The 64,183-nt window shown below is 51.5% G+C and overlaps 2 protein-coding genes across 5 annotated transcripts in view; both read right to left on the bottom strand.

Moving 5' to 3' along the window:
• Window positions 1-6,605: 6,605 nt before the first annotated feature.
• Window positions 6,606-54,240, bottom strand: TPST2 (tyrosylprotein sulfotransferase 2). 4 transcript variants are annotated; one of them, XM_080821262.1, is made up of 7 exons: window positions 54,151-54,240; window positions 23,125-23,196; window positions 17,880-18,785; window positions 15,008-15,206; window positions 11,700-11,750; window positions 8,822-8,870; window positions 6,606-7,116 (listed from the first exon to the last, which is right to left on the bottom strand). In XM_080821262.1, the coding sequence occupies exons 3-6, from the start codon at window positions 18,719-18,721 to the stop codon at window positions 8,829-8,831; spliced, it is 1,134 nt and encodes a 377-aa protein (XP_080677388.1). In that variant the 5' UTR covers window positions 18,722-18,785; window positions 23,125-23,196; window positions 54,151-54,240; the 3' UTR covers window positions 6,606-7,116; window positions 8,822-8,828. The 4 variants fall into 4 exon arrangements, with proteins under 4 accessions (XP_080677388.1, XP_080677387.1, XP_080677389.1 ...); XM_080821261.1 differs by having other exon boundaries at window positions 15,008-15,224; window positions 54,151-54,211; XM_080821263.1 differs by lacking the exon at window positions 11,700-11,750 and having other exon boundaries at window positions 6,609-7,116; window positions 15,008-15,224; window positions 54,151-54,209.
• A 6,930-nt stretch (window positions 54,241-61,170) lies between these two features.
• CRYBB1 (crystallin beta B1) overlaps window positions 61,171-64,183 on the bottom strand; it is a gene marked incomplete at both ends in the record, with an annotated part of 11,322 nt that continues 8,309 nt past the window's right edge. Inside the window, 2 exons of the mRNA XM_080821590.1 lie at window positions 61,171-61,354; window positions 63,433-63,575. Coding sequence (XP_080677716.1) covers window positions 61,171-61,354; window positions 63,433-63,575 — 327 coding nt within the window. The remainder of the gene's footprint in view (window positions 61,355-63,432; window positions 63,576-64,183) is intronic.

Here is a 64,183-nt window from a genome sequence, read left to right as displayed (position 1 = left end):
CCCTTCTCTTCTTTTCCAACCAGCTGGTTAATACATTCATTCATCTTCTGATCTGATAGATGTGTAGGGAGCGCCTGCTCTGTGCTAGGCTCAAGGGATGCAATGAAGGAAGCAGGTACCTGCCCTCCAGGAAATCTCTGGCTGCCTTGGGACTCTGTAAGCACAGGGGCTATGCCGTTCCCATGTCAGCTCTGCCACTTATAGCTATGGGCCTCAGGCAAGCCACTGCATCTCTGGAAGCCTCGGTTTCCTCTTTTGCAAAATGGTTGAGGATCCAGTGAGATGAAATATGTAAGCTGTTCCAACTGTACCTGCCACATCGTAGGTGCTTAGGAAGTGTTAGCTGTCAATGTTCGCTTATGTTCTTTGTCATTCTCTTCCATGTGGTGGAAAGATTCAAGAGGCGATTGTTAGAATTGCCCTGGACTTCTAGTCAAAGATATGGATCTAACTTCCCATCGTTATTAACGAATCAAGAACCTACCTACAGGAAGCCAATTAATGGCCATCTTCATGAGACAGGCACTGTGACTTCATGGTCTCTGTATCCCCACTGACATGCAGTGTCACCGTGCCTGACACACAGTATGTACTCAGGAAAGAAATTAGAAGGTGAGGTTTCATACAAGACAAGGCTGAGGGGAGAGAGTTTAGCAGACTAAGAGCTCCACTAGGGAGCAGAGTGAGGACAAACAAGGAGACAAGATAAACCCTTTTGAGTCTGGGCCTAGAAATGTATATGCATCTATTTATAGGTCAAAGCCAAAGATAGGAGGAGGCTTGGCCTTTCTGTAGCTCTCTCCCTAGCTTCACAGCCGATGTGGCGGAGCTGCGGTTATTCTCATCACCAGGGACTGAGGCTCATGGATTTGCTTCACCAAATGGCCCTGCAGTGTGGCTTCTGGAGAAGGGGGCCTTGTGGACTGCGGTGGGGTCACTAACAGTACAGGCTCTGATCGCATGATCAGAGTGCGCATGCCCAACAACAGGACAGTGGTCATCACGTGATACGACATGATAGGATGTCCTGAGATCCTGGCATCACTCCTGTGATGTTCCGTCAAAGACGCATAACTGAGTGGAATCATGAAGATACCTAAGACAAATCCAAATAAAGAGATACTCTACCAAACAACTGGCCTGTGATCTTCAAAGGTGCCCAAGTCATGAAAATCAAAGACAGACCCTGGAAGTGCTCCAGACGGAAGGAGTCTAAGGCCACATGACAGCTAAATGCAACACATGATTCTGAACTAGACCTTTTTGCTATAAAGGAAGTTATGGGGATGACTGGCAAAATTTAAATGTGGTCTGAGGTTTCCATGGTAGTGATGTGTCGATGTTAATCTTCTGATTCTGCTGGGTGTCCTGTGGTTACATTGGAAAATATTTTCGTTTGCTGGAAATATTTGCCGGGGGGTGGGGTGGGTGATAGGGCATCAAGTAGGCAACTTAGTCTCAAATTACTAAGGGGGAAAAAAAGGTTCTCTTTGTACTTGGAATTTTTTTTAAGATTTTATTTATTTGAGAGAGAGAGGGAGCACAAGCCAGGGGAGGGGCAGAGGAAGGAGGAGAAGCAAGAAGCAGACTCCCTGCTGAGCGCAGAGCCTGATGTAGGACTCAATCTCAGGACCCTGTGATCATGACTTGAGCCAAAGCAGAGGCTTAACGACTGAACCACCCGGCCGCCCCTAGAATTATTTTTTTAATGAAGTTATTGGAGTAAAACCTCAGGGGTCCAAGTCATTTTGCTCCTTCCTTGATGTAGGTAGCTTCACCTCACTGCACCTCAGCTTCCCCACCTGCAAAATGGGGATTATGACAGTAGTGCTCTAAAAGGGTAGAGGGGTGGCTGAGTAATGGATCTAAAGATGCCGGCCATAGTATGACTAGTAAGAGCTTAGTAAATGATTATGGTTGTTTACATTTGAAAGACCCAACCTCACACCTCTGCATGGGAGGGCTCTCAGCCTCAAACATCAGTGGTTTCTCAGGTCTCTGGGTTCAAAGACCCAGTCTCCTTCTGGAGCAAGGGGAGAGGCAACCGGAGATGTAGATTCCTGATTTCATATCTGAACATCATGGTCTCCAGCCACTGCCCCCCAAAAAACCTTGCTTTGGGACTGGGGGACACCCAGGCCCGTGTCTGGATTCCCAATGAGGTGCTCAGCCATGTAACACTCCCAGAAGGGTTGCCAGGCAACAAGGCTCCTCAGCAGGAGCCTGATAGGGCCCTGGACACTTGTCAGATGAAACAGTGGAGGGGGCTGTGCCACAAGGGGCATGCACAGGCTACCCAGCGAATTGAAGGTCAGAGCCAGGCCTGAAACTCAGGAGCTCAGATGTCCAGACGGGTGCTCCCTTTGTTGCCCCATGCCTGGGGCACCCGCACCATTTTTGCCAGCTACTACGTAGAGGGTGAGGCCTGTCTGTTCGAGGTTGCAGGCACCAACCCCCTGCACACATCAGTTCTTGGATTCCGCAAACTTCTCCAGGAGTTTCTGTTACCCAAGTCCATGGTCCTCATCACCCCCTTCCACAGCCTATACACCCTACCACCCCGTTTCCATACTGCCTTCAAAAGATTGATTGCGGAGGGGGGGGGCGCAAATCCTTCCTTAGTTACAACTTTAAATAGGTTGGTACCATAGAAACAATCCGCCAGTAGCATTTCAAGGCTGATATATTTAAAGTCTCGCACAAGTACCTTTTCTAGGACAGTGACATTATACAGTTGCACATGGGTTATTCTTAGTTCAAATTTTGTCACAAAAATACAGAGTGTGTCCTGAACTGGGGAGGACTGGCAATCCAGATGAGCTGAGATTAGCAAATCTGGTTTCCCTTGAAATGTTTCGTACAGATGGTTGATACCTTACTTATCTTTGAAGATTTGTGAAGACTATTCCGGCACCCAAGGATCCACAGGCCTGGGAGTCATCTGCAGGGCGAGCACACTCACGAGCACACGGGGGAGGGGAGGAACCTCAGCCTTCATCGCTCATTCATTCACTGGTTCCTTCGCTCATTCACAAATATTTCCTTTGCTCCTCTGCATGACCTATCGCAACGTACTAGGACCTCCAGACTTTGCGGCTTAGGGCAACAGTGAGTGTGATCTCACATGGTCTCTATGGGCAGGAATTCAAGGGTGGCTTAGCTGCCTGAGTCAGGTGCTGCTACGAAACTCGGGATCTCTCTGGGGGTTGTGGTCGAGAGGTCAGCTGGGACTGCGGTTCCCTGCAGGCTCCACCAAAGCTGGCTGATCCACCTCCGAGGCGATTCACTCACACAGCGGGGCAGGCTGGTGCTGGCTGTTGCCAGGAGGCCTCCGGAACGTACCATGCGAACCTCTACTTCTGGCTGCTGAGTGTCCTCATGACATACGACTGGAGTTCCCTGAGCACGAGTGACTAAGGGAGAAGCAAGGCAGGGGCACCTGGGTGTCTCAGCCAGTTAAGCGTCCGACTCTTGGTTTCAGCTCAGGTCATGATCCCAGGGTCGTGGGATCGAGCTCTGCTTCGGGCTCCTCACTGTTGGGGGGGTGGTTGTCAGCTTAAGATTCTTTCTCTCCCTCTCCCTCTGCCTCTGCCCCTAGCCTGCTCACGCACACATACACATTCTCTCTCAAAAAAAAGAGGAACAAGGTTGAAGCCACAACAAAGGAAGTCACACACTGCTGTGTCCCTAATATCCTCTCAGTTACATGGCCAGCCCTATTGAGGCCTGTCAGACTTAGCAAGCAAAAAATACAGGATCCCCAGTTAAACTGGAGTTTCACATAACACCAAATAAGTTTTTAGTGTAAGTATGTTCCATGAAATATTGTAAAAGACTGAAAAATTACTGTTTTATCTGAAACTCAGATTTAACCATGAAGCCTGTATTAACCCAGAACCCTATCCTTGTTCAGTGGAAAGGGACAGCATACAAAAGGGGCTTGAGTCCCCGGAGGTGAGGATTACGGGGCGGGGGGGTGGCGCTTGGCCACTGGCTCTCCCAGCCCATGATGGGCTAGGCCTGGCTGGGGCGGGGTGCAGGGTGGTAAATGGGGGGCAATGGGGAATAATGTTTCTTGCATTCATACAGTATATGGTCCAGTAAGACCAAATTGAATCCAGTAAGACCAAACTGAATCAAATCACCAGGTACATCAGTGCAAGACCTTGACCATGAGTAAGGGCTTCAAAGGGAAGTTACCGGAGCTTGGGATGGGGATGTTATTCCCCTCAGACACACCATTTCTGTTTCTTAGATTAAGCTTTTGCATGTGACTTTTGTGTGTGCACATGCAGGGGTGGGGAGCATATGGAAGGGTCTGCCACTGAAAGGGGACAGAACTCTGAGAACACACACACAGACACGCCTATGCACAAAATGGTGAAAATGCAACCAGGCTTGTGGTCTGTGGGCTAGTTAAGAGCGCTGCATTATGGTCAGTTTCCTGGTTCTTATAGGAACTCAACAGTTGGTCCAAGATGTCAGAGCTGGGGGAAGCTGTGTGAAGGATCCACGGGACCCTGGGTCGTACCTTTGCAACCTCATAGGAGTCTATCATTATTTTGAAACAAGAAGGCAATGCAACAGCCCATTAAAAATACCAGCTGTTACCATGGAAACAAGGTCAGATCAGAATAATCCACACTTGTGAATGGGTTTAAGCTGGTGGAGGGCACTTGGTCAGGAGCCAGCCCAAGTGGGTGGAGCGAGGGCTTTCACCCAAAGGAATGGGATTCTTTGTTCACTGTCCTCAAAAGTGTTCCTTGAGGGGCGCCTGGGTGGCTCAGTGGATTAAGCCGCTGCCTTCGGCTCAGGTCATGATCTCAGGGTCCTGGGATCGAGCCCCGCATCGGGCTCTCTGCTCAGCGGGGAGCCTGCTTCCCCTTCTCTCTCTGCCTGCCTCTCTGCCTACTTGTGATCTCTCTATCTGTCAAATAAATAAATAAAATTTAAAAAAAAAAAAAAAAAAAAAAAAAAAAAAAGTGTTCCTTGAGAAGAGAGAATGAGGATGGGGGTTAAGAGATGTGTTCATGGTTCTCGGCCCAGATCTGGGGCTTCGGGAGGCCTGGAACAGCTCCCTCCATGGGAAGAACTGTCCCTGCTCCCAAGGCAAAGTGTGGGCAACCAAAAACGCCAGGGTTTCGGGACGACCGAGCCTTTTGGGGGTCTAGAATCACTGTGCTTTCAATAGTAAAGGAAAGAGATGTCTTTAGTCTGCACCTATTGAAGAAAGGGAACATTTGGCTAACGTCACATTTCTCAGAGAGAAATCTCATAATCTGAGGAATTCCTACATTATTCGACTACCTCACAGGGGATGCGAAAAACTGGCTTGGATGACGGTGGATGACGGCCGTGGCTAGCTGTGCTGTCCCAAGACAGCCACAACGGCCTCCCTCACCCACTTGGATTTCTGCGTTGTGACCTTGCCGCTCCACCTCCAAGAGGGGGAACTTCTCTATACTCTTGAACGTGAAGGGGGGGCGGGTGCCCTAGGACTAGGACAAAATCAGTGGCAGTGACTCTGGGCCAGGCACATCCCTCAATGGACTGGCTGTTCTGTTGCTTCCAGCCTCCGGCAACACCTGCTCTGGGAGAAGCCAGCCACCACGGAAGAAGTCTGGCTGGCCTGCGACCACCATGCTGTCAGGAAGCCCCAGCTCGCCACGTGGACAAGGCCATGCGACAGAGAAGCGCAGGGAAGCCTCATGACGCTCCAACCACCCAGGCCCAGGCAGTAACCACACAGCCAGGAAGCTGGCCTGACTCCAAAATCTATGCTCCAAACCACTGGGAAACCAAAAAGCCTGGCTTTTTTGCCTTTGCCTTCTCAAAGCCTCGAAGCAAGGGACTGTGGATAAAACACTTTAACCCTTAAAGACATAAAACTGCTCTGGGCCCTGCTGGTCCCTCAGCATTTGCAGACCACACAGCAAACTTAGCAGGCTGGTACCATTCACATCCTGCATGTGCCAAAGCAAACAATGACCCTCTACCAGTTCTTGGGAGAGGATCTCTAAGCCCTTGGGATATCCTGTCTAAAAAGTTTGCATACCGGGGACCCTGGGCCACACCAGGCCTGATGGTCCATGCTAACAATGTGATTTATAGTGGGGCCTGGGATCAGGCCAGATCACTTGACCTCTGCAGGGGCCAGAGACAGAGTAATTGAGATCAGTCATACAGGTGCCCCATGCCTACAACTGATGTCCAATAAAATCGCCACACAGCAAGGCTCGGGCGACCTTTGCTGGTAGCAATGCTTGTTGCCTGTTGTGGCCGGTAGAATTAAGAATGCCTGTAAGCCTCCACTGGGTGAGGATCCCTGAAGTTCATGTCTAATCTCCCTGCACCTGCCCTGTGCACCTTTTTCCTTTGCAGATTTCAATCTGCATCTTTTCACGGTAACGAACTTGACTGTGAGTCCAGTAGTTTGTCTGGGAGTTCCTCCAGCAAGTAGCCGATCCCAAGGGCAGCCTCAGGGGACCTGACACAGGAACTCAGGGTGCCCTGCTGAGCACCCGAGATGGGAACCTTGTTCATCTGTCATCAATCCACCCAACAAAAATCCAATATGGAGAAAAAAAAAAATCCATTCATTCTGTAAAGTCAGGCATAGACAAATGAGTCTCTGTTCACTTTATTCAAATAATTTTTTTTTCTCTGAATCTGAGTAGAACTGAGGAAGAATCAAAGAAAACCTCATATATTAAATTCTTAAATAGATTCTTTGAATTGAAAAGTGAGGGTCAAATAGGAGAGGCACAGGTGTGGGCCTTGTCCCCGCAAACAAAGCCACCAAGGCAGTCCTGCAAATTAAGAAAAATGGCAAATCCATTTCTTTTAAAAAAAGTTCTTGTGGGGAAAGATTAAAAAATACCTAGGTTTCAAAAGCCAGACTACCGCCCAACCCTCCGCTCTCCGCCCAGGGGGGCTTCCAAAGCTAGAGTCTCCAGGGAAGTTTTCAGTGAGGCAGCTTTTGCAAACATACGCAAATACATTCCTCAGTAGCGGTCTTGTTTGGGCGATTAATAGCAAGCAATATGCTTGGATTAGAGGTCCGATTTCCACTCGAATGCCAAGTGTCTGCTCCTCTCGGCAACAATCTGCAGAGATCTGAACAGGGAGACAACTGTGTTAGGCCCAGAGTCAGACAGACCTTTCCTATTATGTGTGACTAGGAACGTATGGCCTTTGTGCATATTCACAGAATGGGGTTCCCGGGGCACCCCAGATGGCCAGAGAGAATTTAAATTTAAAAGCATTCTTGGGGTTCTCACCCGCATCCCAACCTTATCCGTCCCAACCTGTATCCGCCTGACCTCAAACACAGACTCTTTCTACTTATGAAGGGAAAGTGGCGATGATTACGTCATAAGCACCAGTGGGTTTCTGGAGGGGAGGGAAGGATGGGCATTTGTTTCAGGCCAACTGATTTCCAGGGACAAGCTGAAGTGCCCTGTGTATGGTATCTCATTTAAACAGTACAGTGGGAAACGTATCGGGCTTTTGCCAGCAGGCAGGTTCAAAATTCTGCTAAAGAATCTGCAGAATGAGAACGAAGGGAAGATATTAGGGAGACTCATGGAGAAAGGAGGCTTTCCATAGGAGGCTTCTTGCCTCGGGGATGGGGCAGAACCCTGGGATCTCAGCACCACCCAAGATGGGATCCCTGATGAAGCGAGGGCCTGAGGCTGGTGCAAAGTGGATTTAAAAAAAAAGGTGGGGGGAAGGAAGGAAGGAAGAAAGGAAGGGAGGGAGAGAGGGAGAGGGAGGGAGGAAGGAAACTAGAAAATATGCCGATTATTTGAAAATGAGATTGGGAGACTAAAAATAGAGCCCAGGCTGGAAGCTTCTTCATAGTCTAGAGCAAAAGGGAGAACACCCATGCGAGTTGCTCGTAACCTCTCTGTGGGGTCACCGGTCACAGAGGAAGTTCACTTCCTGGGGCCTTAACTCCAGCACCCACATGCACAGTGCAGGCGCAAGGCCTCCTGGATTCCCAGGCGCCCACCTGGGCCAGCTCACTTCCTCTCTCGGCTGCCCGTGCAGGCCCCCCCGCCCAATTCCCCTTCTCTGGTGTCACAAACGGAGGCTGGGAGAAGGTCAATCTGAAGTGGGTTCCTAAATCTTTGACTTCCCAAGGTCAGAACGTGTCCTCCTACCACTGTACAAGTTAACGGGTGGATAGACATGCCTTCAAATCATTCCTCAAAAGCCAACTCTGGAAGAAGATGCCCGGGGAAGGAGGAAATGCTGCCATGTGCTGGCTGTGTGGTCTTGGGCAAGACGGGCCCCCCTCTGGGTTCTAGCTTCCTTCTGTGTCAGCAGCCATCCCAGGGATCCCCAGGGTTAAAGGAGTAACCCAGGAGCAGCACTTGGTCCAAAGCCCTGGGGGTTATTCTTAGACCAGACCTGCCTGGAGCTTTTCTTAGGACATTAATTGCTTTGAGCCAACTCGATTCTGTTTATAGAAGCAGGATAAATAGACAACATTCTGTGCCAAAATGTTCTAGAATTCCCCCTCCCCAACACATGGGTCCCTGGTGCCCCCTCCCCAAACTACAAACCTTTTTCTGGTTGGTTCTGCAATGATCCCTGCCCCCACCTGATCCAGAGCTAGGAGACTAGGCTGTGATTCTATAAATAGCTCCCCAGCTTGTTGCCATGGAAACCCCCCTTGGGGCTGGGTCAGCCCACCTTGGTGGACACTCCTCCCCAGGGAGGCTCTGGAAGGGCAAGCTTTTCACCAGAGTCCCTCCTGGGCTTAGAAGGCATTGGGAGGGAGGTGGGGGGAGAGAAGGGAAGTCTGCAGACCTACCTGGAAATCATGAGCTTCCTAAGTGGGAGGAGGTGGTGTTCTGGTTCACCTGGAGGAAGACAACACACAGAGGGAGGGGTCACAGCCAGGTTGGGGGGCCAGGATCTCACTGCCCTGAGGCTGAGCCTCAGCATCACGGGGGCAGGCACGTACTTGCTCATGGGGTATTTACTACCGGCCAGGTGCTGGGGGTGCTGTGAACATGACCGACCTGGTCCTACTCTGCAGCTTCTATGCCAGCGGGCAGAGCCTTTACAAACATATGCAGATGATGTCCCCTCCACCTCCAGGCAACGTAATGGGCTGATATGAGTGACTTCAGGGATCAGGAAAGGCCACTATTAGGGGATGACATTTAGGCTGTAGCATAATGAAAAATAAACATATGCTCTTTGTCCCGAGGTTCCTGGCACACAGCTCTTAAAACCCTAGAAACTCCGGAGCGATAACAAGCAGCTCTTGTATGTTAATGAGATGACAGGTGTCTGGCTTCAGGATGGGTGCTGGTGGCTTAGAAAGACCAAGGCATGACTCTGGGGAGGGGAGAGGAGCTAGAAAGCAGGTTAATACCAATGATTTAATCAACTGTACCTACTTCATGAATGCTCCACAGAAACCCCTACATGATGGCTTCAAAAAACTTTCAGACTGGTGAGCACACGGGAAGTTCAGGAGGGTGGTATGCCCGAAGAGGGCCTGGGAGCTCCACACCACTTATACCCTGTACCTTGCCCTGTATACCTCTTCACGGCTGCTCCAGGGTCATACCCTTTATAATAAACCACTGATCTAGCAAGCAGTGTTTTCCTGAGTCCTGTGAGTTGTTCTAGCAAATTCTCAACTGTGGGAGGGAGTCATGGGAACCCCCAAATGTTAGCTGGCTGGGCAGAAATGTGGGTAACCTGGGATCCCCACAGTGGCTAGCATCCGAGGTGCGGGCAGTCTTCTGGAACCGAGCCCTTAACCTGTGGGGTCTGACATGACCTCTGGGGGTCACTGTGCAAACAAACCCAGTTGGTGTCCGGAGAATTAGAACTCAGTTGCTGGGGTCAGGAAACACCCCATAAGCCTAGATCTAAAAATGCAGAGGAGGAGAAAGCACACTAAGGTCTGGCCAGAAACACATTCCCAGCAAAGGGAACAGCAAAGATCTGGAATGGGGCGCAGGGGGAGTAGGGTGTGTTTGGTGCCGCGAATGAGGATTCTGTTTCGGCATTCACTGCAATTCTAACGTGTGAGCTGCTCTGTTTGGCTTGCTTACTACTCTTCCATCTCTTGGGTTTCAGGATGATTATTCCAGATGGCTACAGAGGGGCCCATGGAATGCACGTGCCGTCATGCATGGAACTGTTGCCTTAAGACTGTTTTCCAATTTTTTGCACTACCCTGAAGGAAGCCAGGTGCCCTGCGGAGGAGAGAGAGGGAGATGAAGGTGGAAAGCAGGGGCCCTATGGAGCTGGCAGGGCAGCTCTCCAGAGCGTGGCAGTGTTCGAGATGACAGTGCGTATGCCTGCCATTCCTCCACATTCATTTGTCCCCAACAGAGCAAGAAACAGTCCCAGGCCAGCCAGAGATCTTGAATACGCCACATACCGTGAGAGAACGTAAACCGCTCCAACTCTTCTTTATGACAATTTAGCCTTCCGGGTCAAGAGTCTTAAAGAGACTTAAAATGCCCTTCCACCCACCAATGCCGGTCCATAATGATGTCTTCCAGCGGAACGGTTCGGCAAAGCCCTCCCACCCCATCCCATAGAAGAGAGGCAAACTCAAGATGAAGTACACATGCCATCATTCGGGACACCGCAGAAACTGGACACGATCTTAGGGCAACAGTAGCTCGTAATGCATTCTACAGAACACTATATCACCATCCCAAATGGCAACCACGAAACCCGAAAGATGGGAAAACATGAGGAACACAAACCCAAGCAGCTCATTTGATAGAACTGCAAGGAATGCCAAGTGCCTATTCAGGTGGGCAAAAAGGGATACTCTGCAAAAATGAAAAGGCGTTTCGGGTGGCGACTACTTCTCCCCACCCCCACTTCTGTGTGTGGTTCTTGTTACATCATCTTTTTGGTTAAAGCAGGCAATAAATTAGTGCTGACTAATCCTGGCAACATTTTTTTTCACAGCGGCAAGAGGATACGCTGGGTCTCAGACTCCCAAAAAGGGAGCATGAAGCCATCCCCAAAGAACTAAGATGGGTCCAAAAAGCCAAGGACCCCAGATAATGAGCACTCATGAATTTGATTATTAAACTGGAGACTGGCACCCTTTCTCTCCCAAATTAAAAAAGAAAAACAACACACACAAACTAAGACACCTCATTTAAAGGGGGGCTATCATGTCAGTGAAGGGAGCGGTCCTTCTTGACATGATCCCCAGACTGCACACCACAGACATACCCAGGATGTGTGGGAGGCACAGCCAGGGAGGTGGGTGCGGGGATGCAGGAGCATTTCTATGTCTGTACTCATGGGGATACCCACACCATGTGACCCTTATGGTTCTCGATTTTTGGTTGACTGATGAAAATTCCGGGCTGGGTCGTGTTTGGGAACTGCCACTTTATATAAGACTGAATTTCAGGCTAGAGACAGAGAGCTTGACAGAAAGCCCCCACCAGTCCCTCCAACTGTTCTCAAGCCAGGAGACAAGGTGATGGAAGGGCCACGAGCAGAAGGGCTGCTATTTGGCTCCAGCTGTATCAGACAGTTGGGAGGGCCCGTGGCCTGACCTACCCTCCCCCAATCCAACTTTCTAACAAGAAAATGATCAGCCAGATTAGAAAAGCAAAGTGTCCAAGGGCATCTGGCAAACTAGTCAGACAGTCCAACGAACAGATTTCAGAATTCCCCTTGGGGTTTCTAACCTGAAAATATCCTTTCAGATTGGCTGGTGTTTTATAGTCTCCTTTCAAGACCTAGGAAAGAAAAACGAAGTATTTCTATCATGGAAATGATAAAAAAAAAAAAAATTAAATTAAATTCACCCTGTCACCTCCACCTTCTCTCATCCACCCATTTACCACCCACAAATTTATCCATCTACCCAGTCACCCATCCCACCTATACATTCATCCTTCCTCTCATCCCACCTACCTATCCACCCACCCATCCATCCACCCTCCTGTCCATACACCTATCCACCTACCCATCTACCCATCCATCCATTCTCCCATCCATCCACCCATCTACCCATTCATCACCTATTCACCCATCCATCCATACCTGCACACATCAACCCACCCATCCATCCAACCAACAAACATTTATGGACCTCCTCTTATTTCAGGCATTATTCTAAGCTCTGGAGGTACAATATTAAGCAAACAATTAAAATTCCTTTTCTCCTAGAGCCTCCATTCTAGAGAGGGAGCCAGAGGATCCACAAGTAATAAGCACAAACAAAACTATATCAAATGATAGGAAGTACCAGGAAAAAAATAAAGGGATGTGTTCAGGAGTGACCAAGGGGCTTATTTTGAGCAAGTGGTCCCAAAGGACCTCTCAGAACAAGTGACCTTTGAGCCGAGCCCTCAGTGACAAGGAAAACCAGACAAGCCGAGCTCTGAAGGAAAAGCATTCCAGGAAGAGGTCACAGCTAGGGCAAAGAAAATCCCAGGCTTTTCCACCATCCCTCCACATATAAGCACCACGCAGACCAGCACTGTCCAATAGAATGTAATGTGAACCAACTATGTCATTTTAAATTGTCTAGTAGTCACATTAAAAAAAAAAGGACCCCCCAAAAGTGAATCAAGTGAAATAATTCCAGTTCTATCTTGTATCTAACCTGAGATATCTAAAATATTCATACTTCAAGGTATAATTAATGTAAAAATGATTCACGAGAAACTTGACATACTGTCCTTGCTACCAGGAGCTCAAAATCCAATGTGTAGTTTACACTTAACAACGCCTCTCAATGTGGACCAGATATCACCTGTCACATCCTGTGGCCATAGGAGGTTAGTGGCTGGTAGCTGCAATGGGCAGTGTAGGTACAGACAAGTTCATTAGCACCGCGGTCCTCCCAGTGCCTGTGTGCCCCGCATGGCCAGATCTGTTACAGGATCACCCGGTGTCTACAGCGAAGCACGTAGCACGCATGCGCAAAAACACGCATGCAGGAACATACACATGCATGCGCAGAAACACACATGCATGCACAGAAATACACACGCACATGCATGTGCTGTTTTCAATGCAGGAACTTATTTTTGCAGTAATAGCAAAACTACCATAAAAACTAAACAAGTGTCGGGCAGCCGCCTGGGAAGAAACCAGGTACATCTTCCCTTTGAAACAAATTAAAAACAGATTCAGAGTGATCTTGCTCATCAAAATGTTTAAATTTCTATACAATACACAAAGTCAGGCCTTACCGTGGGAGCTTCTGACTCGCATTCTGGGACAAGCCAGGGGCTTCCCAACTTTTTATTTATTTACTTTTTTTTTTAATGTTTATTTTTTTTTTTTTAGAGAGAGAGTGTGTGAGAGCGAGCGGGGGAGGGGTGAAAGCAGAGAGAGAACCTTTAAGGGGACTTTCTGCTGAGCAGAGAGCCCAACACGGGGCTCGATCCTACAACCCTGAGATCATGACCTTAGCCAAAATCAAGAGTCAGTGGCTAAACCCACTGAAGCACTCAGGCACCCTGGGCCTCTCTGCCTTTTAAAGAGACTTCAGAGCAGTTGCTGCTGGGCCCCTAACTAAGAACACAGGGTAAGGAGAGTCCATTGTCACTGCGCTCCTCACCCTGGCCCAGCCACTGCAGGTGCGAAGAGCCTGGGGGATGGAGTTCAAGATCATGCTGTTTCTTTTTAACCCAGTTAAATGATTTTTTTTTAATCATATAAAGATATATGCAATAAATACAAAAATATTATATGAAATACATCATATGTACAGAAAAGTATATGAAACACATTTAAGTAAGGCCTAAAGAATACGCTTAAAAAATAAACATAATAAATAATAAAGATTTAAAACAACTGAATAATAAAAAATTGACCACATCCAGGTTGTGAATATTCACACTGTCAACATGGCCTGCACATCTACACTGGATCTCTGAGTATTTCCACAAACAGATGTTTGCAAAATCTACAGACATCAAGGGGGAGAGAAGCGCCCAGACCCACTTCAATCACAAGGGCAGAGCCCCCAAAGCTCAGGGTTAAGAGAGCCCGCCTGTGTGGGAGAGGCGTTAAAGCCTTGTTAGCACCAATCAGAGTCTTTCTCCTTGAGTCAATGAAGAATCAAAGGGGAAGTGACAGCAGTCATGACTTTGTTCCTTGGCTCGTCAACATAAGAACTGTTTACTCTTTTGGGCACCTGGGTGGCTCAGTCAGTTAAGCATCTGCCTTTAGCTCAGGTCAGGATCTCTGTGTCTTGGGACCGATCCCTCTGTCAGGCCCCCTCTTAGTGCTGTCTCTCTCTCTTTTTCTTGCTCTCTTTCTCTCAATTAAATAAATAAAATCTTTAAAAAAAAAAAAAAGAAATGAAAAAAGAAAGAACTGTTTACTTTCTAAAATCAGCAATGTGTTTGGAAATGCTGAGGATAGCCGGAATTAAGACTCTGGATCTTAATGGTGTGAGGGCTAGCAGGGCCTCAGGCCTGGGCCCCATGCTCAAATACTTTGCTAACTCAGTGCCTCTAAGGAAGTCACAACACCGCACCCAAAGGAGATTCGAAGCTGCATGACAGCGACATGTAAATAAGACCATGAACTTGCTAACTGTTCCTTTATGCAGGATTAGCTGACTTTTAATGCTTTAAAAACATCTCATCTCAGTCATCTTCCTTGACCGCCTCAACTAAGGAGAGCTTAAAAGTACTTGAAACTGCCCCGAGCTCACATTTGTCTGAGAAATCAACATTAAAATTTATGGGGGCAATAAAGTGACCAATAGTTTATTCATACTCTGTCTCAACAAAGACTTGATGAGCTTTACAGACACACAGCTAGGGACATAGTGGGAAAGGGTGAAAAATGACAGAGAAATCAGATGAAATCAGTACACAAATGGACCCACTGTTAGATGCTCTAGTGTGAGACAGACCGGCTACCAACTGGTTTTGAGTTTCCTTGTGGTCCAAGCAAAAATGGAAATACAATACAGTTCCCCACGTCCCACCGCCGCTGCAGGCCGAGAATGCAGTGCGCATGCACTCACCCGGTGTGTGTTGTTGACAACGATGGGGTCAGGGTTGCCATAGTTGGGTGGGTTTGCATAGGGGTCATAGCCGAGCCGAGCCAGCATGGGGGCGATCTGGGCCATGTCCCTCACCACGTCCCCGGGGATGTGGCCGGTCCACTTGGAGAGGGCTTCCAGGTTCACAGGCTTGATGACCTGGTCTGTGGATCGTTCAATCCTGGGGAGAAAGAACAGGCTGGGCGGGGCACAGGGAGACCCTGATGGCACCTGGGGCAGCCGGACAGGCTGGGGGTACCTGGCCCCGGGGCAGCTGTGCCCCCCTCGATGCGAGGCTGTGGGCAAGTCGCTTGGCCTCCTCATACCTCCTCTGTACATTGGGGATAAGAGCATGCAGCGAGAAGCCAGAAGACAGTATCAGGCAATGTGCACTTAAAATTCTGCTTCCTGGACGTCATGACTTTTTAAAAATAACATTTTATTTTTGTGGCTAAGAAGGATATTTTGTTCCTGAGAAAGAATTATAAAACACAAATGGTGAGGCTAAGAGAGGCCATGACTCCCAGCATCAGCTCCCTACAGGGAACTTGTCTTAGCATCTGGGTGGCCCACCCTCTCCGTTTTCTGTGCTTTATACAGCAGAGTGGCTAAGGGCAGACTCCGGGGCCAGACTGCCTGGGTTCAAACACCAGCTGGACCGACACTGGCTGTGTAGCCTTGGAAAGCTACTTCACCTCTCTGAACCTCCTCCATTAGTCCTCACTTACAAATGGGAATAATGATAGAACCCGCCTCACCGGGCTGTTCTGGGGAGTAAATGAGTTCCTCTCAGAGGAGTATATGGCACATTGTGAGGTCTCAGGAGGTGTTAGCTTTCTCTCTCTCTTACACACATATGGAAATCCTACAGTTTGGTTTGTAGGTTTTAAAGCAGAAATCATACGCTGTGCTTTTTGGCTTATGACTCCGCCCACACCCAATGCCTTGTTCTTTTCTCCAGCTGTGTAGCGTCCCTGAACAGCTTATTTTCCCCATATCCCTAAAGATGGTTACTTTGGTTCCTTTCATCCTCAGCTGCAACAGTGGAACCGCCAACCTGTTGAATGTGCTTCTCCACTCTCCCCTAGGACAGGCTCAACTGGCCATCTGAATCATGAGGATCCTACCGACTACAGGTCAAGGGCCTTGTACATTGGAGGGAGGGGAACTCCCAGGATCCAGGGTCTATTTCTAGATGTTTCCTTCCCACCTAAGAGATAACTTGGGAAGAACGGGGAAAAAGAGGCCAGAACCAGGAGGCAGGAGAGCAGGGAGGATGAAGGGTGGGGATGGGTGGGAAGAGTAATAGGTCTGCAGTCTGCAGACTGGGATGGAAATCTCAACTCGGTTCACTGTGTCAAAGACCTCAGATATACGCACGGCCTTTCCACGCCCCCAGATCTCCAGGACTGTGTGAGGCAGAAATGACACAGACACAGGCATCCCAGAACACAAACAGGAGCAATACTTGATAGAAGTAAAGAAAGCTGGAAAGAACCCATGCATCCACAAACAGGGGATGTTGACTAGAACACTGTGCTCCGCCAAGTGGAATATTACGCAGCTGTTCAAAATGATGTCACAGGGCAGGTGGGGGGCTACGGGCAAGTGGTCCCAAACACAAAGTGAAAAAAGGTTATAGGGAGACATGTTGGGGTTCACTAGGACTCTAGTGTTCTCAACAGCCCCCGACAAAGGACCAGCACATACCACATCAGTGTGTGCATGGTGGGACTGTAGACTGTTTTTCCTTTCCCAGGGAAATCATCCCCATTTCCTACAACAAAGATATCCTCCTTCAGTCCTCTGATTCTTTTTTGTCATGATAATTTACAAAATCCCAGCTCTAGCATCTCGGGGATGCCTGGGCCTGATTGTGATGGAGACAGAAAGACGGCGCATTCTGATCCTGCATTGCCCACACTCTGGGTCTCAGGAGAAGGATGGCTCGCCAAAGGAAGAAGGTGGAGAGCAAGAGACAGAAGGAGGGAAAGAGGAGAGGTCCCGGATGCAGAGAGCTTGAGAGCACACGCTCTGGAATCCCCAACAGACCTCGGTTCAAATCCTGGCACGACACTTTGCCAGCCATGTGGCCTTAGGTAACTTCTCTCTGAGACTCAGTTTCTTCACCTGTAAAATGGGGATAGGCATTCTTATGTCCTCAGGCTGCTATGGCGGTTAAAGAAAATATGCGTTGGGGGCTTAACTGAATGCTTACCACACCTTGGCACTCCCTCCATGGTAACAAGGATGAGAATGATGTGTGTGCCAATAAAAGCCACATCAATGCTAACGTGATAACAACAACAACAACAATAATAATAATAGGTATAATAGCACCTAAAATGTATTAACCTATTTGATGCTCACAGGTAGCTAGAAGGTTGATAGACTATACCCCCGTGTTACAGATAAGAAAATGGGGCACAACAAAGAGGCTGAGACACTTGCTCATGGTCACAGGGCAGGGAACCCAGACAACCCGGTTCCGGATTAGTGTTTTTAAGTTAACCGTTGCCCACAACGGCTCACTACAAAGTACATTCAAAGCCTGCTGATTCTCAGAAAAGGGAGGAGTAGATGGTCCCACTTTTGTGGATATTTAGCTGAGGCTCAGAGAGGCACAGTGGCTTGGTCGGGGCATACAACTACGAGGAGGGAGGTACAATTCAAGGCTCTGCTCTTAACCACTCCCTTCCCAGACCCCTTCCATGCCCAGAGAGGAGGCTGAGGCTCAGAGAGGCACAGCGACTTGCCCAAAGCCACACAGCTCAGAGAGACAACGCTACTCTTCCCACCTGCTGCCTCTGACCCGGGGCCAGGGGGCCGGGTGGAGGGTGAGGGCTCCACTCACTTGGACAGGGACACGCCCCCGGGCTTGCCAATGAGGTCCTCGTGGTGCAGGACGGCGTCGCTCCAGGCGATGCCCAGGAAGTCCAGGATGATCTTGAGGGAGCGCCTGGGGTGCAACACCAGCTGCTCGTAGTACACGGGCAGGCACTTGTCCTTGCCCACCTCCATGCACTGGGCGTACATCACCTCGATGGCCTTGTTCCACTTGGTGAGGCAGTCACGGTAGCTGCTGAGGTCGAAGCCGGCGATGGTGACCTTGCGGGTAATCATGGAGTGCACGGACGCCCGGCCGTCCCGCACCATCAGCAGGAACTTGGAGTTGGGGAACAGGCGAGACAGGTACACAGAGGACTTGAGCGTGAAGGGGTCCTTGTTGCACAGCACGCGCGCCGGCTCACCGTGCTTGGCGATCACCTCCAGGATGAAGGCCTGCATGGCGGCGTCTAGCACCTCGTCCGTCACGCCAGCCTCGTCTAGCCGCAGCTTCTCGCGGCCGGACTTGGACCAGGCCTGGCGCATGGCGAGCACACGCGGGATGATACGAGTCTCCTCGCCGCAGCGCACCTCGGGGTGGGCGTCCAGCATGGCGCGCATCAGCGTCGTCCCGCTGCGGGGCACGCCCCCCACGAAGATGAGTGGCATGGCCTTTCCGTAGCGGTACTCCACGTGGTCGGCGCCCACCATCACCAGGTCCTCCTGCTCCGGCCGCATGGTGCGCTGGGGGCCGCGCGGACCCCCCAGCACCACGCGGCACTCCAGCACCTGCTGCCCCACCTGGACCGCCAGCACCAGGGCCAGGGCGCAGCCGGCCGCCAGCAGCGCCCTCCGCACCGACAGGCGCATGCTGGGCCTGGGGTGGCAGGCCTGCTTCAGCGACCGGTTAGCGGGGGGCCAGCGGGGCTCGCATCTGGGGGGAGAGAGAGAGGGACACCTGTGAGCCGCTGGCCCTAACAAACCTATCTCGATAGCAGGCTTCGCCGGACAGGTGGAGGGGAGTAAGAACTCTCAGATCAACTCTCAGAATGTTTGCATAGTTAACAGTGCTCTGGGACGTCCCAATTCAGCCGCATATCCACTCAGCAAGGGCATGGTTTTCGGCGTGTTCTGTTCCTGGCTGTCTCTCCAGAGTCTGGCACCTCGCAGGGGCTCAGGAAGGATTTGGGGGATGTGCCTTGGTTGAAGGAGCAGGGCGAAGCCAGAAGTGCTAGGACATGAGGACCCTAGAAAGAGGAGGAAAGGGGCTCCTGGGAGGCTCAAGTCAGTTAGGCATCTGCCTTTGGCTCAGGTCATGATCCCAGGGTCCTGCGATCGAGTACCGCATCCGGCTCCTTGCTCAGTGGGGAGCCTGCTTCTCCCTCTCCCTCTCCCTCTTGCTCCCTCTGCTTGTGTTCTCTTTGTCAAATAAGTAAATAAAATCAAGAAAAGAACGAAAGAACGGAAGGAAGGATGGAAGGAGGAAGGAGGGAGGAAGGAAGGAAAGAAAGAAAGGGAAAGAAGAAAGAAAAGAAAGAGGAGGAAAGGGGTGCCTAGCTGGGGAGCACTTGAGCTGGGGTCCAAGATGCTAGCCCAGGCCGGCCTACTCCAAGGGACCACAGTGCTATCCAGGAGACGGCTTGGAATATCCTGTCCTGTTCTGGGCCTCTTCTGGAATCACTACCCATTCACTCAGAGTAAAATGGTAAATGGGTAATTCATTCGATAAATGGGTACTAAGTATAAAAAGGCGCCAGGCACCGCGCTCAGTGCTGGGGACAGGAAAGTGGATAAGACAGCAGGTCATCTGAACTCCAGCAGCTCACCTCCTAGTGGGGGAAGCAGCAGGACACAAGCTAGAGCCACAGGGTAAAAACCGGGCTTATACGGTGAGAGGGATCAAGTAGGGCAAGGAGAAGGGAGGTCAGGGAGGGCCTCCCAGGGGAGGTGGCATTCAAGCTGAGTCCTGGGTGAGAAGGAGTGGGCCATATGAAGATGCATGGGAGGGGTGCTCCGGGCAAAGGGAACAGAGAATACAAAGAGCCCCAGATGGAAGAGGGTGTGGGGAGTTCAAGAACCTCAGGAGGCAGATGGGAGGGAGAGGGAAAAACTGGGGGGGGGGGGCACAGAAGCCACACGTTCTCAGGGGACAGGGGAAGGAGCTGCACTTAACTCTCAGGGAAGCCCCTGGGGAGAGGGCCTGCAGGGGTGAGAACAGAGAGAGGGAGGTCAGGGTCGGGGCTCCTGCTGGTATCCTGGTCCTGGGGAGACTCAGGGATGCCCGGACTGTGAGAGTGACATGGGGACAGGGGCAGGGGATGACTGAGGAAATGAATTCTGAACCCGAGCCTTCACTCCTCACGTGCCACCCCCCCCCCCCGCCCCGCGCCCAGGGACGATAATCAGACTTCAGGGGCAATTTTTTTTTAAGTGGGGGCTTGTTTCGGGAAGCAGAGTCCATCCGGCTCAGTCACCCCTTCTCCAGTCCCCTCAAACGACAGGACCACCCTCCTCCCTAGTTTATGCTCAAGGCCCCTCCTTTGCCTTTCCCACATCTTCGCAGAATCAAAGTGACATCTTGAGGTCTGTGGGCATTCGAGAAGGCAGGCAGCCCTGGGTTCAAATCCCAGCTCTTCCCCTTCCTGAGGGGGCACCACACTTGACCTCTCTGAGCCTCATCTGTAAAATGGGTCTAAGAGTATCAACCTCAGAGGGCTGGCATGGCCATTACATGACTCCCTTAAGAACCGAGGAATGCGCCTGGCACGTAGGGAACATTTGAAAGGATATTATCACTGGTCTCTGCCATGATCATTGGTTATTTATTTATTCCCACATTCAGCGAGTACCTCCTGCATGTCAGGAGATGGGCTAGGGAGCCAAGAGACACAGCCTCTGCCCCCAGGTCTGCCCACGCTGTGGAGCCCCACCTGGGAGGGGGTGACGGACTCTACCTGAGTGAGGGAAGGCTTCCTGCAGGGGTAGGGCTGGTTTTCAAAGAGCCAGGTGGGGAAGAGAGAGGGGCTTGTTCCTGGCAAAGGGAACAGCCAAAGTGAAGGCGGCGGGGGCAGGGGGAGAGGAGGGGGGGCAGGGCTGGGGAGCTGCACACAGCCTGGTGAGTGGGGCAGGGTCTGTGGGAAGGGAGCCCAATCTGGTGTTTCTCAAAGGACACGAGGTTCAGCCGAAACCACTGAAGGACCCCGTATGCAGCTGGACTGATCCACACCCAAGGGTCTGGGCTGCCCGGGGTCCCCAGGGGCCGCAGCAAGTGGGAAATCAACATCTGACGCACAATCTCAGGCCTGGGGTCCGAACTGCTGAGAGGCCTCAGCATTTCCTGACCATGTGGCTTTGGGAGAGTCACTTCCCCCACGTAAACCACAGCTTCCTGGCTGCAAAGAGGGGTGGGGTGCACTGACCTCAAATCCTGCTAGGAGGGTTCTAGAAGCAACTGACACAGCACAGATGCATCTCAACCTGGGCTCCCTGGCTTCTGGGAGCATTGAGAAATGGCTGGGGACCCTCTCCCCAGAAAACTGCATCTGTCCTAAGCTGCCAACAATGGTAGGGGTTCCCTGGTGCCCTGAATTCAGGGTCTGGGACGAGGAAATCTGACTCCAGAGCTACTTTCAGGGCAAAGGCAGGCTGGACAAAACATAAAGCTATTTGGAAACCTCTCCAAGGACCTATCAACTTGTTCAAGTGCTCATGAGACTCGAGACTAGAATTCTATTTATTATTTCATGTTGGTACTCCTGGGGGATAATCAATCACACTTTAGTTTGAATTAGAGCCTCCACCCTTTCCACCTGACACCTGGTGGAGAGCGAGAGACTGGAACTTTGGGGGAACAGAAGCGATGGGAGGGGCGGTGCAGAGACAGGAAGAAAGGGGGTAATTTGGGAAGGCTGTTTCCAGAAAGGATAGGTACGGTGTGCATGGTCATGTGTGTGTGTACTCTCGAGCTTATGTTTGGGGTTGGAAGTGGTTTGGATCCCAAACATCAGGGAGAAAGGCCTGGAAGAACGGATAGGCAGAAAAGGAAAATGTTACTGACACACCAAGTTTGCTTAATGCTGATCATTCATATGGTTACAGCACTTTATTCCTTTTTTGGTGGGGGGGGAGGCTCCACGCCCAGTGTGGAGCCCAAGGCGGGGCTTGAACTCCCAACCCTGAGATCAAGATCTGAGTTGAGATCAAGACTCAGTGGCTAAACCCACTGAGCCACCCAGGCATCCAAGGTTATTAACACTTTAAAACAAGGCGCCTGATTTTTGTGTTTTTACATTTATGAAGCACTTGCTCAACTAAAACTTTTATTATCATGCCTCACATAATGGGACCGTCTCTACCACCCCTGGGGGTAGGGAAGCCCCACCCTCAGAAAGAAGCCACCGGCTCAGGGTCACACGGCTGGAGTGGCAAGCCTGGAGCCCGCCAAGCCGAGGCTGAGCGAGCTGTTCGCTGTCCTCAGACAGGACGCATCCACAGGCCCGTCTTTGCCACCAGAAGAAAACAGCTCAAAGCAGACAGGTCAGCCCTGAGCAGAAAATAGCAAAGAACTGGGGGATCCCTTGAGAAGAAAAAGTAGGGTGACCTTGTAGAGAGATATAGCCAGTGACCCACAGAGCCAAAGGCAGCTTCCTGGCCATCCACAGCCAGGGACCCCAACTCTGGAGAGGCCAGACGGGTCCCCACTGGACGCTGTCCGGGGAGGTGTCCCAGTGTCCTGGCAGTAAGCATGGTGGATGAGAGCCACAGCCATGGCATCTGATGGCCCTGGATTCAAATCCTCCCTCTGCCACTTGCCAGCTGGTAACTTACACAAGGGGCTTCACCCCTCTGAGCCTCTGTTCCCCCCCCTCAAAAAAGCAGGGGGAGCATAATAACCCTCTCTCAGGGAGCTATTATGAGGTTTAGGGAAATTTGGGGCTCAGCCAGCATACCAGGGCCCTAGCCCTGGGCAGATGGGACACAGAGAGTATGAATTCTGGCCATGCCTGAAATCTGCTCCCCAGTCCCCTGTGGGACTCAGCCTTCTTCTACCATCAGGACCATCACCTCTCTAAGAGACCTAGAGCTGCTGAGGCCTGCCCCCTGCACGCTGCCGGGACCCAGCTCGTTCCGGCACTGTATTTCTACTAGAGAGGACAATGCCAGCTGGGGGAATGTGGCTGCCCAGGAATAGAGGCTGGGGGATTGGAGCAGCTCTTTCTAGGGCAGTGTCTGGAGGAGCCCAGACTCTGGGGGAGCCTTCTGGATGCACTTACCTTCCCTGGGCACTCTCATCGCTGGGTCCCAGCCCTTGTGGCCGCTCAGCAAGACTGTCCACCGGCTGACCCCTGCAGAGGTGAAGGAGAGGCTGCATTACGGGTGGGTGTTGGGGAGGGGCTGGGCCCCATCAGAGGGGCAGAGGAGGGGGTCAGGATCCCCAATGGGTATCCGGTGATGATTCTGGAGGGAAGTATTCTGGGGGACGAGCTGGAGTGCCAGGGGAGGCCATCTGAGCCCAAGATGCCACAGCTGGGGTCTGAACTTGCCTGGTCCTACAGGGAATGAAATGGCTTACTGCTTAGGCAGAGAGGTGTAAGCTGAGAATGTGAGCACCACCGCCTTAGAGAGCCCCTGGGTCTCTGCCAGCCAGGGTTCTTCCTTCCTCTCAGCCCAACGACCTTGGAATTCAGGAAAAGGGAATATAAGGATAAGCAACCACTACCACCACGATACCACTAACCACCATCTGGGACTGCTGGGTATGGTTGAATAGGTTGTACACTGCCCAATTCCAAAAGGGTACCACAAACCTAGCCTAGGATAAATACAGCGCCCTGGCAGTGGGACATTCTCCTGCGGCTGCCACCCAGTAGTGACCAAATGTCTACTATGTGAGTGCCTTGTATCATTTAGTCCCCCTACGAGGAGAGTATGAGGATCCCAGTTTTAAAGAAGAGAAAAAGAAGAAGAGCAACTGACCCAGGGACTGCTGGAACCAGGATGCCCAGCCATATCTGGGAGACTCAGATGCCCAGCTCTTTTTTCATTTTTTAAAAGAGTTTAATTATTTGAGAGAGAGAGAGCATGAGCAAGGAGAGGGGCAAAGGAAGAGGGAGAAGCATGCTCCCCTACTGAGCAGGGAGCCAGACATGCTCGATCCTAGGACCCCAGGATCATTACCTGAGCTGAAGGCAGGCGCTTAACTGACTAAGCCACCGAGGTGCCCCCAGGCGCCCAGCTCTTAACCATCGCACTAAAGGAACCAGGCCATGAGTACGATGGGGTCTGGCAGGAAGCTGGGGTGAAGGTGGAACCAAGGGGGCTCCTGGTGTACATCCCACTGCTGTGTCCTTACCCTACACGGTGGGGAGGAGTTCTAGCCTGGTTCTCCCCTCCCCCCATGTTACAGATGGGATGACTGAGGCCCACAAGGGACATCACATCACATCAGCCTCACACGTGGAGTCTGGGGCTCTTGGCTCCTTCGCAGGACGTGGGGGTTTCAGAACACAGCTCTGCAGCTGGATGACTCCCTGACTACATAAATCATCAGTCCTCTGGGCCTCAGTTTTCCCGTCCCATAAAATGTGTTGTTTGTTGAAAGCTCTCAACAACCCGTTCATAGTGAGCACTCAGAATCTCCAAAGTATTTGTGCGGTGCTGGATATCTGCCAGGTGTAAGGCCCTTGCTGCATTTCCGTCCTCGCTCCCTCTTCACTCACTCCTCGCGTCTGTACTTTGGGCCTGTCCTCACAAAAGCAGGCTGCTGAGTTCTCACAGATGGAGAAGGGGGATGTCCAGGTGTAACCACAACGACCAGCACCCCCGAGATCCTGGGGCCCGGGTGGCCCACAGCCAAAGCCTGCCTCTTGGAACAAATAAAAACAATTAGGTCCAGGGCACTTGAAGCTCTTCCGGCCAAGAGCGAGATGGCTGGGGCCCAGATGCCCCCAGCTGGTCCTTGAAATGCCACAGTTCTCTGTGCGGTGCTTGTGCTCTGGGAAGCCTGCCAGCCACAGGATGGGGGGGGGGCGGTTTGCAGCCACAGCCTCCCAACCACTGATCAGGCATTTACATTTAAATTCAGCTCCTTGAGTGCCCCCACCACATTTCAAGAGCCTGGTAGCTCCATGGGGGCCCGGGCAGGCACCCTGCTGGATGGGGCAGGTCTGGCGCAGGGTGAGCAAACAGTGGCCCTAGTGACAAATCCAACCTTCAGCCCTAAGAATGGCTTTTAGCCCAGGTCATGATCCCAGAGTCCTGGGATCGAGCCCTGCATCAGGGTCCCTGTTCAGCTAGGGGGGTGGGGGGCGTGTGTCTTCTCCCTCTCCCTCTGCTCCTCCCCTCCCTGCTCCCTGCTTGTTTTCTCTCTCTTTTTCTCTCAAATAAATGAATAAAATCTTAAAAAAAAAAAAGGGCCTTGCGTTTTTTTAAGGGGAGGAGGAGGGGGAGGACGGGAAGAGGAGGGGACCCGGGAAAAGGAGAGAAGCAGCAACAAAAACCGTATGCACTCTGCAAAACCTGAAATACTTAGTATTTGGACATTTCTAGAATGGGTCTGGGACCCCCGCTCTAGAACATTCCCATCAAGGGCAGGAAGTTCTACCGGAGAGTGCTGACTTGGAAGACAAATGAGATGCATGGATGTGGGGGGTCACTGAGCCCCTCTTCTCTTGTAGGAGGAAAGGCAGCATGGATTAAGTACCACCGTGTACTCGACACCAGACTGCATTTCATCCTCACTAGAGCCCAGTGTGGCAAGGTGGGTGGGGGAGGCCCCCCTCCCCAGTTCTCCAGTTTACAAGTGACTCAGGCCCTTGTGAGGACAGGATACATATAATTATGCCCAAGAGCAAAACTGCCACATCAGCCGAACCAAAGAGCAAACGCAAACCACAAGAAGAAAGAAAGACAAGGAGGAAATACCGACAATTCGAAACACCACCAGGAGTGGTGTTTGGCAATAACACGTTTCTCCTCAAGACATACTTTCAGAGTGTCGGCATCCTGCCTTTCTCTAGAATAAAATAATAGAACTAGTACATTTAGAAATCTATGCCACGCAAGGTTGGTTGGAGGGGGGGCGGGCAGCCTGCGTGGGCTGGCTCTGATCCAGGCTCCACCAGCTTACTGGCTGTGTGACCTTGGGCAAGTCACCGAGCCTCTCTGAACCTCAGTTCCTGCATCTGTAAAATGGGGAGAAGAGCAATACGTGATAGGACATTTGCAGTGTGGTCAGTGCCAAAGAGGAACTCACCTCCTAGGGGTGCTGGGAGGTGGAACTAAGTTAGAGCACGTTGGACCAGCGCTCCACAAACAGCTAGTGCTGTTTCCCCTTTGCCCTTTCCCTTTCTCATTTCATGCTGGCCAGAACCTCTTAAGGTGAGGCTCTTTATCTCCATGTGATGGGTGAGGAGACTGAAAGGTGGAGAGCTGAAGTGGTTTGCAGAAGCCACACATCCAGCAGAGAGAAGAGTCAGTTTCCAAAGCTGGCTATGTCCCCAAGATGCTGTCCTGGGCGTCACGTCATGTGACTCATAAAATGGGGGCAAGCAGGGGAGGCCAGCAGGGACTCTGCTCTCTCTCTCCCTCTGCACTGGCCCATGGGTTTCCCTGAATGACCACTGGAAGGGAGGGACGGGGAGAGGGCTGTTCAGTGTTCACGATCCCCTTAGGCCCACGTTCATTCATTCCACGAACGTTTATTTATACCCACTGTGTATGAGGCACTGACCGGGATGCTAGGACACATCGAGGGCAGCAGACAGGGGGCCCGGCCCTCATGGAGCTGACACCCTGCTGGGGTAGCAAGGAAAGCAGCGTGAGGGATAATGAGGCCTGTGACAAACGCTCAGAAGGAAATGCCCACAGTGGGGCAGGGAGACGGGCCATAAGGTGTCGCAGAAGGAGGTGACATTAACACTGAGACCACGCCCATCTGATCCCAGGTTCAGGCTCCTGTGAATTTTCGAACTCAGCATGGTTCCTCTAGGCTGAGAGGTACCCCCCACCCTACCCCCGCACCTTACCCCTACCCCGCACTGGGGAGGGGGGCTGGAGTACAGGACGCCAGGGAAGCAGGCAGGTGGCTGCACTTACAGAGTGGCCTTGGAGCGGGGCCCGGGGCCCCTGTGGGCAGCCTCAGCCATCAGCCCTGCAAACTCTCTCTGTGGGCATCAGCTCCCAAACATTCCATTGCCGTGGCTACCGCCCTCCCCACAGACCTCACCACCGGACCCCCCGGGGAGACAGGAGACCTGTGCTCTCTGGGACCAGGCCCCTGGGGATCAGAGACCTGTGCCCCACTCTGGAGGGACACCAGCCTGAGGAAGAGGTCAAAGATTAATTCTGGAGCATAAAAGCATTCTCAGTGCTTAAAAAGGGAAGAAGAGAAGGTGGGCTGGCTCTCTACATTCAAGTATGAGCTCTTACTTACTGAGCACTTATTCATTTTTTTAAAGATTTTATGTATTTATTCGAGAGAGAGAGAGAATGCAGGCGCACAAACAGGGCATAGGGGCAGGCAGAGGAAGAGGGAGATGCAGACTCCCTATGAGCAGGGAGCCCAAAGCGGAGCTTGATCCCAGGACTCTGGGATCATGACCTGAGCCGAAATCAGACACTTTATAGACTGAGCCACCCAGGCGCCCCCATTGAGCACTTACTGTATGCTAGGTCCTAAGCTAAGGATTTTACACAGATCACTGAATTTTGTCCTCACTACCCGCCACTCTCACGACCTCCTTTGACCCTCCCTTATTACCACATATTTACTGGGACTCAGAGAGGTGGGGGTCACCTACCCAAGGACACACAGCTGATAAGCACGGGAACCAAGAGGAAGACCCAAATCTTTACGCTTTTTACTGAAAATGACCTAAGCAGGGTCCCCGACATGCTGTCCAGGATCCCCCTAAGAGGCCCAGTTCGGCCCCCTGTTAGACACAAGTTGGCGATGGGAGTGATGAGGCCTAGGGCTCATATCCCAGCTCCCCCACTCAGAGGAGGCTGAGGTCACTGTGGTGTCACTCACGTGACTCTGGAGTGGCTCTCTGAGCCCCAGTGTTCCCACCCAACAAATGGGAATAACAACAGAAGGAACTGGTGCCTGAAGACAGGAGTGGATTGGGGAGGCTGGATCAGCAAGTCTCCTCTGTAAAGGGCCAGGGAGCCAAGGATCTTGGCCATGTGGGTCACACGGTCTGTGAAGCCACCTCTCCATTCATGAAAGCCACTGTACACGAAAGGCAGGCGGGTGGCTGAGTTCCAATTTGCAAAACCGGCAGTGAGCTGGGTTTGTCCCGCAGGCCTCTGTTGGCCAACCCCCTGGTCTGGTATGCTGCAATCAGGGCAGCACACGCCCCCACCAGGGGTGGGGGGGGGGCGGGCTCAGGCAACCCCAGGAAATGCAGATGCAATTCGCCCCACTGGGAGTTGCTGTGTATTTCGGTTCTGGGCTCCATCCCAGAAGGGCCAGCGGGAGACCTCAGGTGGCCAGCCTCTGGTGGGTGAGAGAAAAATGTACAACTTGGGAAAACAAATAGTTCATTAAAAAAAAAGGAAAAAAGCAGTAGCAGCACAAGCACGCATACAGAATCATCTGGCATCTGGTTCTGTCGCCAAGTAAAGACGGGGAGAGAAATTCGTGTGTGCCCAGTGCTCCTCTGGGCATTCTGCTTCTCACCACCGCCCTGGGGGCAGACACTATGATTAGCCTCTGACAGAGAAGGTAAGGCTCAGAGAGGCAAGGTGTAGAGCTCAAGGTCACACAGATGGTAACAGCCTTAACTGGGACCCAGGTCCGACAGAGGCCAGAACCCAAGCTCTTCTTAATCACTTCCCTGAAACCCTACCCCACCCAGTGCACAGATGGGGAAGCCATTTGTCACATGGCCGCTCAAGGTAGCCACCAGCTCAGCCCCTGGCTCCCAGCCCTGCCCCCACCCCCACAACCCCCCCAACTCCCAGCATGGCCCATTCAAGGCTTCCTGCTTGGGAACATGGGGGGCCCCTGCTTGGTAAACAATGCAAACAGGACACACACACACATGTACATGCACACACACATGCACACCACAGGGGACCCTGTCTCCATTCCTCTGCCAAGAAGCTGCTAGGGGTGGGAAAATGAGCACTGGAGTAGGAGTCCTAGTTCTGCAGATGACCAGCAATGTAGTCCCTGTCAGGGTAAAGGGTGGGGGGACGTATTCCCTAACTTCTCCATGCCTGTTTCCTCATCTGTGAAATGGGAATACTAACGGAGCTGTGAGGGTTAAACAAATAACCTGCCAATGCTCACAACAGGCTCTGTGACTGTACCACTGTGAATCCTCCCCTTTCCTTTGGTTCTCAAACCCCTGTGCCGTAGACCCCTGGGTCCCGCACCCAAACATTTTGATTCGGAAATTAGGTGATAAAGCCCAGGGATCTGCCTTTCACCTCCCACCCCACCGCTCAAGGAAATGCTGCTTAGGGCACTGGAGCTGATGTTCAAAGTGCCCACCCCCCAGCCAGGCCCCCACACAGCGATGTAGGGCGGCATCAGGATACAGACCCACGTCTAGCTGGTCCTTTGACCCCTTTGTGCCACGGAGCCCTTCAGCTGTCTGGCGACAGTGACGGGCCCCTCCTGAGAAGAGTGCTGTATTTTTTTTCTTTTCTTTTTTTTGAGAGGGAGCGAGCATGCATAAGCAGCCGCGGGTGGGGGGAGCAAGGGAGAGAATCTCAAGCAGACTCCATGCCCAGCGTGGAGTCTGACATGGGGCTCAATCCCACGACCCTGAGACCATGACCTGAGCCAAAATCGGGAGTTGGCCATTTAACAGACGGAGCCACCCAGGCACCCCTAGAGTGTTTTGAAATAGAATAAAATACAGAGGATCAAAAGGACACCAACTATAGTGGAATCTGGCTAAGGACAGCATTACCAAAAAAATGCTCTGATAAAGTAACCTACACACTCATTTAATAAAACCATAAATACAGTCTAGGGGCAGGCCCCACAGCAAATATAAGGTGCATGCTATGATAAGAAGAGAAATCTGTAGCCACTGGCAAGCAATATAAAGATATATGTGGTTTCTGGGGCACCTGGGTAGCTCAGTCATTAAGCATCTGCCTTCGGCTCAGGTCGGGATCCCAAGGTCCTGGGATTGAGCCCCACAATGGGCTTCCTGCTCCGCGGGAAGCCTGCCTCTCCCTCTCCCACTACCCCTGCTCGTGCTCCCTCTCTCGCTGTGTCTCTGTCATATAAATAAATAAAATCTTAAAAAAAAAAAAGATATACATGGTTTCTATTGGTCACCAAGGCCACGCTGTCTGGATCTGTGACCTACACAGACCAGGAGGAATTGTTAAATCAGAATCAGGGAAATCTTCCTCCAAACTCCCAGGCCCCTCAGAGGCCATCCAAACACTAGGCCTCCAGGAACCAGAGAGCCTGTACTCCTGCCTGCGGAGGGGCGGGGGCTCCAGTTCCTGCCCATTGCCACTGGACACGGACCAACACAAGAGCACCAGGGAAAAGATGAGGGCAGAACCTAGAGCGTGGCTTGGGTCTTTTGGCTTTACATAAAAAATAAAAGGAGGAGACAATATGACTAGTAGGAAGAAACATGACCTCCACCCATGCTGGCAACACACTCCAGCACGTGACCTTGGATATGAACTCAAGTTCAAAGTGAGTGGACACCAGGGACTGGAGTTGGGGCAACCTTGGCCCCAGACACCGTACACAACCCTGCAGGGAAGCAGAACAAGTTGTGTGTCTCAATCGCCAGCAGGGCACAGAGCCCCAGGTGGCCACTCGGCCAGCCTCTGTGCCTCAGCTTCCTCATCCATAAAATGGGTCCAACCATCCTTAGGAGCAAGGCTGCTGTGAGGATTCACGGAGCTGGCGGCTTCACCATTAAGAGCAAGCAGAGGGCAGGCCCATCTTTCTCCAAACCACACATCCCGTATATAAAGTTGAGACACCCAGGCTGTGGCCTTTGTGGTCCACCAGTCTGGAAGGCAGAGCAGAGAGTAACATTCCGTGACCCAGGACTAGGGGAAGGGGCTTCTAATCTTACATGCTCTGCTCAGGCGCCGTGCCACCAAGACATACCTCTTCCCTCTCTGGGACTCAGTTTCCCCACCACTAACTTCTAGTGGGTGGCTGAACTCTGAGGTTCCTTTCCTGCCCCATACCCAGCTTCAATGGCTAGAACCTTCTTTGATGCAACCCCTCAGGGGTGCCCCATGGAAGATTTTACTTGAAAAGGAACTAGCATTTTATTTTTAGCACTTTATTTATTTGAGATAGAATGAGAGTGAGAGAGCACAAGCACAGGGAGCAGCAGGCAGAGAGAGAAGCAGACTCCCTGCCGCGCAGGAAGCCCGATGTGGGCTTGATCCTAGGACCCTGGGATTATGACCTGAGCTGAAGGCAGATGCTTAACTGACTGAGCCACCCAGGTGCCCAGGGTTAAAGAGAACGAGAGAACAGGCAGAACAATGAGAACAGGCAGTGCCCCCCTCCTGTGGCAGCATAGAGGGAATAAGATAATACCTTCAAAGTGTTTTATCCACGCCCTGACTTATGCTGGGTCCCCAGTACAAGTGGCCCAGGATACCCCCACGCTCCCGGCTGTCGATGACATGAGCCCTGAAGGCGACCTGGGATGAGGTCTTCACCTCTCTGAACCTTAAGTTGGAAATGGCTTTCCAGGCTCATGCGAGGGCTCCCCTGCTCAGGGTGACTGCAGCAGGCAGCCAGGTACCGGGTATCCTGGTAACTCTTTAAGGACTAGAAGCCATGGACGCTCCAGCCACCCACACACTTAAGTCTTGGGAAATCTGTCCGGTCCAGCCAGTCTGGATTACACCCCACGCAGCTCTGGCAAATTCCCACGGCAGCCGAGTGGCTCTCCAGACCAGGCAGAGGCGCTGTTCCAAGCAGGAACACTCCCCAGGGCTGCAGACGGGGCCACTGTACACTTCCGTGGCTTCTCCTAATTGGTCTTCCTTCCTTCCGTCCTTGGCCAGCACCCAGCTCATGTGTCCACCTCAAAGAGAACACGGGAGATGAGGCGAGGGGCGGGGTGGCCCAACAGTGGTTAAGGGCAGGGGTGGATGGCTCAGGGGGACCCCGTCCAAGTTTGACTCTGCCAAGGAATAGGCTGTGAGACTTGGGGCCAGTTCACAGCAACGGCCGCAGTGTCCTCTTCTACGGAATGGGCTACAGAATGGGCTGAGCGGCCTGTCTCGGAGGGTTGCTGGGATGACTGTTGAGGCAAGTGCTCAGGGCAGGACCCGGCAGGAGGAGGATTCCAGTAAATACCAGCTATTAAATTATCATCACCTGTAATTAGGTATTCTCATTAACTATTCCACGGTATACACAACAGACCTGGATGCAACCCTATAAAAATTCACTATGCTGGGGGTGCCTGAGTGGCTCAGCTGGCTGAGGGTTTGACCTGATTTCCGCTCAGGCTGTGGTTTCAGGGTTGTGGGTCCAACACTGGGCTCCACGCTCAGCACAGTCTGCTTCTCTCTCACCCTCTGCCCCTCCCCCCTTCTCAATCTCCCTATCTCAAATAAATAAAATCTTAAAAAAAAATTCATTACCCGGCAAGACATCCAAGGTAAGTTAGGTGACAGAAAGGTTGGCTGATCCCATGCTGGTAAATATTTATGTTGGAAAAATACTCTAGAAAGATACACCCTAAAATGCTAACTGGAACTTCATGTATTTCTCCTTTTCTTCCCCCTAATTTTCTAGCTCTCCTACAGGGGATATGTTTCAATGCTGTGATACAGGAGAAAAGAGGGAAAAAATGAAATCGGGGTGATTTCTAGCTTGCTGCGTAACTTGGACACCTTTAGCCCTGGAATATAGAGCCAGTTTTCGAGAAAGCCCAGGGGAAGCCCAGAGAGCACAGTCTGGTCAAGGTCATGGAGCAGGCCAGACCCGGGCCCAGCTCTCTAGACACCCAGCCTCCTTTCTGCGGGCATCGTTCTGGCTCATTCTCCTAACAAGATTAGGGTAGGTTGGCCTCCTGATTAAAAGTCTGGCTCTAGAGTCAGGCTGAGGATCCCAGCAGAGCCAGAAGCTACAGTGACCTTGCACAAGACACTCAACTACTGTGGACATCAGTCTCCTCGTATGTAAAATGAGAATCGGCAGCGCCAGATAGTTTCTGTCTGGATTAAATAAAATAATGCATGGAAAGCACTTTGTACCTTTCCTGAAAACAGTTGGTGCTCTGGGTTCTATTATTATAGTTATCACTATAATTAGTATTTGCAATTTAGTGATGTCATGGGAAATCCTTTGAAGGGCATAGAATTATAACCCAGCAGGCACAGGAAAGAAATTCAGACTTGGGTACTCGGGAGCCATGCCAGGTATTTGAACGAGAGAGGTGCAATGTGCTCTGAAGCTGCACGAGGCTGGCAGCCAGTGGCCATCTCCAGGAGCCTTCTTGGCCAGGGTCCTCTGTCACAGGCTCCACATCCGAGGCTGTCCTGTTGGTGCTGCAGGACAAAAACAGCACAGCTCCCACAAGCCACGCCCCCACCACTTCCAGTTCTGCCAGCTTCCTGGGCACCAGCTGGGCCGGTGAACATCAAGCGAGCCCCAAGCTGGGGGACCTGAAGCAGCCCAGATGGCCTCAGTCCACAGGTGGGATGACCAGGAAGTCCAAAGACCTGGCAGGGGCCCCGGGGCGACAGGGGAGAAATGGCCCCTACTTCAGGGCCACGAGACTGGTTCCCTTCTACTTTCCCATGTGACCTTGGGAAAGTCCCCCGTCTCTCAGAGATAATTTGCCCACATGCAAATGGGGTCTTAATGTTTCCATATGCTTAAGGGGTGCCGGTGGTGGGGAACTGTGCAACAAAATACAGCAATGAAGCAACAGTGGTTTCCTTCGGCTGCACTCCCAGGGCCTGCCAGGCACTGTGCTGGGTGCCGCAGGCACACACTTAAACCAAACCCTCACAATCTAGAAGTCCTTGTGCCCTTCCTAGTTCTAAAATTTACTTAAATATTCAAGTCACAGGTATCATCTCCATATTAAAAAACAAAAACAAAAACAGAGAAAGCTTAAGTCTCTTTGGAGCCAAGTCTCCAACCACTACTGATGGGTTTGGGGAGGCTGACTGCCCTTCTTTCCAGGGGGTCCCAGTGGAACCCACATCTGAATGGACGCCACACAGGGCCTCTCTCCCACCCCCCCCCAAGCACTCGTCCTCCCCTCCTTCCAACCACATGCAGTCATATCCCACCACAGACCGATTTTCCTCGAGGGGACAATTGGCAATGTCTGAAGACAGTTTTCGTTGTCACAAGTAGGGCTCATCTCACGAGCAGAGGTGAGGGATGCTGCCAAGCATCCTACGATGTCCAGGTCAGCCCCCCCTCCCCCGCCCCACCAACAATCATCCGGCCTCCAAATGTCAGCGTGGCCAACACAAGCTTCTGAAACTTGCTAGGTCACGGAGGTATTTCCACGCCAGCACACTGGTTCTGCCATCCAGGAAACACTGCTTGAGCACCTGCTGTGTGCCCCATAGCCCAGCCAGACAGTCTAGCATGGGTCACATTGGCGAATGACACAGGGAAAGCCCCCGCACTCAGAGGGGGCTCATCCTCACGCAAGACCCTTATGGATCTGACTGGATCATCCTCCCTCCTTTTAATTGCTCCAGAGCATCCCCTCCCTCCCCCAGCAGCGATGGCCCATCATGCAGGGCCAAACCCTCCCTGCGGGACATTTAGGCTATTTTCTCCTTTGCTGCAACCCGCCCTACCACACAGGAAAAGGCCTCCTTGTGCCCACGTTGAGAGGCCCCCTAGGGCTCCCTGGAAGCCTGCCAGTCCCTCCTGGAGGTTCCACATCGAATTGCATTTTAACAGGCCGCAGGGATTCCCATGCACCTTAAAACTTGAGCAGCACAGATCTAGGGAGCTATGTAAAAAGGAGGTCAGCTGCCTGGGGGCCAGGCATCCTCAGATCACAGCAGAAACTGCCAGAGTGCCCCCAAAAGACCCTCCGGCCAGTGGTCTTTAAGGTCCACCACCCCTGCCCACCGTCTGTACCAACTTCATTTGCCAGACGCTGCTGTTTTGATCAGGCTGACGGATCCTCCCCTTTTTCAGCTATGAGGCTGATCAAGGTGTCCAGACAACCAGAACCCAGGGTCGGTGACCTATAAGGCCTCTCCCAGCTCTGGCTTTTTAGAATTTGGCCATGTCCCGGGCATGTTCCCTGCCAGCTTCCTGCCCGCCCACTCTGGCTGTCGGCACATGGCTCAAAGTGGGAAGGCGGAAAGGTTACAGCTCACCTAGCAAGGGAAGGAAAGTTCCTGAGGGAGGGAACAGGCTCCGTGGGCTGGGCATCCGTGAGCGCCTCTGGGGAGGCTGCCCTGTGCCCATTCATGTCCAGTCACCTGGGACAGAGGACCAGGCTGGGAGAGAGGGGAAGCCCGCCATCATAGAGCACAGGAGGTCATGTCGGGGTACTGGGGTTAGGACAGGGCCCAGGAGGGGAAGGGATGGTTGGGGCCCCAGCTTTGACTGACTAGGCACACATCTCGGCCCCCGAAAGTGGGCTCATACCACTCACTGCAGAGCTGCTGGGAAGAATGGAACGTAGGGATCAGCCAACAAACAGTAGCGCTATCTGAAGACCTGTCTCCCATCTCAAGCAAGCATTGTGCTGCTTCCCTCAACTACTCCATCCTTGCAGATGCCCGCTGCAGTCATCACTGCCATTCACCCCACCAGACAGATGAAGACTTGGAGTCCAGCTCCCAACCCTTGATCCAACACTGAGACATGGTCCTGGGAGTGGTGGCCTGGCACTGACAAGGTATGCATTCCCCATCTGAATCCTGCCCCTGCTGAGCTGTGTGGACTTAGGCAAGCCCCTTCACCTCTCTGAGCCTCAGCTTCCAAAGCAGTGCAGCCGGGACATAATCCAGAGACGGGAGATGGGAAGATACCCAGTGAACGGGAGGGTGTCATGCCCCCCCGCCCAGGGCTCCACATGGTCACTCCTCAAAAGACCCAACCCAGGAAGACCAATCATCCATGGGCATCATAGATCTCTCCTATGCCCTAGGTGTGACAGCGGTGAGGCCATGCAGAGCAGGCAGCCCCCAGAGAGGGAGAGCCACTTGCTCAAGGTCACACAGCAGGCTAAGCAGTGAGAGCAGGGCAGGGAAGCAGGAAGTGGGGTATCAAACCTGAGAGGGGTGTGGGCTTCAGTCAGGGTAGCAGGAGAGGACCAGGTTGGGGCTGGCAGGTGTCTGGAGTGGAGACCAGCAGAAGAAGGCTGACTTGTGGCGGCCAACATTACTCCTGCAGTCTCTCAGCTATGAGGCCTCTTTGAAGGACCGGTAAGCCCTGGATGTGCCCGCCCCCTCCCCAAAGGCTCCTCCCCTCTGGGCCCAGCCTGGTCACCTGCCTGCGCACTATCTGTCTGGGGCATCAGGGCTCCTTTCTGTGGCCACAGGTCAAGCCTTTCAGGCTATTCAGTCTCCCAATAGATGGACACATCCCATCCTCTGGAATCTTCTCTCACCATGGTGGCCAGAGGGTATAACTACCACGGAAAACTGACCACGTCGCTTCTCTGCCTAAACCCTTCGATGAGCCCTCAGACTCGGTCTGATATTCCAGCCCTTTCCCAGGGTCCATAACAATGATGTCCAGATGACGTCCAGGGCAAGCCACATGTGAAATTTTCCAGAAGCCATGTTCAAGGAAAAAAAAAAAAAGCCACATGAAAAAGAAAATGGTGAAATGAAATCTGATTCTAAATTTCGTTTCACCCAACCTATCCAAAATATTAAAATTAACCAATGTGAAAATTTAAGTAAAGTCAACATCAACTATAAATATCGTTTAAAATCAATATAAAAATTAAGATTACTGAGACATGTCCCCCTTAGTACTAGGTCTCTGAAATCCGGGGTGTACATTCCACTTTTCAGTAGGCATATCCGATCTCTATTTAGAGTTCATAAAATTTACAGTTGAAAAAGTACATTTGCATCCCGAAATAGTTCCACACATGCTTAAAAGTTTCCCAAGAACGGAATGAAGTGTCTGTTTTGAGATCTAAATTTAAGTTCAATTGAAATAAAAAATTCAGTTCCTTGGCTATGTTGGCCACACTGTAAGGGTTCAGCAACCACATGTGGCTTACAGCTCCAGGGGGAGGGCGGGGAGAGGGGAGGACAGACAGGACACACAGGCTGATTAAGTCCTTGACTGTCATCCACAGTCCCCATAGTCTGCTCCCGCCCCATTTCCAAGCCTGCCCTTGGGAGTGAAACCCCCAAGCACACCGAGCTCCCATCCATGCATCTCCATGATTCACCAGTGCCCTTCCTCAGCACCTCCAGCTTCCTGCTAGTTCCCACCCCATCCTTCAAACTTCAGCTCCAGGTTCCCCCTCCTGCAATGGCATCTCTGACATCCTCCGCCTGGGGTGACATTCCCAGTCCTTCTGCTCACCACCACCCCTGCCCTTACTATAACGTCGTAGGGTATTACAACTGTCTGGCTCAAGGCTTCCCAACCTCAGGGCCACGGAGAATGGGGCAGCATCCCTCGCCTCTACTCATTAGATAACAATAGCGCCCCCCTCCTCCCGGAGGAGCAACAACCAAAAATATCTCCAGGCATCGCCAGTGATCCCAGGGGGCACAATCACGTCTGGTTGAGAACCAGGGCCTGGCACAAAGAAGGCACTCAAGCATGTGCCTGATCACAAGAGGTGTACTTAACAATGCTCAACCCCCTGATGCCTGCCTCCTCCAGGAAGCCTTCCATGATGCTCTGGCCCTCCTCCAGGAAGCCTTCCATGATGCTCTGGCCCAGTCAGTGTTTCCCCGGGGACTCCCGCAGCCCCTGGGCACTCTACCCTGGAGCGATATCCTCCAAGGGTAGGCACTGGGTCTTGTTCAGTGCTGTACTTTCAATGAATAACCTGTAGAATAGCATACAGTAGGTGCTTAATAGATATTTATAGAACTGACCTGAGAAACACGAATGACTTGGGTTGAAAAAGCCCCCACAGGGTGAGTTTTACCTGTTTTAGTTCAGGGTTCTTTCATCCCAGCAAAGGTGCTAATAACAGCCAGAGCTCCATTTATGCAGCAAGCTCTGAACTAAATATAAATACTCTGCAGTGTTTAGAGAGGGAAACTGAGGCTTACTTGGGGGAAGGGCTTGCGTTGCCTTCAAATCAATGATTTGGAGGCTTGAAATGCCCAGTTCTTCCTCTTACTGACTGCAAGAATTTACAAATGGAAGAAGGTATCTGCAATATACAAATAACATGAGGTATTTGTAACCAGAATATATAAAGAGCTCTTTGAAATCAATAAGAATAGGCGACCCAAGAGAAAAATGGGCAAATTTGAAGAGAGACACTTCATACAAAAGATCATCTGAATGTCAATAAGCATATGAAAGAGCACTTGCTGTCATGAGTGAGTGCTACTCATTAGATAGCAGTAGCGCCACCCCCCACCCCCACCACCAAGTAGCAACTACCAAAAATATCTCCAGGCATCGCCAGTGATCCCAGGGGGCGCAATCACGTCTGGCTGAGAACCAGGGCTTGGCACAAAGAAGGCACTCAAGCATGTGCCATGACTGAGCAATTCTACTGCTGAGTACACATCCATCAGAAATGCACCGAACTGCGGCACCTGGGTGGCTCCGTCAGTTAAGCATTTGACTCTTGATCTCAGCTCCGATCACAATCACCAGGGAAATAAATGCAAATTAAAAGTCTACTATAAGACCACTATACATACAAATAGCTTGGGGAAAAAAAAAAAAAGATAACACCAGGTGTTACCAAGGACATGATGCAACCACAACCTTCATGCTCAGGGGACAGGGGAACCTGGCAATTTCCTTTGGGAAAATGGCATAACAGCCAAAAGCAGAACGTGCACCTTTTCTATGACTGAGCAATTATACTGCTAAGTACACATCCATCAGAACTGGGGCACCTGGGTGGCTCCATCGGTTAAGCATCCAACTCTTGATGTCAGCTCAGATCATGATCTCACAGCTGTGAGATCCAGCCCTCCATCAGGCTCAGCGCTCATCACCGCTTGCAATTCTCCCTCCCTCTCCCGCTGCCTCTCCTGTTGCGTGCTCTTTTTCTCTCTCCAATAAACAAATAAATCTTAAAAAAAAGAAAGAAAGAAAGAAAGAAATGCATCTAACTGTTCACCAAAGAATACCTACCGAAGTGTCTCAGCCCCCAACTAGAAACTAGTCAAATGCTCATTAACAAGAGAATAAATATGTAAACACTAATAAGTTATATATACAGAACAGCCAGGCAAAAGAACAAGCCAGAACTTCACAGAACGATCTGGATGAATCTCACAAATTTATGCTGAGCCAAAAAAAATACAAAAGAGAGCATCTGCGTTTTTTTGTACATAAGGTACTTTATACATCTATAAAGTACAAAGACAGGCAAAATTAACTTCTAATAGAGATGTAAAGATCATGGCTACCCTCTGGGGAGGCCTTACTGAAGCAGGTACCAGGCATCTTGTTGGAGCCAGTACAAGGCATGTGCTTTTTTTCTTGATCTGGTACCTTCACGCCTTTTGAAAATTCATCGAGCTGTCCTCTTAGGAGGTATGCACCTTTCTGCACATATGATAGACTTCAACAAAAATAGTCTTCCAGAGCCACACTTGGTCCAACGCTGAGGAACAGTGGTGCCAGCCAGGGGCCCTCCCATGCACGCACCTTCCCATTAGCTACAGAGGAACACACAAGCCTCCATTCATTCCCTTCATCAACACCTGCCAGCAGGCACTCTCCCAGGCCCAGGCTTGGTGCCGGGTGCTGGGAACAGAAAGGTCAACAGAGCGCAGACGTCCAGTCGCACCACCCAGAGCTCAGTTCCTGGCACACACCTCTGCCCCCAAAGGACTTGCAATAAAGGAGTAGCCAGGCAGGGCTGGTTTTCATGAGAGGCCAAGGAGGTGATGTCTGCTTGTCTTCCTTTCTCTGTATGTCCCCCCTGCCCCCCAGGAGAATGGTTTCAGGCTTTTTCCTTCCTGACACTGAACCAAAACTGATCATGCCAGCACAGGTAGCAGAAGCTTCCTACTGGATTAACACCTCCAGCCCAAAACTCCCTCTACAACATCAGACTTCAGCAGGCAACAACCATCCCGTCACCCCCAACTGGGCACTGAGCTGGCAGCTCAAACTCAGCGTATCCAAAGCTGATCTCCTGGCCAGTCCCGCCCCCCCAACCAAATACATTCTACCCCTACTTGGTGGCAGCATACTATGCTCAGGCCAAAAGGCTTGAAGGCAGCCAGACTCTCCTTTTTCTCTCCCACCCCAAACCAACCCAGCAGCAAATCCTGCCAACTTCACCTTCAAGGTGCAGCCATGCAACCATTTCTTGGCTCTGTCACCAAAGGCACAGGTAACAAAAGAAAAAAGAAACAGACAAACAAACTTCATGAAAATGAAAACACAAAAGGCACTATCCACACAGTAAAAAGACAATCCACAAAAACAGGAAAAAATATTTGCAAAGCCCGTATCTCACGAGGGATTAATTAATAACCAGAATATATAAGGAACTTCTAAAACTTAACAACAAACCCCAAACCACCTGACACAAAAATGGGCAAAGGACTTTAACAGACATTCCTCCAAAGAGGATTTACAAATGGCTGACAAGCACATGGAAAGACGGCTCAGTATCACTGACCATCAGGAAAATGCAGACATAGATCACAAGTAGGCAGAGAGGCAGGCAGAGAGAGAGAGGGGAGGAAGCAGGCTCCCTGCTGAGCAGAGAGCCCGATGCGGGGCTCGATCCCAGGACCCTGGGATCACGACCTGAGCCGAAGGCAGAGGCTTTAACCCACTGAGCCACCCAGGCGCCCCACCATCAGGAAAATGCAAATCAAAACTGCAAAGAGAAGGCATCTTGCAGGAACAGTGTGAGTATCTCCCCCTCCCACCTAGTCCCCCAGCCTCCACCCTGCAACTCTCCAACAGTACACATATCAAGGCTCCCCACTGTCCTTAAAATACAATTTTTTTTTTTTTTAAAGGAGAGGAGAGAAAGAAGGTGGGGAGGGGCAAAGGGAGAGAGGGAGAGAGAGATCTTAAGCAGGCTCCATGCCCAGCACAGAGCCAGAGGCAAGACTAGATCTCACGACCCTGAGATCATGACCAGAGCCAAAATTATGAGTGGGACTCTTACCAACTGAGCCACCCAGGCACTTCAGAATGCGTTTCTCCACATGGCTTGTGGGGGGGTCTCGTGATCACCCTCTTGAGCTCCAGACAAATGGAACATCTATCAACCCAATGGATGCCACATACCCCTGATTTTCCTAACCATTTTCTTCGTCTACCTCAGACTCTAGGCGTGGACATGTGCCCTCGGCCTGAAAAATTACCATGTTCTGTTCCCAGGCCACAGTGTTAGCTTAGGGATGGATACATAACTCATTCTAGGTCAATGAAGTCAGCTAGAGACTTCCACAGGAACTTCTGGGGAGGCTAAGCAGGTAGGGTGTGGGGTTGAAGGTACAGGGACATCTCCGGTTACCACCTGTGGAGCCTAAGAAGCCAATCTAAGAAGATGGAACCAAAAGATGGAGCTGTGGCTCCCTGACATTAGTTGAGCTCCTGGATCCAGCCATGCCTGAAGCCATACCTACCCCTCAACTTTTTAGTTATGAGCCAATAAACGTAGTTCTTTGCTTAATTCCATGGGAGCTGGGTTTCTTTATCAATCAAGAGTCCTATCTAACACGTACCTATATGCCCTACTTTATCTTGGCTTGTTATCACCTCGGCTCAAGCATCACCTTTTCCAGGAAACCTTCCATGAACACCCAGATTAGATTAAACACCTCTTATGTCTCACATTCCCCTCTACCTACCCTTCATCATTCTCTGTAGTAACTGCTATTTGCCCCTTCGTCTCCCACACTTGACTATGGAGAGCTTATGGGCTGAGGGAATCTGCCTTGCTTTTAAAATTTTTCTCTTTTGTCGGGCTCTCTGCTCCGCAGGGAGCCTGTTTCCCCCTCTCTGTCTCTGCCTGCCTCTCTGCCTAGTTGTGATCTCTCTCTCTCTGTGTCAAATAAATAAATAAAATCTTTAAAAAATAAAATAAAATGAAATAAAATTTTTCTTTTTTGTATTCCCACCCTTAACACAGAGCCTGGCACACCCCCAGGCATTCAGATTTTATTTTTCCAGCTCAATTTGTTGATTGGTAAGTGTCCTCAGGTATCAGGGAGTGGTGAAAGAATGGGTTTTGCAGGAAGATGGACCTGAGTCTGAATTTTTCCCTATTAGCTTTGGTAATAGCTTAGGTAAATCGCTTAGCCTCCCCAAGCCTCATTTTCTTACCCGTAAAAGGCAAACAGCAACTAAGTACACATAAAGGCCTTAATACCATAATGGAGCAGAGTAAATGCTCAATGAATGATGGCGCCTGCCTCCACTTTTCCCTCCAGGGTAGAAATCCTCCCTCTCCCTTTTATTTCTGCCCCGCCACTAGTATGGATATCTGTCAAACTGCCCGCCAAGCATGCATTCTCTCATCTTCTGGGATCAGTCCTTGTGACCAGGATGGGGCTGATCCCATGCCCAGGACCAGTGACGGAGGGCTGGTCAATACAAGGGTACACGTTCATGCATAGGCACAAGACCCCAGGTGGGTGAAGAGGAGTCAATCCGAGGATTTGCAAGAATTACTAGAGAAATGGCTCTCTTGCAGCCAAGACTGCTACTGGTAGGAAGATGTATGCCCAGAGGTGTTACTGGGGAGAGCATGCCTGAGAATGAAGCCACCAACGAAGAAAGCCCATCTGAGACATATCCTGATATGCTGGAGTACCTGGATCCAGCTATACCTGAAGGCAATGTGATTCCAGACTTTCCATTTACCTGACCCCCAAAATACAAATACACAGTAGGCTCTTTTGACCTCTGCCTACTTACCACTCCGTAGTCTTCTCCCGGGCCCCAGGATGCTTTTTCCTTTTTGAATGTTTCGGTAAGACTAAGTAAAACTGATCTCCAAAGCCTTACACGAAGATGGCTGGACCCAGCTAAGCACTCGCACTCCTGCCCCAAAGGCGTGGAAATGAGTTTTCTACGTGGGAAGCCAACTCTTACAAAAAGGTCAGGTTGTTCCCATGTATTTTTTTGGCTTACAAAAGAGCCAGGTTGTTCCATATATTCCACTCACAAGGTCTTTGGCTAACTTCCGCCTTCCCCTGCTCCCGGTTGCAGCTTACAGGCAGGGCTTTTTTGATTGCATTACCTTCCACTTCTTTGTTGTGGAGGTTTTGCAATGGCCGATGGCCAAACAGTGGAAAGGCCTGACCAGGAACAAAGCGAGCAATAACCATTTGCAGGAGGTAATGTCCCCAGATAAGAAGGCCTACACCTTTTTTTATGGTTCAATCAAGGAGGAGGGTGTAGGGGGTCAGGCACACAATTAGCATGCTTGGTTCTGGGGCTGTACCTACCTGGGCATCTAGTTTACTGACACTTCAACCTGCCCCTGTCTCCGTCTCAGACAAACCCAGCCCCCGACCAGAAGAGGGTCCTCCCTCACCTACTCACCAAGCAGGGAGAAGTGCCACGGTTTCAAACTCAAGAGCTGTTCAAGAACACTTAACATATCATAAGCCATGAGGAAGAAGGGGCAGCTCGTCAGCGTTCACTGTCTTCTGGGGGAGAGTTGGAGGGGGGACTCCAGATTCAGAGGGAGGGAGTGAACAGTCTTTTCCTACAGGAAAATGGTTTGGGCCCCAAGGACGCCGGGGACCTTGCTGGAAAGTACTTCTATCTGCAGACTTGCCTGGACATCAGCAGGAAGAGGGTCAGCTCGGGAGACAGTCCCTGAACTTCTCTGAGCCTGTTTCCTCATCTGTGAAATAGGTGAACAACATAATCCCTATCGCTGTGAATTACCGACCATCTCTATGTCTCCGGCCCCAGAAAACCTTATTATCTATCATCTTCCCAGTAACCCAACAGATGGTCACGACTGTGATCTCCGTTTTACAGGTGAGGAAGCTGGGGCCCAGAGAGGGGAAGTAACTGGCCCAAGGTCTCACAGCTTGGGCACCAGCCAGCTGGCATTCTGACTCCATGTGTCTGACTCAGAAGACCTCATCTTCCCACTGTATCAGGGCTCCTCACGATGCCTGCCTCGCGTCACTGTGAGTTTTCAGGGACACCACACGCAAAAAGGTAAACGTGCGCCTGTTTGCCCAGGACCCGGCAAGTCTTAGGGATTCAGGGACCTGGGAACTGAGTGCCTGGAGGCAGGTGCAGCTGGAGTCCTCACTTTCATCTGGGCTCTCTGACCCCAGTCCCAGGTGGAGAAGGTCCCTAAAGAGAACAGCTGGGCAAAGTGACTGTAAGTGAGTTATCACCTTTCAATGAAGGAGCACACACCTGGGCATCTGCGCCCTCCAGTACGGGGGCTTCCACCCACGTGTCTGGCTGTGCCTGTCACTCCCAGCCCCATTAGGAACCTGCCACGCACTGGCAGCCCCAAGAAGTCAGATCTGGAGAAGTCTGTGGATCAGCCCAGGAAATGGACACTCTAGTAACTGGATAACGGGCAGAATGAAAGGAGACAGCTGGATCAGGGGAATAAGTAAGTCACGTGACCAAGAAGGCCGGAGGAAGGGGCTGTGGATTCTGGCTGAGGCAGGATGGGGAGCGGAGGGGTGGGGGATGGTGGTCAGGCAGGAATCTGAGAAGGACGCCAGGCATGGGGACAGGAGCAGAGGATGAGCGAGGGAGGAGCTTGAGCACAGAGGCCCAGAGGCATCCAAGCGCACCGGGAATCAAGAGTGGCAAAGGATTCACTATGAGCGCAACAGTGTCAAGGTTGCGGTGGGGTTATAAAAATAACCATAGCAAGAACAGTAATAATAGAAAAGGCGCAGGTACTGCTAACTTCCCCCCCAGACACCGTTCCAGGTGGGGGGGGGGGCGGGGGAGGCGGTTAGGAGCACAATTTGCACATGTACTAGTGTACTAGTCCAATCCATCCTCACAACTGATCTGTCAGAACGGTGCAGTTATTATCCCATTTCATAGACGAGGAAACTGAGGCACAGAGCAGTTCAAGTCCCGGTCTGAGTGCTCAAAGGTAGCGTGTGGGGGAGCAGGGTTTTGCTCCTACACTGTCGGGTTTTTAGAGTATGCTTAACCTCTACCACAGTGGTTCCCAAACTGGGTTCCCAGACCAGCACTGGCAGCTCCCCTTCTAGACCTGCTGAATGAGCGATGGGGGGGGTTGTGGATTCTGGGTATGGGGTGCAGCATTGCCCTTTACCTGTTCAAGAGGGGAGGGAGGCAGGAGAGGAGGGTGGCGACCAGATCTTGGGGCCTCGAGTGCCATGAGAAGGGGCTCCCCCAACTCCTTCGAAGGCAATAGGATGCTAGTGAAGGCTTTTGAGGGCGGGAGCCATCTCTTCTCCTTTTGGGTTTTCCCAGCTAAGGCACAGAAGACCTTGTGATATAATGGTATCCTCGTGACCCAAGATAGAACAGGCAACATCTAACCAGAACACTGAGGCTCCCAAGGTCAAGGCAGCCACCGCCCCTGCCTGAGAGCAAGCGACCTCTGACCCCACTGACCTGATCCCCTATGCTAGTCTCAGGATCCTTGTGCTTCATTCCCCTGGAGGGTAAGTAGAGATACCCCCCCACCCCCCGCCCAAGGATCTCAGGGGAGGAACCTGCCCAGACTCCCCCAGCAGGCGGGTTATAAGGAGCCAGCCTCAAAGCCCAGTGCCCCACCTAGGAGTGGGTGTTCACAGGACACCCACAGAGGGCCACCGGAGCACCTACCAGCTAAAGGCTCTCCCCACACGGCATCTACCTTGGGGAACCCAGACCTGCTCTGTAACTCCAAATCCATTTTCATGACCCAAGCAAATCACCTCCCCTCGCTGAGCCTCAGTCTCTGAGGCCTCTGTGAAAGGAAGAGGCTGGACTCATTTTCTACTATTGCTAGGATCCCCCAAATTCGCCAACAAATGTGCACTGTCGACCTACTGTGTGTCCCAGTAGAGCCGGGAACACAGCATGGGGCCTGCCCCTGGGAGCCCAGGGCCACTGAGACAGAAGGAAAGGCGAAGGCAATGACCCACCCTGGCCATGCACCTGCTGTGTGTGGACTCAGGGCGAGTCCCCAGAGGCAGGGTGACCAACATCTCCACCCCAGGTAACAGCCCCCTGCTGAGCCCCCAAACCAAGTTAAACTCAAAGCTGCACTCAGCCCCCTGCCAACCCAGGCTTCCTGTTCTACTGCCTCCCCAACAGCCCTGGGGCCTGCCCTCTGGGGGCCCCCACCCCTGTACTAGGGGCCCCAGGGGAGGGGCTGTTGTAGGGGGGCGGCCTCCAGACCTCCCTGGGCCTCCGCCTCCCTGCCCAGCCTCTGCACACCACCTACTCCCATGCCTACTCCCACCCAAGGCCAGGTGATCACGGAGTCCTCGCGCTCTGTGTAGGTTCGGTTCCGAAGGTTCTGGGGGCAGGATGTCACTCACAGCCAAAGGAAGTGGGACAGAGAGTTTCTAATGAGATAAAGGAAGAGCGGGGGTGGGGGAGTGGGGAGGTGGGGGGGTGGAGGGGAAGTAGTGCCAGTGGGGGAGGGAGAAGACAAACAGATGGAGAGAGCCAGCCAGCCTGCCAGAGATAGAGAGAGATAGTGATGGAGGAGACAGTCGGAGAGACCTGAGCAGAGGGAGATAGGGATGGGAAGGAGACGGGAAAAGACAAAAATAGAGACCCAACCAGACGCAGGGAGCAGGAACGAGGTGGGGGAGCAGCAACAGCCTGGAACCGGAACCGCAGCCCGTGTCCTTCACTATCCTGCAGTCCAGGCTCCTGGGGCTTCAGGGAGGAACAGAACCTTAAGAGGAAGGTCACTTGCCAGCCTGGCCTCTGTGAGCCCCACCCCCTGTCACAGGGCTGCCCAGATTCCCACCTGCTGAAGGCCACCTTCCCCATGACTCTCACCTGTTTTATACTTTTGTTCAATGGCTTCAATATTACTAGAACATTTTCAAAGGAAACTAGAACCCACTGGCTTAAATGAAAAACATGCCCTAATTAAAAAGAAACTGCAAAAATAAATGCAAAGGAAGTGATCTTTCAGCCTCCTAGCTGGGGGCAGCCACCCAGGGAGCCCAGGGGGAGGTGGGGATGGCGGGGGAGGAGGAACCTAGCAGGGGTGTGCTCCGCGTTAAACAACAGGAGCTCGGAGAGAAGTGCTAGGTTAGCGCCCAGCGGTGACTCTCCTGGGAGTCAACAAAGGCTAGGAGGAGACCTGGAGAGGAAACTCTCATTCTCCAGGGGAAATCCGGGTCCTCCAGGGTGGCACTGGACCCTGTGTTGTGACTCAACTCCTGCTGACCTCCAATATTAACACCCCACTCCACCCCCACGGGCACATCAAACTTCCGGAAGTCTGAGCCATGAATTCTAGCAGACCTGCCAGGCCACGGGGTCACACGGTTCCCAACTTTTGCACCTGTGGTTCCCTCCCCCTGGAACACCTTTCCTGCCCTCTCTACCCAGATAACTCCTACTGGCACAATTTGTACTCCCCCCGCCCACCTCCAGGAAGCCTTCCCTGACTGTCTCATATCCCTGTACCAGTATCCCCCAAAGCACTTAGCACCTGTACGACCTCTCTGGCCTGCTCTCTTCTCCACAGCAATGCACAGGGTCAGACATTCCTCACATCCTCGCAGGACCCGGCATAGCCCCCTTCGTTGACTAAATGCAAGAACAGACTAAAAAAAGAAGCGAAGGCCCCCTGATGCCCATGGAACAGTCGAAATCAAAACAAAACCTTCTCTGAGCTGTGTGGGAAAGTTTCAGGCAGAAGCCCCAAGAGCCAAGTATCCAGCAGGCATTCAAATATTACTATTTTACTATCACCTTACAAAATATTATAACTTAAAGGGACCCAAGAGATAATCAGATCAGGGGTTGCCAGACTTTCTGTAAAGGCCCCAGCAATAAATATTTTCAATTTTGTTGGACCTCATGGTCTCTGGCAGAACCATGAAACTCTGTCCTGTAGTACAGAAGCAGGCCCAGACAGAATGGAAATAAATGAGTGTGGTTGTATTCCAATAAAACTTTATGCACAAAAACAAGCAGTGGGCCAGACTCGGCCCCAGGCGCTGTAGTTTGCCAACTTTCCAGGCAGGCACCGAGGTGAGAGGTGTGGTTGACTTTTTTCTCGTCTGATGCCTCCACTGGAGAGTAAACTCCAGGAAAAATGGGACCTGCACCCCAGCATCTAGCCAAGAAACTTCTACACATTCCTTTCTACAAGGAGTTCGGTGACCCAGGCCCAGTGCCAGGTGCTGGGGCTGCAGATACCCATGGAGGGCAGTCCTCAGTGATTTCTGTGCAGGATGGATGGGGGACTGCCACGGGTGGCCTCTAGAGCTGGGGCAGATCTGAGTTCAAATTTGTACTGCTGTCACATCAGGCCTGTGTGACCTCAGGGCAAGTGACTCAATGGTCTCTGAGCCTCAGTTTCCAGGAAATGGAGTGGTCAGTCACAAATGGCCCCCTGATCCCTTGCAAGGACAGAGAAAGTGTATGGGATGGCGTTCCCGGAGCTGTGCAGCTGGTGTAGATACGCTGGGACACAGACACACACTCACCACGGCACAGGGACCTCTGCGGGCCCCGAGTATCTCACTGTGGGTTATGTGGAGACCTGAACCAGGTAAAGTGGGGCCCTGGGGCCCAGAGACAGGGGCTTCCCACCCAGGGAACGTGGAATGGGGACAAGCTCCCAATGTATCGAAAGCCTTGAGGCTTCTAGGGGCAGACTAGGTATCGGGAGGCCTCAGACAACTTCCAATGTCCTAGAAAAGGAGAGCTGGAAGGACTCTTGACGAGAGTGGAAACCAGGGGTTAAAAATCTTTGTTTTTAAAGCAATGAACTGTGTGTTCACGTGACACCCACCCAGGCAGGCCCATGGTGTTCTCAGAGCCCTGAAAACCTGTACTGGACCAGAGGGCCCTTGGGGCCAGACCATTCACACATGCAATGGTGGGAAATGGTGTGCTGAGGACCACAATGATCAGGAGAGCCCAGGACATTTAAGGGGGAGCTTCAGGCCACTCCAGTTTGGCCCAGGCTCCTGAGTTCCCAAAAGAAGTGGGAAATTGGATGATTCTCTACAAATAATCAAATGTTGGCTCAATTTAAAATAAAATACCATGAGAGCTAAATAGGAACCATCCTGTGGGTAAAAGGCATCAGCTGGCAGCTTGTTACAGTCCAACTTGCCCATTTCATAGGTGGGGAAACTGAGTCTCAGAGAGAGAAAGCACCTCGCCCAATGTCACACAGGAAGCCCAGCTGGGACTCAGCTACCTACCAGCCCATAGCCAGCCCCAACTGCTCAGAAGAGTGGGGGGGAATGGGAGGGAGGGGAGGGATCAGGGTTGGGGGGTAGGAATCTGGACTTCACAAGCCAGAACCCTGCTTGTTCTGTCATCCAGGATGGAGTGTAGACAAACGGGCAGGGAAAGGGATAAACGTGCATTAATAATACATAGCAGTTTGTAACAGTATATGACAATACAGTAATAATAACCGACACCTTCTGAGTATTTTCTATGTGTTGGGCATTAAGACAGGGTATCCAGGGGGAGTAAGATGGTAATTAGGAGTGCAGACTCTGGATTCAAATCCTGTCTCTCCCACTTCCTAGCGAGATGCCCTTGTGCAAGTGACTTCACCTCTCCGTGTCTCAGCTTGTCCAATTCCTATGGGCACTAGGAGGATCAAACGAGTTCATGTACACAGAGCGCCAAGAACACTGCCTCGAGTCTGGTGAGCTCTGGGGGGATCAGTTGTAATTATCGCCTTTTGACAGATGGGGAAGCTGAGGCTCCCCAACGGACACGCGTCGCTCAAGGCTCCAGCAGCCCACCTGACCCTGAGTTGGCGTCACATTCTACCTCGCAACAAGGTAAGCACTAGAGCCCTGTCCGCTCTCGTCCAATCGAGGAGGCTGGTCGTATCTGCACCTCTGTTCTACAGATGGGAAAACTGATGCAGCGGGAGGGCAGCCAGGGAACACAAATGCACACCGGCTGAGTGGAACAACAGGATTCGGATGGAGACGCGAGCCCCTGAGCGTGCACGCTGCCACCATGCCTGCTTTCTAGCCACAGCAGCCCGGTCAAAAGTCTGGTGGATGCACGAATGCACTTGGCAGACAGACTGGCTGCCCTGTGCTTGCCTCCCACCATCTGCGCACACGGGATGACATGAAGCTCCTCCCCAGGGCAGGTGGGCACCACCCTCAGCTGTCCTTCCCTGCCATTTCTGGGGCTCAGCCCACCTCACGGGCTGTTCTCAATGAATTATTCCCATGAATCCTCCTCATGCCACAACTCAGGGTGGAAGAGACCAGAGAAGGGCCATGGGAGGGTGCAGGCATCTCAGAACCTTCTCCAGAGTGGCCCCAGACAAGGTGAATGCATAGCTGCAGAGCACAGAGAAGGGGCCTTGCAGATGGCAGGAACAGGTTGCTGGGGGCAGGGGGCGGGGAGGGGGTGGGGGGGAGATGCTGTTACCCAGACAAGTTTCTGCAGGGCCACAGAGCCATGCCCGGGCTCTCAAATTGCTATCATCAGCCACTGCTGACCCACCTCTCTTACTGCGAATCCGTTCACAAAGCCACGTCAATAATGTTATCATTGTTTTGACAGCCTTACCAATCCCAAGGCGGCACTAGATTCAAGTTCTGACTCGGTCCACACCCATTTCCCCAGCAGGATACACTGAGGCCCAGAGACTCTTGCCTAGTCTCCTGAACCCTTATTCCATTTCCCCAGGCTACCCAGGAATGCTTGGTTTTACAAGGACAAGGGAGGGAAAGTATGCACAAATGAATAAAGGCAGGAGGGGCTGGCGACAGGTGTCAGAGGCCCATCTCAATGACCATCCCAAACAGCAGCTGCCCAGGTAGGATGAGGCTGCTCGACGGGAACCCAGAATGCACCGAGGGATGCAGGGTTCAGTTCCAGAACCAACACACGATAGGCTTAAGAACATAAGGAGGAACGGGTGACCTTCAAGAAACTTGGTTCTTCAGTGAAAATGCCGTGCTCTGACCTGGGCTCTCCCCCAGGCAGCTTCACTCTCACAGAAGGGAAAGAGCATGGCAGAAGAGGTGGGGTCCCAGGCATGGGGGCGATGCCAAGAGAAGGGAGGGGATGTCTGCATGTCATCCCTAGGGGCACCAATGGGACCTGTGTAACTCAGGACTGCAGGTCTCAGGTCTGGGGGCAGAGGCAGCGGGGAGGTGGCATCTGTTGAAACAAGCAATGGGTCCCTGAGGCTGCTCAGATGGCCCACCCCACATGGCCGCCAGGGGAGGTCACCTTCAGAATGAGCAAAGGTGGCCGGGCTGAGGCCCCGGGCAGGACCAGACTCCCTTTTCACCACTGAGGGACTGACCTCTGCAGCTGGCCTTGGGTGGGAAGGTCTGGGCAGTTCCCACTCTCTTCCCTCCTCCCATGCACAGGTTCCTAAAAGGCTCCACCAGGTACCGGGGCGGGCACTGCAAGTCCCTCGGCCCCTCAGTGCCCCCCACCCATCTGCACAGAGCCCAGGAGAATGCCTTCAGCAATTTTGTCCCTGGTGGTCCCAGAGATGCGCCCGGTGACCTGCAGGACACTCCTTATTCTGCTAATGAGGCATTTAACTTGATGCGTATTGGAAAATAATTTATAACGAGCACATCAAAGCCAGTGATTTCAAAGACTATAACTGCTTTGCAGACTACATTTATTTAAGATGATCGGTACCCTCCTCCGCTGCTGGTGAGATTATAAAATGGGGCAGCTGCTCTGGGAACCTGGCACTTCTTCAAAAGGTTAAACACAGAATTACCAGCCGATCCAGCAATTCCACTCTCAGGGATATACTAGGGAGAACTGAAAACACAGGGGCACACACAGACTGGTACACGGATGTTCACAGCGGCAGTTATCACAACCCCCGAAAGGTAGAAATAACCCAAATGTCCACCAGCTGAGAATTGCATACCCATGCAATGGAGCATTAATCAGCCATTAAAAGGTAAGGAAGCACAATTAATGAAACAAATAGAACACTGTATGTTAACTAAACTGGAATTAAAATTAAGAAAAAAAAAACTTAAAAAATAAAAGGTAATGAAATACCAAGGGGGCCTGGATGGCTCAGTCAGTTCGGTGTCTGACTCTGGGTTTCAGCTCAGGTCATGAAGTCTGGGTCCTGATATCAAGCCCTCGTCTGGCTCCACGTTCAGCAGGGAGTCTGCTTCCCCTCCCCCTGGCCCTGCCCCCACTCATGTTCTCTCTCTCTCTCTCAAATAAATAAATAAATAAATAAATAAATCTTTTTTTTTTTTTTAAGTTAAAAAAAAAGTAAGAACTGCTACACACAGCCACATGGACGGACCTCAGAATCCTCCTAAGTGAAAGCCACCAGTCACCAAAGGCCACATTGTGCATGACTCTGTTTACAAGAAACGTCCAGCACAGGCAAATTCATAGAGGCGGAAAATACATTAGTGGTTGCCAGGGGCTGGGAAAAGAGGGATTGAGGAGTGATTGTGGATGGGTCCAGAGTTTCTTTTTGGGTGACGAAAATGTTCTAGAATTAGGTAGCCGTGGTGGTTACACAACTCTGTGAATATCCTAGAAAAAAAAAAAACAACTACTGAATTGAATGCTTTAGAAGGGTGAATTGTAGGATATATGAATTCTGTCTGTAAAGCTGCTATGAAGAGATTTCATGAGGTTTTAATAAATAAGGCGATACAGACACATTCACTGAGTACATAATAGAACAATAGGGATTCAGAACAGTAAATGGGTTCACGAATGACTCAAACCCAATTTCACAGTCATGGAAACTGAGGCTGGATGAGGAGGAATGACTCGCACAGACTACATCACTATTAAACCAGAGTGAGTCACCCCAAGATTTGCCAAACTCCAGAAGCCTGGCCCAACCATCAGGCCACCCAGCTGAATGAAAGGAAAAGACATGGGGTATGGAGAGAGACATCTACAGCCCAGGATGGGAGGTTGATGAGTGAGGGAAAGGGCCAATCACCTCTGTGGGTTTCAAAACAGGAAGTATCCGACAATGCCTACAGAGTGCCAGAGAAGGCTTCCAGGATGGGGCGCTGCCTGAGGCTTCTGAAGGATGAGTAGGAGTTTGCCAGCTCCCCTCCGCAACAACCATACATGACACATGAGGTCAGGTGGTCTGAGGGTGGGTTTCAGCTCTGCCACATCCTACCTGTGGGACCTACTAGGGCCGTGGGCACATGACCTTTCTGAGCCTCAGTTTCCCTATCTATAAAAGGGGAAGAGGACAAATGATAGGCACAGTGCCTTGTAACCACTGCACTCCATTGGAGGGTTCCCACCCTTCCTCCCGAGGGGACGGGCATTTGAGTGGGAAAGTCAGGCCTGACCTCTGCTCCACATAATAACGAGTCTGCCAAGTCCGGCAAAGCAGGCCTGGGTGATCAAGGCCCCCTTCCCTCGCTGCCACTCCCAGTCTCAGCTTTATCAAGCACCTCCTGTCCAGCCCACACTGAGAGGGGGAGTTTGCCGGGCCTGGGTTTTCTGGCGGAATTTCGCCTCCTCCTCCCCAGCGACCCTAAGTTCACCAGGGCTCCCCCTACCCCATGCTCTCGGCGGCCCCCTCCCTAGCCAGAGATTCCGTCCCCCAATGCCTCCACTCTGGACACGCCTCGCAACTGCACGGCGTTGCAAGTTAACTTCCACGCGCCCCCCGCGCGTCCCGGAGCCCTCCCGGGGGTCCCCGCACGCAGCGGAGGGGCCGGGGACCCCGACGGCGGTGACACGCCGCCGCCCCCCCCCCACTCCCGACACACACACGGGCGCTGAGCGCCGCCCGGGCGCGGGGCCCGAGGCGAGAAGAGCGGTCAGGGGGCCGGGGCTCTGCCGCACCCCGTGGACAGCGCTCGGGGCGCCCGGCGCCTGCGGATCCTCGAACCCGCCGCGCGCGCGCCACCTCCCGCCCAGCTCCCAGCCCCGGAGCCCCAGCAGCCGCGTCGGGCCCGGGAAGAAGCCGCCCGGGCTGAGGGTTCCCCGGCCCCCGAGGCCGACCCGCAGACGCCCCCCTGCCGACGGCCGCGGCCCGGGCCCCACGCGCCACCCCAGGGCCACCTACCGTGCAGAGGCGCTAACAGGCGACCCTGCGCGCGGAGCTACTCCGGGCTGGCCAGCCGCCCCGGTAGGGGAGGGGGAGGCGCCCGCGCGCGGGGGCGGGGCCGCGGCGCCGTGACGTCGGGAGGGGGCGGGTCCGGAGCACGGCCCCGCCCCGCCCCCGCGGGCAGCCTCCGGACGGCGCGAAGGGGCGGGACGGCCCAGGAGCTGACCCCGCCCCGGAAGTCCTGTTTTGCGGGTTCACTTACCCCCAGGACGGGCGGCTCACCCCTCTTCCTGTAGGGACAGGTCTGTTTCAGAGAAGTTCTCTTCTGTGTGTAAGCAGCGAAGTGGAAGGTCGTCAAGAAGTGGTGTAAGAGAAGACTAGACCCTGGACAGAGTGCTACTGTGTGTGTAACACAAGGAAAAAAGAGGGAGGGGCTATCATACAGATTCATAGACATCGGGGGTTCTGAAGAAGGGGCTGATTTTGCCCTGCTCCCCCAGCCCCACCCCAAGGACATTTGAAAATATCTGAAGACATTTTTGGTTGTCACAGCTGGGGTGCAGGGGTGTTCTACTGGTGTCTAGTGGCTAGAGACCTGAGATGCTGCTAAACATCGTGCAGTAACACAGGGCAGCCCCTTCCCTACCCACCCCCCCGCCCCGGGGCTGAAATGTCAGTTGTGCTGAGGATGAGAAACCCGGACATACATGAGTAAAATAAAACTACAGGCTTGTAGGTCTCAAGATATTTAACCTCTCTGTACCTCTATTTCTTCATCTGTAATATGAGTATATAATAGATCTATATGTGCGTTACATGCATGTACATTGAAGGAAGGGGAAGGAAGGGATGCAGGTTTACCTTTCGTTGTGAAAAGTTTTGTGTGTGTGTGTTTTAAATAAATCTGTAACACTTACAACCATAACAGCAAACACAGACACAAAGTGTGAAGCGTTTATCTAAACATTTCATCTATATTTACATATTTAAACTATAAAGAACCTGTGTGATAGGTCTATTATCATCCCCATCTCACAGATAAGAAAACCAAGGCATACAGATATTAAGTAATTTGCCCCTGGCTAGCCATGCATTCACTCATAGCTCTTCATTAATTCATTCATGGGTCCAGTGAATAGTGTCTCCAATGTAGAAAGTGTTGGGATTGACAATATGAAATCCCCTGTCCCCATGAAACTGGCTGTTACTGAAAAACAAAAAACAAAAACAAAAACACACATCATATAGTGTTTGTTGTACATATAGTAGAGGCTTTCTTTGTATGACTAACTGCATAGTAACTCTGCTGGGTGTTTTCCTTTTTTTTTTTTTTTAAAGCTTTTATTTGTTTATTGAAGAGAGAGAGGGAGAGAGGGAGCTTACATGAGTGGGGGGAGGAGCAGAGGAAGAGGGAAACACAGACACCCTGCTGAGCAGAGAGCCAGCCTCAGGGCTTCCGGCTCAATCCCAGGACCTTGAAATCAGGACCAGAGCCCAGGGCAAATGCCACCCAGGTGCCCCTCTGCTGGGTGTTTTCTAATGGCCCTTTGTGGGTGTAGAAATGGAGATCAAGGGAAGACATCTGAAGAGGGAGCATTTCTTTAATAACATTCTAGCTAGCATCTCCTGAGTGCCTTGTGTCAGGCACTGGGATTCTGCACGTGACAGGAAGACAAAGGCCCCTGCGTCCAAGGGGGAAACCAGACCCTTCAACAAGCATTCACGATAAAGTGGGCACCTCTAATTGGAGAAGAGGAAATGGGTGGATTTAACATGAGCCAGGGAGGAAGGGCCAGGAGTGTTCACACTAAGTCCTGAAGCCTCGAAGAGTGTGCCAGTCACAGAGACCAGCAGGTGCAAAGGCCCAGCAGGAAGCACCTTTCAGATGCAGACTTGTGAGAAGTGCAGTGGAGAGGATGTGGGGAGAGGGGGAGATAGGAGGTCAGAGGGGTCTGCAGGGGCTGGATGCTGCAGGTGACTGTGGGAAGGAGTCAGGACTTTGTCTTGTAGCAATGGAGAAACAAGGAAGGTATTCCATTGGGGAAGGACGTGGTTAGTTTTGCTTTCCGCAAAGATCCACAGAGCAGGACAGCAGGGAAGCTGCTTTGGAGGCTCTTGAAGTACTCCAGGGGAGGTGGCCAACCCAGGGTGGGGCCAGAGGCATGGAGGGAGTGTTCAGGTTCCAGAAACATCTGGAAGACAGAGTTAGCAGATCTTGGTTTGGGGGCTAAGGAAAGGGACCGGATGATCAGGTTTCCAGGTTGGACCTTCTCCTATCAGCCCTCTGACTCAGCAAGTCTCAAGCTAGCTGTCCCCTCCTCGAGGAAGCCTACGTGCCCCCCAGGAGGTCCTGATGAGGCGGCCACTAGCCCATGCCACCCAGGAATCTGATGTGACTTTGAAAGCAAATGAAGGATCTCATCCTGTCTGCTCCTCCAGTCTGTGAACAGCCGGGTGGGGGCCTTCTCTGTCTTCTCCCCCGACATTTTCCCCCAGCACTCAGGAGGCCATCAGCCAGTATTTGTCAGAAGCAGGAAGAATAAATGTGGCATAAATGTGATTCCAAAACTCCAGCTCTGACGTTGAAGAAGATGATGCTAATGATGATTCAGGGACTTGCTGTGCTTTAAGGTCCTTATATGTGTTATATTCAAGTTGATCCTTTATTCCTCCCAACAACCTGCTTACTCCCATTCTACAGACGAGGAAACAGAGGCTTCGTAGGTTATTTGTCTTGACCACAGGCAACAGCTTGTAAATGTCAGAGCTGAGATGCCGATTCAGGACAGTGGTGGGAGGAAATGATCCTGCAGGGGACAGGAAGAAGCTAAGATAGAGGGGCAGGTTGTTTTCTCCGGCTGGAAGGACCTGCACCCCTCCTGGGTGGGTACCCAAGTTTCAGAAAGCACTCTGATATTACATAGCTGATCCAGATGCCTGGCCGTCATGACAACGAGGCTCTAAAGAGATGCTCACCTCTCTAGAAGTTCCTCGGGATACCCTGGCACAATATCCCTTTGCCAAAACTCGGTTGCTATGCGTCCCTCAGCATCTGGCTCTGGCCACCTCTTCTGGGTGGTCCTTCGACCCGCACACCCCCCTACCACAACACATACACACTGCTGACTTGGAATCCGTACCCTGTTGCCCGGAACATGGTGGTTTGCCTCTGTTGCGGTGGACGGGAGAGAACATTCCATAACCAAGATGCTTGTCTCCCCCAAGGCTCGTGACTCTGAGATTCTTGAGCTGCGATCTGATGTTGGAACGTGATGCCATCCCAGCTGGCATGGCATTTGGAAGCCAGCCTTTAGGGCAAAGCTCCTGCGGGGTCAAAACCAGCAAAGAGAAGCCCCCCAGAAAGCTGTGGGCACTGTAGCCATGGGGCCAAGTCTGGCTCCAGGGGTTACCTCCAGCAGGGTGCCCATCAGCATGACTGAGAAAGTAAAAAACTCAGAGTTTCAGTCTCCAGATGAAACGTGTGACTTATCTTTAAGCTCTGAAACTCTGTTCCTGGTGATGAGAAGCTCACATCTTGTTGAAGGAGGACCCATGGCAGAAAAAACAGGTCCATAACTCTTACATCCTTCTCTCTCCTGGCCTATTTCCATGTTCCAGTCTTGGACTTGCTTGTACTTTGTATTTGTTCTTGTTTTTGATACATGATGTGTTTATTCATAAATTTGTTAACAAAAGTCAAACAGGGGCGCCTGGTGGCTCAGCGTCTGCCTTTGGCTCAGGTCATGATCCTGGAGTCCTGGGATCGAGTCTCGCGCTGGGCTCCCTGTTCAGTGGAGAGTCTGCTTCTCTCCCTCCCTCTGCTCCCCTCCTTCTTACCCCTTCTCCACACCCCCCCACACTCACGCTCTCTCTCTCTCAAATAAATAAATAAAATCTTTCTTAAAAAGCTAAATGAATGGGGTGCCTGGATGGCTCAGTTGGTTAAGCGACTGGCTTCGGCTCAGGTACTCAGGTACTCAGGTACTCAGGCTCCTGGAGTCCCGGGATGGAGTCCTGGGATGGAGCCCCGCATCAGGCTCCCAGCTCCATGGAGAGTCTGCTTCTCCCTCTAACCTTCTCCCCTCTCATGCTCTCTCTCTCACTCTCTCTCTCTCTCAAATAAATAAATAAAATCTTTTTTAAAAAGCTAAATAAATGTATAGATATGATGACAAATCAAATATAAAATAATTACTTTGTTATTTCTGTCCTAGCTGTTGCTGGTTGGTCTTGCCAAGTGCTTGTCTCATGTTTTAGCACCGCTGACATTCACCTTGTTTGTAAGAAACACCCGTAAGAAAATGAGGGCTTTGACACCTTTCTTTGAGTTAGAGCAATCTCTAGATTATGAATACATGTAAATTTTACCACTCACCGAACCAGTGGATTTCTGTTCTGTTTGCCTTTTATGGGACTCGCAAGATGGATACCCAGAAGAAAACAAAACACCTGCTATGTCCAAAATAGTTCTTCCAAGAAGTATGAGATACAAATTCCAAGTGACCAGAAAGCAGTGGTGTTATATTTGAATAGAGAGTGTTTCTCTTTCCCTTTCTCTTTCTCATCAAATCAGGTATCTTGTGGTCCATGAGGCCTTGGAGTTGGTTTCATGTGCACCATGTGACTGGAAGGCTTGATTCCACCTTAGTAGAATTTTAAAGCTGTGCCCATAGACCTTGGGAATTGAGGATGGGAATCTATGTAGCTTGACTTGGGAGTCGGAGAATCAGGGAAGCTTAGAGATGAATTGCAGAATCTTACAGCATCATGGAATTTGGGAACCATGGAATCCCATGGTTAGACAGAATCTTGGGGCTGGTTGGACATTGGAGCTGCCTTTGTAAAGAACGGAACAAGTCCCAGGAAACAGAAGCCATTTCCCCAACACTTCGCAGCTTCTAACAGTAAGTCAGGGCAAACCCCCGTAGCTTCAGTTTCCTGCCTGGGGATCCTGTCTTCTAGTCCAAGACAGGAGAACCTGTCTTCTAATGCAAGACACTGATCTTATTGGAGGGTGGAGGCAGAGAGAATGAGAGTGTGAGGAAGAGGGAGCCTGCATGCCCCAGAGTTCAAGACCTTCTGAGTCAGGTGGTGCCTCAACTTTGAAGCTCAGCAAAACCACAGAGTGGGGTGTCATGAAGCCCCACCTTTCTTTCCAGCTTCATCTCCCCTGCTTCTGCCCACGCAACCACCAAGCTAGTACTCTCCATTTCAGTAAGCTTGGCCTGGCCTCACCACACACTCTCTCAACCTCCGTGCCTTTCCCGTGGCACTGCAGGCCGGCCAGGTACAGCTGTGTAAGCTGGGCACAGCACAAGGGTATCGCATTCACATGGCAGCCATATAAATTCTGGCAGATGGCAGTCAAGTGTCTTGAGGAAGAGGCATCTTTTTATCTTTTGTACAAAGGTGCCATGTGGGGTAGTAAGTTCCCTGCTGTTTGTTCTGCCTGGAATGTTATCTTTCCTCTTCTCTACCAAGCCAGTTCCTGTCCCATCCCTCAAGGCCCCCTCAAATATCCCCTCCTCCATGATAACACCTTCCTCAGCCTTCCTGTGTGGATTAAAGGTTAATAACATCAATCAATAATAAGTGTTGATACAGGAGTCAATATAGCCTGGTGCAGATTTCCAGAGAGCAGGCCATGTTCCAATTACAGTGAGACAGATGATTCTCAGTGGAACTTGGACCCAGGATTAAATAACACAGCATCAGATACAAGAAAATAATGCTCTTTTTAATCTTTTTTGATTATATCAGGGGAAAAAATCTGTTTGGAGCAAGCGTGTCTTTCATATCTCTCTCCAACATTTGCTAATCACCATTTTATCAAAGAGCACGCGGGGAACGGGCTTAGAGCCTTCCGCAGGCGGTGGTGTCTGTTCGATACTTGGCCTTCTTAAAATTGTATTTACACAGTTGCTTTCTATCTATGGTGTAGGATGCTGATTTTCCGCTTCCTGTAGTGTTATGAAGCTTTATTTACAAATCAATGCCTCTAAGCACAAAACAGGAGGTCTATTAAAAAATACATGTATACATACATACATATATACATATATATAGAGAGAGAGAGCAAGAGAGAGAGAGTAAATAATATAACAGGTGTTAAGCCGAGAAGGCAAAAAATCATGAGTGTGCATGAAAGAGTAGAGTTTGAAACCACAGATTTGTTTAAGAGCGTGGGCTCAGCAGCCAGCCTGCCTAGGTTCAAATTTCAACTGGCTGTGTGACCTGACCAAGTCACTTTCCCTCTCTGAGCCTCAATTTCTTCACCTGTTAAATGGGAATGATTATAATACTGACTGCCTAGAGTAGTCCAAAAGGTACACTAAGAGAATGTGTGTAAAGAACTTTGCAGTGCTTGCTGTTTTTATTACTAGCATACATAATTATTAACACTGAGGATGGGGCGCCTGGGTGGCTCATTGGGTTAAAGCCTCTGCCTTCAGCTCAGGTCATGATCTCAGGGTCCTGGGATCCAGCCCCGCATCAGGCTTTCTGCTCAGCAGGGAGCCTGCTTCCCCCCCTCTCTCTGCCTGCCTCTCTGCCTACTTGTGATCTCACTTTGTGTGTGAAATAAATTAAAAAAAAAAAAAAAGGAAAGAACTTTGCAGTGCTTGCTGTTTTTATTACTAGCATACATAATTATTAACACTGAGGATGGGGCACCTGGGTGGCTCAGTCGGTTAAGCAGCTGCCCTCGGCTCAGGTCATGATCTCAGGGTCCTGGGATCGATCCCTGTGTTGGGCTCCCCACTCAGTGGGAAGCCAGCTTGGAATTCTCTCCCTCTCCGTCTGCCCCTTTCCCTGCGTACGTATTCTTACACGCTCTCTCTCTAAAATAAATGGATCAATCTTAAAAGAAAAGAAAAGACCGAGGAAGTCACAAGTCGGCAATGATGGGGGGCCCCAAAACTCACATCTATGCACAGATCCAAGAGACATTTTGGCTTTAGGAACTTTTATTTGCACGGGAAAGATGGGGAAACTGAGTCTGAGGGAGGGGCGGGTAAGGGAGAAGAGCAAGGTATGGATTTACTTGGGGGGCTCGGCGGCCAGGACCGGGAAGCAGCCCTCACGGTGCCACTGCCTGTCGCGCAGGCGCCTCACAGCCTGCATCTGCGGCTGGAAGGCCCCCCACTCGTTCCAGTGCCGGAAGTCGCCGGGCTCCAGGAGGTACTGGTACCCACGGTAGCCGGGATATTGATAGCCGACCCAGCTGGGAGGGAAGCAAGAAGGACAGGGTGGAGATGGCCAGACTCCCTGCCCGGCACCCGGACCCCAGCGCGGACGGGTCAGTTTTCCACCAGCAATCCTCTTTCCATCCTTTCTGGGCTCAGGTCACGGGAAGAGGGCGCAGCTCCTCTGTCCTGGCTTTGTCCCTTCCTGGGGCTTCCTACAGACCTCTCTAAAAGACGTTGGTTTCCCCTTCTAGAAAGTGGGAGTGGTCACTAGGGCTAGTTTATTACGGGGCAGAAACGGGAAAATGTACCAGAAGCGCTTACTAATTATACGGGGTGTGTGCGTGTGTGCGCGCAGGGTAGGGAGATCAATGTGCATCTCACTGGCGGTGTAAACCGGGGTTTACAGAAAAGGATGGGAGGGATGAGGATAGGCTTTGGGGATCGGTTAGCCATAAGGCAGAGGAGGACGAGGAGCCTCCTTTCAAATAATGGCTTCCTTTGTATGTAAGTGAATTTATAAGTAGTGGTCAGGAACACACATTCTGGTATCAGCAATACCTCCGTTCAGATCCTAGCTCTGCCTCTTGCTAGCTGCGAGAATCAAAGTGGAGGGCTTATCAGAACTCCAGCTTGCTGTCTGTGAAATGATGCTAATACACCTGTAGCATCGGTTTGTTACAAAGTTTCCCTAGCTATTCACTGAGAATGAATTAGCACAGTGCTTGGTGCATAGTTATCATGAATGATTCATTTCTGACTTCTGTCATTGCCTGTGCTGGGAGGGTCTGTCCAGGCCTTTCCCACACACCACCTGCCCATCTTTCAAAGTGGGCTTTAAGTTCTAGCCCCCTCGGATAAACCTCTGACCTGCCCTCCACTCCAGCCGGCACATCCAGGTCCCAGAAACCTCCCGTCCTCCTCTGACCTGCTGTTTGGACCACCTCTGACCCAGTGTTGCCGGACATAATCTCATGGGGATATGTGGGCCTCCCTGCTGAGCTGAGTGAGCTGCCTGAAGGCAGGAATTGAGCCTTATTCATTCCTGCCTCCCCCAGGGTCCTGGTACGTTGCTGGGCTCACAGGCCATGCTTAGCAAATTTCGTGCGGGCTTCAGGGAAGAAGAAAGGCCAAGCAAAAAGCCAGCGCCTGATGCTGTTACAGGAACTCAGAGTCTGGGTGAGAGACAGAAGCCCTATATTTGACTGCAGGAGACCAGGAGTGTCTGGCACGGTTTATCAGAGGTACAGGACCACCTCGGGGCATCTAGTCCTCCTCTGTGTTCTCAAAGAAGCAAGGTCTCAGGGCTCTGTTTTGAAAGCTTCGAATCTGAAGAGTTTGGACAAAGGACGCTTTTAGATCACGGAGTCTGACGTGCCCATTGTGCAGATGGGAAATCTGAGGCACAGGGCTCACCCAGGTCTCACAGGACCTCGGTGATTGGTCAGCGCCCCTGCATTCACAATCTCATCTCTCAGAAATCACTCTGCTCGGGGTGCCTGGGTGGCTCAGTGGGTTAAAGCCTCTGCCTTCGGCTCGGGTCATGATCTCAGGGTCCTGGGATCAAGCCCTGCATCTCTGTTCCACAGAGAGCCTGCTTCCTCCTCTCTCTCTGCCTGCCTCTCTGCCTACTTGTGATCTCTGTCAAACAAATAAATAAAATCTTTAAAAAGAAAGAAAGAAAGAAAGAAAGAAAGAAAGAAAGAAAGAAAGAAATCACTCTGCTCATTTCCCCAGAGGCTCTGGATTTCCCTGAGTATGGTCTTTTCCTGAACACATATAGACTCATTGACCTGTATCCAGTCTGCCTGTATCACCTTTTTCTCCAACCCCAAACTGGGTCTAGAAGTGTTTATTCTCTCCACCTTCCATCTTTTTAGAACCAGTTGCCGGGGTTTTTTTTTTCCATTGGCATGTAATTCGTCAAAGTACAAATCCACTCTCCAGAGGAAGAAAGTTCTGTGGGTGGAATCCCAGGCACCAGCCCTGGGAGAATTTGGGAACAGCCATGTGGCCTTTTCCTATGCACCCGATGTTATATCCTATAAGGAGAACGGCCTTTGAGTCTGTCTGGGCTTGCCGCAGAAGCCAAGGGCCTGGCTGGAGGGGTGCTTACGTTCCACTGGAGACCTTCACGCTGCCCACGCGGTCACAGAAGCCATAGACCCAGAGACTGGGCACGTCGTCCTCCTGGATCTCCATGGTGTTGCCCTTGAAGTTGGCACCTTCAAACAGGCAGATCTTGTGCTCCTGGGAGTCCTAGAGAAGGAGAGACTGGGTCAGGCACATGAAGAATGAATGGGGCAGAGAAGTAACTTTGAAAGGCCTCATGGATGTGGAGAGAGAGAGAGCTGAGTCCGCTCGGGCCCCCATGGGACTTGCCCAGGATTGCCACTGTCCAGCCTGGAAGGGCCCTTCTCATCTGGGGAAAGGGAATAGCAGCCTCGATTCTATGGCATTGTCATGAGGATTAATCAAAGTAATCCATACATCACCCTTAGCACAATGCCTGGCATACGCCAAGTGCTACCAAACCATTTATGCATTATTGGTATCACTATGGCCAGAGAGGCAGAGACTCAGAGAGGTCAAGATTTTTGATCGATGTCACATAGCCAGTAAGAGGCAGAACCTTTCAGAGAAGCATTTCATTCCTCCCCTCCCCTCTTGCAACCTTCTCCCCTGCGGTCCCTGGGCCACAGTCACAGCAGGTCTTTTTCTGTTCCTCTACACCTGGTTCATCCATGCTCCAGGGACAATGGAACTCACTTTGCAGTGGAGAAGCCTTCTAGGCTTCCTGTGGCTGACTCCATTCTCATTCTCCCAGGGCTGGCTTCCCTGGACTGCTTCCACCCCCACCTCCCACC

This window comes from Martes martes (genome assembly GCF_963455335.1).
Source record: "Martes martes genome assembly, chromosome: 13".
NCBI classification, from domain to species: Eukaryota; Metazoa; Chordata; class Mammalia; order Carnivora; family Mustelidae; genus Martes; species Martes martes.
The sequence above is the reverse complement of the archived record's forward strand: the minus strand, read 5'-3'. Positions and strand labels throughout refer to the sequence as shown.

Coding starts and splice junctions, on each gene's coding strand:
- TPST2 (XM_080821261.1), bottom strand. CDS start 18,721: ATGCGCCTGTCGGTGCGGAGGGCGCTGCTGGCGGCCGGCTGCGCCCTG. Junction 15,225..17,879: donor GGGGGCGTGTCCCTGTCCAA/GTGAGTGGAGCC, acceptor TGCCCCGCCCAG/CCTGTTCTTTCTCCCCAGGA. Junction 8,871..11,699: donor ATCTGAAAGGATATTTTCAG/GTTAGAAACCCC, acceptor GTCTTCCTCCAG/GTGAACCAGAACACCACCTC.